The sequence below is a fragment of the Odontesthes bonariensis genome, chromosome 3 (assembly GCF_027942865.1).
Source record: "Odontesthes bonariensis isolate fOdoBon6 chromosome 3, fOdoBon6.hap1, whole genome shotgun sequence".
Classification (NCBI taxonomy): Eukaryota; Metazoa; Chordata; class Actinopteri; order Atheriniformes; family Atherinopsidae; genus Odontesthes; species Odontesthes bonariensis.
In genome coordinates this window covers 31,312,081-31,383,192 of record NC_134508.1, presented here as the reverse complement: position 1 = coordinate 31,383,192, position 71,112 = coordinate 31,312,081, and the positions used below count along the sequence as shown (strand labels likewise).

Below are 71,112 nucleotides of genomic sequence, written 5' to 3'. Positions count from 1 at the left end.
GGGCGGGGGGTTGCGGGCAATTCCACGGTCTATCTGGGGTCATACGATCCTCTCAACGTGGATCCATAAATGAATGGTGGGCCCGACAGCCACACCATGCAAGACCCGTCCCTGATTGGTTCGATGCACAGCAGGAATAAACACTCAGGGTATATATATTGCAGTGAGGTATGACACTTCCAAGAAACAAGAACCCGCATATAGCCTTATAAAGAGGAGCTGTGGTGAAACCTTAGATTTTTTTTACTACTTCAAACTGAGCCACAGAGTTTAGGATGAGGGCGCAGATCCAAAAAGTTCCTCAGATTGTCGAGTTGCTGAGGAAGAAGTCTGTGGGGCTGCAGCACTTCAAGCCAACATCCTCAGTTTGCGTCTTGGAGGAGAAGGATGCTGTGGAGGCTGCGCAGTGCCCATACGCTGCCTCACAGGCGCAAAGTTTGGACGCGATCCCGGGACCAACCAACTGGCCCCTGGTCGGGAGTCTTTTTCAACTCCTGAGAAAAGGTGGACTTACCAGACAACACGAGGCACTGGTACGGTATTATTATAAACGTTATTATTTATTTATTTATTATTAGTGTTATCATTTTTAATCTTGATTATAAACAGAAAGCATATAGGAAGTGTTGTACCATGAATCAGAGGTTTTCGATAATCTTATGGCTATTCATTTATTTTCAGATTGATTACCACAAGCAGTTCGGCAAGATTTTCCGGATGAAATTGGGCTCTTTTGAGTCGGTGCACATCGGCGCACCTTGCTTGCTGGAGGCGCTCTATCGGAAGGAGGGCAGTTATCCTCAGAGGCTGGAGATCAAACCCTGGAAAGCATACAGAGACCTGAGAGACGAGGCATACGGACTCCTTATTCTGTGAGTACAGGCTTTCGATCCCTTGTTCAATGCCACTTAAAGTAACCCTTTCAAAGCAGGACGCAGCTTGAAGCGCAAGTAGGAGCGCACATGTTTTACACTGAATCGCGCAGAAGAGGGAAACTCATAGCTGTTGTTGATTTGCAGAGAGGGAGAAGACTGGCAGAGAGTGAGGAGCGCGTTTCAGCAAAAGCTCATGAAGCCGACAGAGGTGGTGAAGCTCGATGGTAAAATAAATCAGGTGAGAGTCTGAAACGTGATCGGAGTTGTATTTGATCCAGTTTGGGAACCACTGCGAACGCTGGCTGAAACTTTCTGCTTGTGAAAACAGGTTTTGGCGGACTTCGTTGACAGAATTGGAAAAAATAACCACAATGGGAAGATTGAGGACCTGTACTTCGAGCTGAATAAATGGTCATTTGAGAGTAAGTTAAGCCATTTGTTGTTCCGTAATTCATTAAAACATATGGTATTTTATTATTAGAGTTACATTTGCTCTATGTTTTACAACATTAGAAATAAAAATTAAAGATAAAAATGACATAATTCTTCTTATGTTCCATGCCAAAATGTACAGATAACTTATTTGCTGATGTTGAAATGCAGAAAGGCTGAAACTACTGTAAATGTTTGGCATTTTATGCTTGAAATATGAGTATTTTTCTGTCCATTAGCTTAAAGATTTACAGTGGAATCATTCATCTTTATTATTCTAATCTCTAGTGATGCGTTTGTGTTATGTTCTTAACCTTTAACTTAAAAAACAATCACTGTTTAGTATGTAAAGTACAGGGCATATCTAGGTAATAGAATATTATAAATAATCACATCAAATGAAATATTTTTCTGAGGTTGATTGTTCGGCTGATGTTCTGAATCTCTGCTCTTTTATTCTCTCTTAGCCATTTGTCTTGTCCTGTATGACAAAAGATTTGGTCTCCTGCAAGAGAAAGTCAACGAAGAAGCTATGAATTTCATCACAGCTGTGAAAACAGTGAGTAATGTTCATGTCTTATGCGCCGTGAAGTGTAAGAGAGGATACTTGTGGAGATCTGTGAGACGCCACAGCTGACTTTCTCCTGTAGAAAACAGTTCATTGGGTTCAGCCAGTGCAGCAGTTCAATGTGTGACTGAACACTTCTGCTGTATTTACTGAAAAATTACTGGGGCAAATCAATAGCCTATCACCCAAAGTCAAGAGTTGATAAGTGGAGGCTCTCAAAGGTCTCATAGGACAGTAGGTGAAACAATAAGCAGGGGTGATTTCAAGAAGAGTGAATTAGAGACTTTCAGTTATTATAACTAACTCCTAATCCTATTTATTTTTCTTTCTCTGCTATAGATGATGAGCACATTTGGCATGATGATAATCACACCAGTGGAGCTCCACAAGAGCCTTAACACCAAAACGTGGCAGGACCACACCACAGCCTGGGACCGGATTTTCAGCACAGGTATAAACACAAAACAGAACTTTTTGCTACAATACAAAATTACACTAGTACAGCCCCTTTTTGCAGCAAGTATACTTGGTTTGTATGCTCTGGTACACTGTCTCCACATCCCTTTGACCCACAAACCAGTTTGAATTCACTTCTAGTCAGATAAAAGATAGGAAAAAACGGAGAGTGGGCGAGAGGTTTGATCGTAACTGGCGGTCTCTGCATTTTGTGTACTTGGCACTCAGGGTAAATGAAGGTTCAGAGTTGTAGTAAACTGCATGACCCAAGGTGGAGAAATATGCCAAATATTTGTTGTAGCGAGGGGGGATTGAGGGCGGGGGGGGTTAGAGAGAGGAGGAGGAGGATGCTGATTACAGACTCTCACAAGTGTACTTTCCTGGACTTTGGTGGTAAATTCCACAAGACAGAAATATTTTAAGCAAGTGCTTGAGCTTGAGTGAGCAAGGCGATTTTTCTATTTATTGAATTTTATGTTGCACTATTTAGATGCTGGTCATCCCTTATTACAGTGAAGGATGGGACATGTGCATCCACAATTCAGGCATGCATCACCAGTGTCTTAGAGTTTAACAAATCAAGTTATATGGAGGTCTTGTAAGGGCAAAACATCAGACCTACACATTATTAGCAACAAATTTTTTAAAAATATTTTGTGCACATGAACTTTTGGAACTGTTGCAATCTGCTACAGTCGTGTACAATCTAATGCACACCGGGGACAGACAAGCTGATAGAAAAGCTACAGATCTGCAAAATAACTTCCTCTATCATAAGAAAATGGAACAAAAGTTAAAGAGATTCCCATACTCCAATAAAAAAGGCTTGAAATATTGTTGAACCGAAAATAAACGTAAATATCTGACATGTTTAAACTTTAATTGTGTACAGTAATTTAAAGGCATGAAAAGAAGCCCATATAATGTTAAATTTCTGCAATCACTTTCTGAACAAAGTAGATCAGTGATCATCTTAGTCACTGATTACAGAAAGGAAGGTCATAAAATCTTCAAAGGGGATTTAATAGCTTTTCAAGGAATTAAAGTATTATTTATTTCACTACATGTAAACAAAGGTTTGTACGTCAGTATTCTCACATGTTGAGTTCTCTGTGTTCTTTCAGCCAAAGTCTACATCGACAAAAAGCTGAAGAGGAATGCCAACAGAGCTCCTGATGATTTAATCGGTGACATTTTGCATCAAAGCCGTCTCTCCAAAAAAGAGCTATATGCGGCCATCACCGAGTTGCAGATTGGAGGAGTTGAGACAGTGAGTATTCAAAAGAAATCTTCTCAATAAGGTCACAGTAATGTCTTGCCAGCCTCCACAGCAGCCTCTTAGCATAGTTTAGCTTAGTGTTAGTATAGTTTACCTAAGAGTAAAAACTTGCAAACAGTTTGGTTAGCTATGTCCAAAGCAAAGAATGACCAATAATCACCCAACCTGCATGTCTAAAGACAGTTTTTTCATACGTTATTTCATATTAATTTAATCGTTTATTGTGGCTTTACTTCAGAAAGGCTAGCTGTCCAGTCCATTTTCTATGTTCATGCTAAGCTAAGGTCATGGCTGCTGGCTTTGTACAGATACTATTGCTTGATTTGAATCTTCCTTTCCAAAAAATAAACAAATACAAGCAAACACATTTCCAAGTATGCTTCAGTTATAACACTAGTCAAAGGTTTGGATAAAAAGAAAAACATACAGTTTATATCATAAATAGTTGCTTCAGTTACTGTGCTTCAAAAGCAGAAAATGAATGGAGTGTGGATGTCACTGAGGAGCCGTTGAGGAAACCCAATGGTTCTTCAACTCCTCTCAGGATCCCACTGAAGAATGCATTTAGAGTAGTTGCGTCACTAATTCACATCTCCTCCCTTTCTCCCTCTATATTTTTCTTACTCCCTATGTACAGACCGCCAACAGCATGCTGTGGTTTATTTCCAACCTGTCACGTAACCCCAGTGCTCAGAAGAGGCTACTAGAGGAGATCAGAGCGGTGGTGCCTCCCGACCAGGACCCCTGTGGAGAGCACATAAAGAGCATGCCCTACCTCAAGGCCTGCCTAAAGGAATCTTTGAGGTACAGTACAACCTCTCCATGGTGCATTATGAGCAAGGGTAGAATTTCCAAATATAGTCCAGATGATAGAAGATCTGAGTGGATAAAAGTGTTCATACTTGAATGCACTTTACAGGCGCCACAAAGGCTGCCTTGACGTACTGATAAAGACTGTGCACACCATTTTCCTGGAAATTAACAGAAATAAACACAAGTCAGTGATAATGAAATACATGGTCTATGTGGTAAAGATGCAGATACAACATTGTGTACCAAAAAGTCTCATGAATAAATGAATCATATCAAAACACAAGAAAACAACTCTTACGCCAGTATAGATGTATGGATGTAGCTCAATCAGTTTGAAACTTTGAAATGTCAGCTTTATATGTCACATAGATCCATAAAAGCAGTGGCTTCAAATCAAGCCCACTGGCAGCATCAGGATTCCCACCGGTACCTTAGTGAGATTAAGAGGGAAAACTCACACACATGACTGCCAAGTTCAAAAACAAAACTCACACACATGACTGCCAAGTTCAAAAACAAAACTCACACACATGACTGCCAAGTTCAAAAACAAGCTTCATGCAATATGGTGGCATGACTACAAAAAGCCAGTGATCCCAGCTTAGGATCTACCATGCAGTCATGTTCTAGTTGTTTCCATGCCCTTACACGCTCCACTTTCTCTCTTCTTCACATGCAGTCACAAGAGTTGTCAAACATGTTATTGAAGGCGAGCACCATACTCACAGGGAATGTAAATGATCTTTGACTGGAGATTATATCTGACCTCATCTAGCACTGTGTATGTCAGGCTCCTGTTAAACAGCTTAGACATGTGTCATGCTACACTGAGTTCTTATTCCCATGTGTGTTTTTGAAATTCTTACAGATTGTCACCATCAGTCCCATTCACCAGCAGGACCCTGGACAAAGACACTGTGTTGGGAGATTATGCCATTCCCAAAGGGGTAAGTGGCTTACTTCTTAGTACACCTGATATGAGGATTACATTCTTGTGTAAATTTACATTTGACTGTCTGAAACGTGCTTCAAATTCCTTCTCCCTCACTGTACAAAATCTGAATGTGGCAACTCTAATAGCATGAGCCACAAGGACTTTAGTGGACTGTAGCCTCATTAACCACAGCATTTCATACCTAATTTTATCTTCATCAAGTTTTATCTTTAGATTGTCAGAATACTTCTACTAATACAAATAAATAATTGTTATTTTCTCCCTTTACAGACTGTGTTGATGATTAACAGCCATGCACTGAGCTCCAATGAGGAGTACTTTGAAGATAGCAAACAGTTCAAACCGGAGCGCTGGCTGAGGGAGAACAGCACCATCAACCCCTTCGCCTACGTTCCCTTTGGTATTGGAAAGAGGATGTGCATCGGCCGGAGGCTGGCAGAGCTGCAGCTGCAGCTGGCCATGTGCTGGGTACGATCACCACCCGTCCCATTAAACCAATGTAAGAGGGGTGGCTTTAGCAGAAGCTGTTGACACTGAATTTTGTCTTCTTTCTTTTGCAGTTAATCAGAGACTATGAGCTCGTGGCAACGGACAATGAGCCGCTCGAAGTGATTCATTCAGGGCTTTTGGTTCCCAACAGAGAACTACCAGTTGCCTTTATTAAGAGATGAGGTAAGAAAGAAACACAGTTTAATAACACTGTTATAACTTTACAGTTAACATTAAGCTTCTGAAGGCAGTCAGCTTTTAATAGCCATGTATAAAGACTGGAGTTTAGAGGACAATCACAAATATAATCAAATCAAAAGAAGAAATATTGCTGTTTTGGGGGTGAAATAGACTTTTTTTTTTTTTAAACTCTGGGCAGTTCCAGGCAAAGGCCACATAAAACATGAAGTCAGTGAAGATGCACTCCTAAGTGCAATGCCACTGACGACCACTAGATGTCTGCTCTAAAACATCCATGGCTCCTGTTGACTCTTGTCAACAAAAAGCATCAGTTCCACTCAGGAACTAAGTGAATACATCCTTCTCAAAAGTCTTTGTAGTGTCATTTGCTAAATTTACCTCTGAACAGTGTGCTGGTTGTACCAAATTTTGAAAAGGATGTTGAATGTAAGTAGATGTTAGACCTTAAAGTGCTAAATTCTTTATTTAGCTCCATCTCCATGTCCAAATATGAAAGTCAGACACAGTAAAAATGATAAGTTTTGTTGTGAATGCTTCTGTTCCGGATAAATTAAACAAACATCAGGATGTATTAGTTATTGAGCTCCAGAGGTGGTGTGGGTCTTGTTTCTTATTAACAGAAAATCCTCCCGTATTTCCCCTTTTCCAGTTTTAATGCTAAGATAAACTAGCAGCAGCTGTGTGTAGCTTAACCTCCGACAAACAGACCGATCTCTGTTTTTATGTCCCACTCAAAATAGTGTCTAAAAAACATTTAAACAATTTCACCTACTTTCTTTTCAGCCAATGTCAGAGGAACATAAAGTCTTGGCCTTCAGCTAGACTGATGATTTCTTCTTTTCTTGCCCTCTCCAGGTGGATATAGCGATGGAAAGATGAAACCTCTGTTGCCATGCTCCTGATGGTCCAGTGACTCCCTGCATTGCTGCTCTGTACATAAAAAAGAAAACAAGAAATGCATATAATCGTACCATGAATACCTCAAGCTTATTTAAAACTAATATGTCTAACTGTTGATGACTGACCAAAACACCAGTTGTTATATACAAATTGAGTGTTGTACCAAGGCAGCTGTCTTCAATCTTCAATCTCAAATGTGTAGGATGTAGACGTTGAACTGTAACTTTATACTATTCGCTGTTTATTAACTTGTAAATATTTATACACACACACACACACACGTACATATATATTGGTGATGCAGTATGTGTATTTTTCAATGTGTATATAAAGTACAAGTACGAATGTACATTGTTTTATGTAGAAGCATATTTTATTCACTTAAATAAATGCATTAACAAATGTATCAAAGCCTCAAATCTGTGTTTAAACATTAAGGAATGGTACTTTCATTCAAGGTAAACACATGAAACTTGTGCAAAAGAAAATAAAATAAAGGACCAGACTCAGTGAACAATTCCCTATACTCCCTATAATATAGATCAGTGAGCAGTGCTGACCAACATGTCATTGGGGTCATCAGGTGGGAACTAAATAAGAATAGATTTTTTTTTGTACAGAAACTGAGCACATGCATTTGCAGACGAGCTCATACTGTAACACAATACTAAATTCAAAGCATTATTAGATCATCTAAGATAAGCTGTGCTTCTTTTCCTTCACCTTGAATAAAACCAGATAATTAAGGTTGTCATTAAGGGGTTTTGCATTGACATGTAACCAAGGCAACCGACAAAATGGCATATATGATGGTACAGATACGATGAATATAATCAAGTGATGTTATTGCCATGACCAAACCAGTAAGTGATAAGAGCGTTTTAGTAAAGTCTTGTCGTGCTATTGACAGAATGTAAGTTGGTCTTGTCTCACATCACAAAAAGACCCACGACTGAATGCTGTGCTTAACTTCTTCATGCAGCCCACTTTTGGTTTAGAAAACAAAAGACTTTCAGAATGGCGTCTTCTTTGATGAGGAAACGCTGGTATGAGTCATATTTCCCCTCTGCTGCTTGTGTAGTCGATATTTTATAGGACACCTTTACGTTCCATATTGAGGGGTATGAACAAACAACCAATTTGATCGTTTCGCTGTCACGTCCTTCACTTTCAGATTTTTCCACTCCTTTTATGAGCCCTCTGACTAAAAGTAACTCCTCCTGATCTGGAACCATTCTCGTTAGACGTTAGTTGATCTGAACCTGTCCCAGTACAAATAAAATATTATTTCAAGGCCACGTTTTACTACACGAAGCACACAAAATGCAATACAGTTTTTTTCATCGACACATGTTATGTTATTTGTATGCATGAAGTCAGAGCAATCTCTCTCTCCAGGGCCATGGCGTTCACTCAAAGACGCTGTGCTCCTGTTGGTAAAGCTACAGTGAAAACATAATCTTAGTCACGACCCACAAAAAAACAGAGATACAAGACAAAAGCTTCATTTTGTTATTGTTTTAGGGAGCAAACCTGAGCGCTTGTGGTATCGGGGTGAAAGGCTTCTCTGCTGTACTGACTCTGTGCATCTTGTTTTGTATGCAAAGACTGACAGAACTGTGCAAATGAAATAAGAAAAACAAGAAGTTTTTGTGTATATCACTTTGATACAACTATTTCAGGTATGACAAATTATTTTTTTCCCAACAGTTATGAATAAATGCCTCACTGTGATGGTTGTTCAACATCAGGTCACAATACTGTGAAGAGGGAGAACAGATCCTTAGAGATTCCCAATTGATGGCGGAGGCTGCTGTGAGGATTGAACTTCTGATTTAGCAACCAGCGGTCTAACTACTGAGCTACAGGTCCAATAAGCTGACCTTTGGTAGTAAACATTTCTCAGGGGAATGGTGATTAATCATTATATGATTTGATTTGAGTATTATAAGCCTGCGTCTATCCTCAGGGTGACTGCTAATGCTGCTTAATGCCTAATTAAATCCCTTACACATGTGGAATGTACGAAGAAGCGTGAGACTAATTAAAAACTGCATCTTTGAGGGTCCATGAATTTCAGACTTTTCCATGCCAGAAAGGTTACCGTGAATCTGATCTTATTTTGAACCATCCAGAGTATTACCCTCACTTCATAATCAGTTAGGTTCAGTTCTAGCCGTGCTAACTTAATCCCACAATCTCAAAATCATGTTACACAATATAGTCTACTGTTACTGTATGCTGAAGTTAACAGGGGGCCTTGTGTTAAGGAAGGGATTTATGAGGTCAGGAGATTATGCGTCACATCTATTATTTGAAATGAAAAGTACAACTGAACAATGTAGTGCGGAAAGAAATGAGAAAAAGAAACAAAGAGTGAAAGTGAATGCAGATAAGTCCTGGATTTGAGCGTTTATCCACTTAAACAATTTAAGGAATTAAAAGATATGAAAAAACATAACAACCCTGACCCAGTGTAAAATCTGAGGGTTAAACAAGGATACAGACACTTTTAATACCTCAGGGTCAAGTCTTTGCAGCAATGGAGAAAATGATCCCTTCCTCCAGCACCGCCTGAACTTGAATATACAGCTACAATGATTTAGTGCTATGTTTGATTTCTTACTTAACTACATTTATTTCAGAGTTGATTTGAAAATTACTTTGGAGATTAATAATTGCTCTGTGTAATATGTAAAGGTACAACGTACCGTTAAAGGTTTGAACTATTTTTTCCTACAAATCAAGAAAAAAGCATATGGTTGGGCCCCGTCGACATGGAGTTTTTTAGCAGAGATTGATGATGATTTTCTCATTGGACTTCTCACCTGGTTTCATTTTAGATAGTAATTGGAAGTAACAAGCAATAAAACTTTTGTATATTTCACAAGAAAATTAACATGAATCATGTCACAGCCAACATGTGCAGAGAATCACACCAGCAAATTTGGATAATTAATTATTTTATTGCAGAATGCCTTCTTCAAATGGACGTATGTATTTTATACTTGAATCTTCAGCCACTGCTCAGTGGTCAAGCCTGCCCTGAAGGATGAGGGATGCTCCTTTGAAGACAAAGCTGTGCAGATGTTAGACAGAAAAATCTGCTCTATGTTAGTTACCCATCAGTTTACACAGTGACTAACTTAACCACTTTGACACATTTGGGTCCCATGTGATGTACAGTAAACACTCACATGTTCCATACTCACATGTTGGTATGTTCCAACATGTGAACCAGAGGAGGATAAAATCCCTCTGCTTCACTAAAGTCAAGTTTGAGAGGCCTCGTGGGGAACTGATGAGAGCAAAATATTTATAACATGAAAGTTTACATGTTCTCCTATCGGTATTTTAAATGTGTTCTTTCATAGCTCTCACATGGTGTTCAAAAGCCTTTAGTATATTTTGTCCTAGAAAATGTTTATGTTTGTTGTTTCCAGCCATGATTCGCGCGCTTGCTGCCCGGTGTCAACTCGTTACGTTAGCTAGCAAGGCAGAAGCATAAGGCAGAAGCAGACGTCCAGAAAGGATTAAGGGAGTAAAAAAGAAAATAGCTACACGTAGTTTTAAAATTATTTTTGCACATGTTTACATTCATAAAATGGCCAAAAAGGAACATTATAAGCGGATTTCTTGATTACTATAAACAAATTATTTAAACAGCATTTGTATAGAAATTATTCTGTCCCAAGCCTTTTGATCTATATAAGCGGTTGATTACTATATCCGTGACCACTATAAGCGGTTTCCACTGTAGTAGAAGTAGTAGTAGTAGTAGTAGTAGAAGTAGTAGTAGTAGTAGTAGTAGTAGTAGAAGTAGTAGTAGTAGAAGTAGTAGTAGTGGTTGTAGTAGAAGTAGTAGTAGTAGAAGTAGTAGTAGTAGTAGTACATTACAGGCTACACAAAATATACTTGCAGAAAAATAATTGTTTTCACATGTATATATGATATGAAATTAACAATAAAGCCATCAGAAACTGTAATTATATGTGAAGTTATTGCAACAGTTCAGCAGATGTTTCTGCTCCTAAAATAATTAGAATTTGCCCAAGTTATCTCAGTAAGACAGTCTTGTTAAGGTTTAGGTAGTTAGGGAGACTATTCCAAGTGAGGGAGGCAGCATTTAAATGCTGTTTTTCTTCCAGCTCAGTATGAACCTTTGGTCCTGTTAAAAGGGAACAAATCTTAAAAGCAGAGACAGCAACTTGTCCTACCTTTAAGAAGGATGTATGTCTGTCGGTGGGATGGGTGAGGACCACGAATCGGTTCGTAAATGAGTATGTGCTAGTGTTTAAGTTTCGGACAGGAGGACAAAGTAGACCATCTAACCCAAACATACAACATACAATGGTAAGTTGACATGTAAGTTACATGTCAATCGACATATAAAATGCATAGAAGTGGCCTGACACCTTCTGCTTTCAAGCTCCAAGATCTTCAGGGAAAGATAACTTTAAAGCACCCAACTACATGTCCAGAGAGTCCATATTGATAAGTCTTCAGTATAGTATGATCCACTGTGTCATAAAGCTTAAGAGAAATCAATAAAGAAAGGGCTGCACAGCGTTGCTTCTTGTCAAAAGATTCAATAAAATCATAATACTTTTTACAGTGCTGTAGCTGTACAAAGCCTGAAATCCTGATATGATGATGTTGGCAGACAGAAATTCCTTCAGTAGTTCACTTAAAAGGGATTCAAGAACTTTCTCATGAACAGATAACTTTGATATGGACCTATAATTATTACAATCTTTGAATAAAGTGAGGAAAGCAACAGTTTTCTAAACAGGTCTTCTGTTTGAATTCAGAGAGAAATTTAAATCAATAAAATCAGCTGCTAGCTTTTAAAAAATAAGGCTTCGGATCATGTGGACCAACATATTTTCAAAAGTCTGATGAATTAATGTCTCAGAAAAATCATCGGAACTAACTGTGAAGGAGTTAACATTAAGAGACTCACAGAAGAAACCAGAAGCAATAAAGTCTGCATTAAAACAACAAGGTATTTCAGGCATATCAGACATTTTTTGGGGGTGTCTTTGACAATTGTAGAGCTCTGCACCATTGATATTTTCAGCTGACAGTTCAACAGTCTTCTAAAATTTCAAAGGATTAAACAAATAGTTTTAAGGTTTCTCAGAGGGAATAATCCTCTGTGACCTTTCCGATTGAAACTGCATTTATTTACACAGTTGTCTAAAAAAGCAGCCGGTCTGAATTAAAATGTGCTTTTCCAGGCTTTTCTACTTATGAAGTGAGTTAAATAGATCAGGGTTAAACCAAGGATTGCTCTGTCCCTCGACTCAACATTTTCTGAGGGAACGGTGCTCGTCAACAATTCAAATATAAACCATTATCATAAATTTCTGGTTCAACATTTTCCTGGTCAGACTAAAACAGGTAGCAAAACCCTGTTCAGGAAAAAATGTTGTCTCTTTTAATATTAAAACTGATTTTACTTTTATGAATTTTTTTTTTTCTGGCTGTAGCAATATCACAGTGGTTATTATGGCAATATGGAAGAATTATATCTGTGAGGAGTGTTTGTCAAGGCAACCAAATTAAAAATGTTAAACAAGTTACTTTAGGCTTTAAAATCACCGGACAATGTGCGGATTTTCCGACGGTTTGTTCTATTGGCTTTGTAGCCTTTAGAGGATTTGTTAAGTCATATTTTAAATAAAACAGTAACATCAGCTTCTGTCAAAGGTAACCAGACACATAGGAAGTTCATCTTAGTTGATAACCTGTGCACATTTGAATGAATAAGACAAAGACCAGCCCTTGCTTTAAAATCTGTAGGAGTGTTAGAGTCAGTGTCTGGATTGGGTTGCAGATTTTCAGAAAAACTATTAAAAAGACCTTAAATTAATTGCAAAAGGATACCCTTTCAGTACAATTACAACTGCTAGGAAAACAAGACCAGCCGAGTTCACAGAGTTAAGACAGAGACATCATGGGTGGCAAACAGATTAACACCCAGCGCGCAGTCAGATGTGCATGTTTCATCACATGTTGCCTTGAGAAATGTATGTACTGGATGGGACTTAGTGGTTCCATTAAGCTTCCACGCAGCGTTATAAAGCAGAACAAAATTATGCCTCTCAATCGGCTTATAACCGGTACCTGAGAACAAGTACAAAACTTAGTTCCACATCATGTAAAAAAAAACATGTGCTGGTATAACAATTAGAGGTCATTGTGCTTGTCCTTGTCATTTTGTCATTTATAAAGAAAGGTCAGGGTCAGAATGACCTCTTCTACAGGAGAAAATGACACCTTTTTGTGTGGACATTAAACTTTTACATGTAAACTGTAAAACATTTTGGGAGAAAAATAGGAAAATTCAATTGAATATAACATCCATAACCATGTTTTCATTAGTGTAGATTTCTGGGAAAAGAAGAGTTGTTGTATTATTGTTGTTTATCAAAATCCTTAAATGAATCATAGTTAAGTTTTAGTTCATCCAGTGATTTTGCAAAATGTCATCAAATCCAAATGTGCTTTCAGTGTAAACAGCAGTGCTTTCTGGTTTCAATTTAGTTTGGTTGTTTTGTCACGAGAAGGACCTACTAACAAGAACAGAAAAAAAAAAAAAAACTAAACAGCCCAACAGAGTCTGTTCCCACTGAAGATTGTGACATACCACAACAAGTACTGCTTTACGGGAAAGCTGCCCCTGCTTCTGGGAAGAGCACAAACTGAATTCCCAAAGGCTCTTATGAGGAATAGTACTCACAGTTGCTTGTTTACAAGAACAATGCTCCACCTACTGAGTAAAAAAGCCACAAATTTTGTTCATCATCCAATGAGCATCTGTGAAAGTGTCCACAACACAGTTTACTCAACGTGTTAAATGCACTTGACATGTTCACTTACATTTGTGAATGTATGGCAGAGATGATCGTGACAAATATCTGAAAAAGCAACATCATTATAACATCTATACAGCTGAGTTTAACCAAGAAAGGTTTTTTTCACATTTGCGTGAACTGACCTTTTAAATCAAAAGTTGCTGAGATTGGGTGGTTTTCAACCAGCTGTGCAATACTGCCCCTCAGTGGACAAAGTCTGTATTAATCACTAATTTATCAGAAGCGCGACAGTTTTTGTTTTTTTTGTCGTTGTGTTTTGGTGACTTTTGAACAGTTACTTTAAGACACAACTGAATGTGCACAGTCAGCATTTTATATAGTTTTCAACTTACTTGATGGTACGTTCAGGTAAAAAAAAAAAAAAAAAGAGTGGTGAAAGAGTTCATTTCGTAGTTATGTTGTAATTAAGCGTCTGTCCAGTTCAACACCCTGTGGCTGCAACTCACAGTCAACATGGTCATAAACTAGTTAAAAAATATGTATAAATGTATAAACAATCAAACAAAACAAAAGAACAAACCGTCTCATCTGATTTAATAACAAATTTCCCTTTATATCATACATCAATCAGCCAGCTGAACGCACAGGAAGAGACGAAGACTGTTTGCGCGCGCGCAGACCCATACACACACAGGCGCGCACGTGCACACACAGGCGCCCACATGCACACACAGGCGGGCACATGCACACACAGGCGCGCACATGCACACACAGGCGCGCACACGCACACACAGGCGCGCTTGCCATCAGCAGCGCTGACAGGAAGCGCTGTTTTTTTTTCGTCGCCGCGCCGTTTGATGCTTTATTTGAGCAGCTGCTGTCATTTTAAAAAGATCTAACAGAGCTATTACACTATTTCAATTTCTGTCACTTTTCCGGCCTATGCGCACAATTTAATCGGCCTCAGTCTTGCGAGTTTGAAAGCTTTTGAAAAGACACACCTGTCGGGGGAACATCGACGTATTCAAAGCTGGAGATGACTTCTGGTGGTTTGGGGCTTACCGAGGGCCTGGGGCAAGACATAAGCCAGGAGGAGTTGGACTTTTCCGACCTGTTTCTGTACAATCAACCTGGAGAAGATTTCCACGTAGGTTGCGTCCAAGGTCTGTATCAAAATATTAATCTACAGTAGGTTTTCCTGGTTTAATATGCCCATCAGAGTTTACACAGCCTTTCTATCTATCTGATCTATTTATCAAAGGCACCTGAAGACTTTTTTTTGTCCCCTCATTGAGTTAAGAATTTAGCTGTAAAAAAAAATGTTTTTAGTTATTAAATGATAACATAAAGAAAGAAAACCTTCTGTCTCTGTTTTAGTTTAGAATAGTTGTTTCTATGTTTTGCTAATTTGATATTCATTCAGGGAGGATAGTTTTTCTTTGCTCACATAGTAAAAAGGTATTTATGATGTGCATATTGGGCAGGAATTTGTTATATCACATATATAACCGTTAAACAAGCAGAGTTTGGAAATGGGTGGAAAGACTTTCACTAATTTTTTTACTTTTCACTCAAAGAAAAGAAGTGGATAGGAATGTTTAAAAAATGTCCATGTATACGATTGAAAGGAAGCTGTAAGTTATTTCCAGGATGTACTCTGGATATCTTGGCTCAGATTAATCCTTTCTTTGGTAACTGACAGATGATCCAGGTGCTCTTCTTCAGAATGACAGTCAGCCTCCTCTGCTGGTGGTCGACCATCCTGCTGAGTACATCTCCAACTCCACCCAGCCAGTGTCCAGCCAGGAGACCTCCTCTCACAGCTCTCACACAGAACACCTGTCAGGGGCTGTGTTCGACTCCCTCAGGCTGACATCAAGGGCAAGCCACATACCTGCTCCCAGCCCCAGGATTGAGATCACTCCGTCGGGTGACTCTCTCAGCTCTCAGAACCTGGAGCCAAGCCCTGGCTCCAAAGCTCTGGGCCCCTACAGGGAGTGTGTCAGCCCTGCCAGCAGTAACTCCTCCACAGGCTGGCCAGCAGAGGGATACTCCCCCCTGACCTCACCCTGCGTCTCCCCTCCAAATGGAGGCAGCTACGGCGTCTCATTGCCTGCCTTGGACCTCTGTCCTGGCCTGCAGAGCATTCACACTTTCTCTGCCCACTCCTCTCCTGGAGCCTCGCCTCGCAACAGTGTCACAGATGAGACCTTTCTCCAGCCACATCCCCAGTGCTCCACCTCACCGCTTCCCCACCAGCGTTCCCGCTCCACCTCACCACAGGGAAAGCGTGCTTTTGACCAGGCCCACTCCTGTCAGGGGGGCACTCCTGTCAAGCAGCGCTCCCGGAGCCCCAGTCCGATCCCATCGCCGCACGAGCAGCAGAGGCAATACTACGCTCACCAGTACCCGGCTCAGGCTGAGTTTCAGCCCCAAGCTCAAAGCTCAACGCCAGGCCTGGAGGAGATGCTGAACAGCCTCAGCTCCAGTCTGCCGAAAGCAGGGGTTCATGCTGTGGTGAGAGGTCCGCATGTGCAAGCTCTGAGACAGGACTGTGCATACAGAGAGGGGTACGACTGGACCGGTGACCAGGAGAGGGTGGGCCGGGCTGGAGCTGAGGTCAAATCTGAGACCATCTACATGCTCCCAGCTGTGTGGCCTCCCACTCAACCAGTCCATCAAGCTGGAAGGCCCACATTCAGGTGCTTTGTTTGTCCCGTCTTTGAATTTTGAATTTTTTCTGTTTTATATTACATTTTTCTATTTTATTTCCTTTCTGTTTCTGTCACTCCCCAGTGGTCTCGCTGTCGCTCCGCTTCCCTCCTTAGAGTGGCCACTGGCCAGTCAGTCCGGCCAGTACGAGCTACGGATCCAGCAACAGCCCAGATCCCACCACAGAGCTCACTATGAGACTGAGGGCAGCCGAGGAGCAGTGAAAACACCTAATGGAGGGCATCCTGAGGTTCAGGTGTGTGGAGTTTGGTGTTAATACAAGGCAGGAAAGATAACGAACATCACATCTTAAAAAAAAAAGAAAAACAAACAGGGAGTATGAGATTGTAAGTGTGGGGTGGTATTTCCTGGTTGGTGCGTTCATGTGAAGCTAACAGCCATGCAAATGAAGAGAATCTCATGCTGTATCACCGCCATGGCACTGCTCCCCCATTGATGATAATTAAGCCATGCGTTGTTCAAATCTGCTGAAATAAATACTCAGTATTACATGTAGTAAACTAACGCTCAAATACTGACACGTGGTCAGCTTTATTTACTGAATAAAGTAAGAGTTGAGTAATAACCTCTCCCTATTGGTTTCCCTGTCCTATTGCACAAACAGACTATGCAAAGCAGTGATCTGGCTTTACCAGTATGATAATAATCTGTGAAAATCATCGCAAAGAAAAGAGATTTATTGTGTGTTGTAAATTTGCTATCAGGAACTTTAACAGTTAAAATGAAGCATAGATGCATGCTTGTAATCCCTTTTGCGGCCTTCGCCAGCTCTGTGGGTACCAAGGCTCAGCTGCCCTGGGGCTGCAGGTCTTCATCGGGACAGCGGACGAGAGGCTGCTGAAACCCCACGCCTTCTATCAGGTCCACCGCATCACCGGGAAGACCGTCACCACGCCCAGCATGGAGAGGATGATGAACGGGACTAAAGTGTTGGAGATCCCCCTGGAGCCAAAAAATCACATGAGAGTGGTGTGAGTAAAACAGAGAAACACTCATAAATGTTAAAGTTTCACAATAGTTTGGAACTCATCACAGATAAGTCATTTGTCTGTGACCTCATTCTTATGAAGCAACCACAGGGCTGTTTTTGTGTCTCCCGGAGATACAGATGCAGAGATACTGTAACCTGAGTTGTCAGGGCGGTGCTTTCTTCTGATTTTAAGCCACGAAAGCCATGAGGTTTTTCATCTTTTTGTACTCCCAACAAGTTGCTGTTGGTGCTGACGGAAATATGAAATGCGTCACTTCCTGTGTGCCAGAGAGTTTTTCCAAGAAACACCTATCAGATTTTGTGTTTTTGCAGCAACAGAAACTTTTGATGAGTCATTAGAAAAACAGAAGCAAAGAAGTGATTTTGTCTCTAAACAAATGCAAGTCAAAGTAATATGTATTGAATTAAGGCTTGTCCCTGTGGACAAATTGTTGTAGAAAAACAGATAGAATTAGATATATAAAAAAAACATATTCAATTATAAAAGGCCATGGGAATAGGAATGAAGATCATGTGAAAAAAGAAAGCTGGTTAACTGTTGTTAAACAAGGATTTTGTGTGAACAAATGTGAGAACGATTTTGCAGCAACTTTTGAGGAAAAACAAGATGTTGATATCCTGTTGATAACATCATCATTTCAGAGCCCTTTTCATCTGATGTGCCTTCTTTTTTGCTGCACAGAATTGACTGTGTCGGGATCTTGAAGCTCAGAAATGCAGACATCGAACTAAGGAACGGCGAGACGGACATTGGGCGGAAAAACACGCGTGTGCGTTTGGTGTTTCGCATCCACATTCCTCAACCTGGAGGCCAGCTCGTGTCTCTTCAAGTGGCTTCTCATCCAATTGAATGCTGTAAGATGTGTTTCACTACTAGTGAGCGCGATAACTCTTTCCACGCAGCCATGACATCCTGTACTGCAGTGTTGTCACTTTGTCTTTACAGTATTTTGTCGCTACAGTGTCCATTGTTCAACTTTGCAAACTATGAATAGAAATCAATGAGGAACTGATTTAACTGCCAGTTTTCTGGAGAGCAAGGCCTGCTGTATTGTATTCTCCGATAACTAAGTCTCATGAAATGCAGCTTGGTAGGTTTTCTCTTATCTTGCATAGAGACAGACAAGGCAAACCAAGAAACAGCACTGAAAAGAAAATGACATGATTCCTGTATGTTGGCTCTTGCCCTGGAGTCGTTTGCTGCCATCAAAATGTTCTCCACTCCATATTTTTTTATTCTGTGTGGCTGCTCGTGAGGCTGTGTCTTCATGTTTTCTCAGCTCAACGCTCAGCTCAGGAAATCCCTGCAGTCGAAAGGCAGGACCTGGACCGATGCTCCGTACTTGGTGGTCAACAAATGGTCCTTACAGGACAGAATTTCACATCTGAGTCCAAGGTGATATTCTCAGAGAAGACACAAGGTGAGATTTTCTTTTTGTTTGGTAAACGTCTATATCCACAGATACTCCAGAGGCTTTAAAGATGAGCAGTAATAATATATGATACACTCCTGAAAGAACAGTTTGACATTTCTGTTGAACATGATTTTTTTACCCACCGGCAAAACAACACTGATGCCTCTCATGCTTCTAAATTACATATGAAGCTGATTTAAAATCACTTGGTGTGACTTGGTACTAAGCAGCAACTTCCAGGGCTGAAACACAAAGTCAACATGCAAGCGTCGAAATGTTTCCCTGCCATAGCAGTGGACATGCATCGTGTCCCCTTGTGGGTTCAAAATCCAAAAATTCTCTTCAAGAAGTGAATAATATTTCCAAGAATGTGTAAGTAGACTATTTGGATTCAAACCTGTTGTTACGATTAAAATAGACTAATAATCATATGTGGCTTGCCAATATCCTGCTGAAGCGTGTCCACCTACACATATTGTATCTGTATTTTTAGACTGTTTGCATATCACCTGGGAAACATCAACTATGAGTGACGCACATCTTCCTCCAGCCCCCATTTTCAACTTTGACTAAACAAACCACTAGTTTAAACTAATACGGTTTTGCTGGAGGTGTCAAATTTTATTTATTTCTAAATGGAAATGTCTAACCTGGCTGCTGCTCCTTCTGCCCACACAAAGTTGTTGGGTTGCATGGTTTGAGAGCAGGATGGGTACAGTTGTGCACGTAAAGCCTCCCTGTTGCTTGGCGTTGGGTTTTGTGCAACAGGATGTGGTTTGACAGACTGATAAAGACCAAGAGCAGAGGCTTTGTCATTTTTTTATCACTGCGTGGGTGGTACACATAAGCAGAGGGTAAAAACTGAGGTAGGAATGTAGCACTAAAACAGTTTTCCACTGTCTGTGCACAAAAGTGCCCTCGTACTGTAAGACTTGTTTGTTATTGCTTATAATTCCACCTGTCTCCTTTTTGTCCAACATTTTTTTTCACAATTCTTTTTAGAATTAGAAGCCTCGTTACCTGCCACAGTCAGTAGCAATTACTAGCTTAACGGCTTAAACGGAAGAAAATGGCTAACCGTGATGTGCAAGACGGGAACAAAATTCACCAGCTTGTACCTCTTAAGCCAAAAGCTTAGCAGGCAAACAGCAACAGTGTGTTTCTGACAATGCATATTCATAACAGGCTGCTCATAGGCAGATTCTGCTTAAGGATAAAGCTGATAAATCTGTTTTCCCTTATTTTCAAACTATGGTTTCAGACTTCCTCTGCAGAATGCATTCACACTTTTTCCACTGCTTTTAGATGGTCAACAAATCTGGGAGGTGGATGCCTCTGTGGATAGGGACAAAACCCAAGCTGTAAGTTAAATTCAACTTTCTTTCGTTTATATCCCATTTGGGAGACGTATTGATTGTCCACTAAACAGATAGTTTTGATTGAAGCGTGCGCGTATAAGTTGCACACTTATGTGCTCACAACAAAACGCAGAAACTTTGACCACTTTGCTGATTTGCTGCTGATTTTAATTTGGATATTAATTTTGAGCTGTTCCGACATGAGAGATTGGCTGAATAATTTCTTCCCTTTTTTAATGTGTGTGTGTGTGTCACTAGAATATGCTGTTTGTTGAGGTCCCTCCATATCGAGACCGCACCATTTGCCAGCCGGCTAAAGTCAACTTCTACGTCATTAACGGGAAGAAGAAACGCAGTCAACCTCAGCACTTCATCTACACACCTGTGATAGGTCTGTATCTGTTATTTCAGCTGTCACATTAACAGGGGAACAGGTTTACCTGAATGTTTGAGAAACAGGAAGGTTTTTAAAGGTCAATATTTCCCACCCTCAGGTCTGCAGGTAAATACAGGTATGTGAGGAAATCCTGCTCTTACAAACCTGATGCTTGTGGGTGGGATATAACAAATTCAACACTGGATAAGGAATAAAAACTCATTTACGCCTAGCCTGGGAATTCCCATGCTGCTTTGCGCGCGATTTCATTCACACTGCAAAGGCAGCCTGGAAACCACCGCCCTTATGTTTGCCTGAGTTAGGGAACCAATCACAGAACGGGGGGGGGGGGGGGGGGGCAGCAAGACGATGACGACGTCTATGCGCGACACCGAAGCTTGTAGAGTGTTAGTCCAACATGGCAGCAGATACAACGTTACCGTTCGATGCAGCCTTAGAAAGTGTTTTAAGTAGCTTAGAGCGCAAGTTTACTTTTATTTTCCTGTTTTTCTTCTTCTTCCTCGTCGAATTTCTGTCGCTCTACATACGTCATCTGGTATAAGTGATACAATTGGCTATGAATCGCACGCAAAGCAGCATGGGAAGAACCAGATGCCATTTGATAGACATTCGTAGCGCCCAATAAACGGCTCTAGGCATTCGTAAACCACGCCTCAAATACGAGAAAATGCACACCTAGTTCCCAGACCACCATCTCATCGAGACGTGGATGCGTCAGCCAGGCTAATTTACGCCATAAATTTAACCACAAACTTAACTGTTAACTAGTTATAAAGTTGTATATAGTTAGTTTATTTTGCTTTAAGAAACCTGTTCAAATCCTAAGCAGTCAGTTGCTGTTAGCAGCAAACATTCGATAGAACATAGATTGCTTGTTGAGAAGAAGTAAACAGTGTTCACTTTTCATGGGAAAGATCTGTCACTCTCTATAGCCGCTTTCGGACTGTAGGAACCTTTGGCAGTTCTAATAACCTTTTAATCCGCGGGGCCGTTTTCTCCCGTGTTCGGACATACAGGAACTCGGGGCTTTCTCCCTTAGTTCCTATAACTATTTAGCTCCTTCTCCGAGGTCGGGTCTTTTCATGGTTCTATAGAACTAATCTAACGGAGGTGTGTGGTGGTCGGTAGCTACGCCCCATATAATTCTATCACGGCTGAAATGTCTCCTCATATGACACAGACACGTTTAATAAGTTAAACTTACACTGGTCTCATTTGTCTGCAGCTCTCTGCTCTCCTTTCTTCCTTCATGAAATAAAAAAGTATCTCCTGACTCTCTCTGTGAGCTCTTCCAGCCTCGATATTAGACGCCTGATGTGATTGTCCATGATTAAAATCACCATCATGCAGACCATAAACACAGTGGCCTCCCCGCTCTCCATATTAGCTTCTTGGTGGTGTTTTTTCTACTCTCCTTACTTTTACCGTTTTATTTTGTGTTTGAATGTAGCGCTAAACGGCTAACGGCTAACACGTCACTGAAGCAGACGGCTGCGCGCGGCGCATCAGTCCCTATCAGGTCCCGACTCATGTGCGAATGCAGACTGAAACAGTTCCGCTGGGGAAGGATAGTTATCAGAACGAAATTCGAGGAGGGTAGTTCTGATAACTACTTTCTTAGAACTGTCTGTCCGAAAGCGGCTTATTGTTTTCACTAATTCTCCCAACATCCACATGTACCAACGCCAAGATGGCACGTTGCAATAAAGCATTCCAGCAAACAAATAATATCAGTAGTTTCCATCTATTTCTGGATTTACCCTGGCAGGTTGAGGCAAATTGGGTAGCCTGAAAGAACAAAACGCCTCCTTGAAAGGTTGAGATTTGCAAGATCACGATCACAAGAGAATGGCGCATCAGGACCATGCTAGAATCTTGCAAATCTTCAGTGAGATAACTGGATATCCTCTAGATATGTTTCCTCAAAGTTCAGTTTCTGTTATTTCATCCCCACACATTTGCTACACAAAACTTGAAGTCAATTTGAGCACAGAGGCATTCTTTTAATGGCTCAGAGGAAAATGTTGGACCTATTTTATAAAAGAGTGTCTACATAAATTGGCATTTTCAGACTGACAAATCAAGAGAAACTTATCTTTGTGCAAGACGTATATGTGTTGATGCACTGTATATTATGCAAAAATGACCAAGATAGATGTAAATGTTGACATTAACTCATAATTCACCCCAGACAAGTTGTCATGACAGAAGAATCCTTACATAGGGCGTCATGGTGCGTCATGCATTTGCATACTGGGACTGGAGCACCATGTTGTGAGGAACTCTTTCTCTTTACCTGTGTACGTAACTTTTCTTTCCTGATTTGCTTTTCTTAAGTTTGGCTAAAAAGTTGGACAAATTGGTCAAATCTGGTGATGAAAGAAAACGTTGGAGATGGGAAAGGGTAGAAAAAAATGCGCCTTACCGGAATGACGTGAGGTTGTTTTCATACCAGACTGTACATATGTTTGGTTCTGATGTACAGTTGGGCAATTTAACACTGGAGTCTATGGGGACTGACTTAGCCTTAGTTTGCCACTTGTTTGTTAGTTTGCTGAAAAGCCACTGTGGGTAAATACAGCCTCATTGAAGTGTCACCACAGCTGTAGTCTCTTAGTCACGTTTGCATACTCTGATCAATCATCAGACAGTATAGCTGTGTTGTCTTCGCTTTGATGGAAATATCAAAAATCCTTGTTTTTATTTTTCAGCCATTAAAGCAGAGCCACTGGATGACTACCAGGTGAATTCATTCAGCTACTCAGAAAATCAACCATTGTCTGGCATGTCTATGAAGTACCTCTACCATCACCTGGAGCATGACAACAACCCTCAAGCCTTGAATGTTTCTTCAACAATGTACCATCTAACCACTGTGGACCCCCGAGGCCACATGTTAACCCCAGAATGTCTGGATGAGCCAGTCTACTACCAGCCTCGAGCTGGCGCTCTGATGAACAGCCCAGTGATGTACCACTCTGCAAACCAGCGTTACGGTAACTGCAGCGCTGCCCCACCCTCGCATCTTGCCTCCACACCCTCCCACTGCTTTAGTGCCAGAACCCCTGTGGCCAAACTGGTCGAAGATCCTCAGCTCGGTGATTCCTTTGAGGCTTGTTTGGTGTCAAGACATCAGGGTTTTGTGCAATCATCACTGCCTTTGGGAAAGTCGCCACCTTCGAGATACATTCAAGGGAAGGCTGGAAGTAGGCTGGAGTCAAGCGGGCAGCCTTCGACTCAGATTGGATCTGCCAGAGGATGCCACGATGATCAGGCTCCAGAGAGAATCCCAATTAAGCAAGAGAACCTGAGCTATGCCTACCTGGAAGATGGTGAGAATAATATAACTTTTTATTCATGAAACTGTCCTTTTAACAAGAATCTTAGTCTTCGGGTCTGTCCTTCCTTCTGCATCCCTCCTTAATAAACTGTGTACAGCTCTCACTCCTTTACAGTCAAAGCAATCAATCAGTCAAACTTTTATCTGACAAACTTCAGAAAAGTGTTTAGTAAAATAGAACTGTATGATTGTTAATATAATACATAATGTACTATTTACATCCATATAATGTGGATATTGGTAAGAATTCATGACAAAGGAAGACACGTTTAACATTGTAAAATAGTACAATGTTTGAAAGTAGTTGATGAAATCAGCAATCATAAGACACTACATAACAGCCACATTAGATATATATATTTCTAATTTGTGTTGAAAGGTTTTTATTTTATTTTTTTCTGTTTTTCTGGAATGCTGTTCCAACAGTTTGAAGCATTTCTTCAGATAAAGCAGGGACCTCCGCAAGTTATTGTTTTAAAAACTAAAATTTTACAGATACTCACTTGATTGGTCCAGGTCAGACAGTCAGAAAGCCTCATATTTCATTTACTGCAGCATGAACAAAGCTGGCACCTGACTATGCTAAAAGACTCATTTGTCATACGGATCACTTTTATGTTTTCGTCTTTATGTCAATGGCTACATAAAGTTCACAAAGTTCCCGCGTCCAGCTTGCTTGAACACAAGATTACTAAAGCATTCATAGAGGCTAGTGATAAAAAAAAATAATAGTAATAAATAAAGACTGAACAAAGCGCACTCAACGTGTAACTCTGAGGTGAAACTCTGAGGTGAAACTCTGAAGTCTGGGGGTTGGGTGTTTGTGGTCCAGTCTGCAGTGCATACAAGCACACTGCAACTGTAGACTTGTAAATCCTTTCTCATGGTTTTCTGAGGCCTTTCTATCCTCTTTCCTGTCTGTTTCACTCTCACTCTCTCTCACACACACATGCACACACACTTTTTTAAAGCTTAATGAGAACACCCAGTTTCATATAAAGTAAGTCAAATACAGGTTGTCGAACTCTTTGGATGAGAAAGAAGTAACACTACCACGAAATGAGAGACCGAATGATTCATCATATCGCCGTAGGAGAAAGTTTCTGTTTACACCTTTTGTGCTGGAGGGCAGAAACAGGAAGTAAACCAAACATGCAAATATATGCAGATTCACCTGTGGTTGAAAAGCATTAATTCGTTTGTTCAGGTCTCCCATACAAACAGGGGCAACAGGGAAAGTTTGGGGAACTACCGATGAGCTTCATATACAAGCAAATCTAAACATACTACTGCATTTATTTTATTTTTTCTATTCACATTTGTCTATTAATTAGTTTTTTATTCCTTTTGTCGTAAACACTGGAACCTAAAAATCCTTTGATAGTCCAGAAACCAGCACAAATAAATCTCTGATCAGTATACTCGAGGCGTCCAGTGGACATGAATGTAACTTCAGTTCTTTGTCCATGCAGAGATTGACAGTCATCGCTGGACTGATTTATGTTTATTATTACGTTATTTCATCATAGGGCTTTGGTGACTGAGGTATGAATGGGACCAACCACAAACCTCAACATTGCTGGTTCAAGTCTGGTGAAGGACCTCTTATTGCCCCCCATCTGCTTTCATTTCCTGTCATTTCTTCCTGAAATGAAAACACAACATGCCCAAAAATGTTTAGACTTTGGTGACTCCTATTGGTAGTGTTGTAATAAAGCGTCATCACCCAACAATTTAAGTCGTCTACCCTTCCTTTTATCTATTTTTATATTAAAATTCAGTTTTATTTATGTGTCATCAGCATGATTAAATACATCTGCACAGAGAGGCTGTCACATAATTTATAGAAGATAAATTCCTTTAAATCTCCTTTTGCCTTGTTGGATTTTGTTGTAAACATTACAGTTGCTCTTCCGTCTTGTCAATGTTTTCTAGTGAATGACATCATAAGAAGAGACATGAAAGGACACAATGATGGCTGAACCTGCAGCACTGCCACAGCTCTGAAGACCAGTACATTTAAAGTTCAAGCACTGAATGTAAAATTATGTCTGACTTAGAGGAATGATATCATTTTATCCATGATAGGCTTGTACTGGAAGGGCGGTGGGTCAGCACTCTGATTTTAGCTTTTAGTGTATCTATTGTGTCTTTATTTTAACAATTTTGACTTCTCTCTGTTCATAATTGTACAATTGTTCTCTGTGAGCATGAAGAAAATATTTTATATTAAATAAATTCCATTTATATAAGTCTGTGTGACGAGGATGTTAAATGTAGGAATGGACTGAAGATTAAGCCAAATGTTCATAGCACACTTATATTAAAACTTTTATTCAAATAACATATTAGAACTGCCCTAGTTTTTTAAATGAAGATCCGTATTTCAGACACCATTATTAACACAAGTGCATATTGAATAGGTTGAGGATAAACTGGGTAATTCTGTTAATTCTTTTCTACATGGTTTTGAAAATAGTAATAAATGAATGCACTGAAAATACAATCATATGTTTTATTTGCTTTCTTTAAGTGGTAAGCTCAATTAGGACACGGTGGACATGTTGAACTTACTTGAGAAAAGTGGCATCGATACGGTGTGAAATTTTTATTATCAGTACAAAGAATAAATCCTTCATTCATGTTTCTCACGTGGACAAACTGTCCTCATAATTCAATATGTCAACATAAGTAGAGAGAGGCTTGGTGTCACTTTCAGCAACATTTGGACTCCACGTGGTGTTTAAATATTTATACATTATGTGTATATATGTATACATTATTGATGGTTGTTGATGGACATCCATGTTAACCAATCACACAGTTTTTTTTATTAAGATCTTTGTATCAGTTGTACACTTTTGTGTGTACCTAAATAAGACGTGCATGATATGTTCTTTGAATAAAAATAATATCATAGCCAAATTTTACTGTAGGACTGTGATAGTTGAAAAAATATTTCTTAATTCATTAAACAGAAAGAAGCTAAATGTCTTTATGGAAACAAAAGTATTCAAATTTCAATTCAGAACTGGGAATTTATCAATATTATCCATGCATATGAAAAAGCAATTGATGTGTTTATGGTGCGGTTTTACCACGAAGAGCCTAAAGTGCGATATATTCTGTGACCTGCTGCAGATCTAAAGTGCATTATATTTTACACTGGGTGTACATTTATTATGCAAGTCAGAGTTATTATTCAGATTGTACCTTTATGTCTGTGCATCTTTCAAAGCTTCTGAACTTCAAAGCTGATTGGATTTAATCACACTCATTTTGTATTTATTTTTGTATAAAGAATAAAAATAGAATAAAGTGCTTAACAACTAAAATCAGTGTGTCAATAATTATTCAACATCTTCATTGTTTCAGAGAAAATGGTGAAGAAAAGGAAGAAATTTGTAAATGCATTTGAAATGCTGCAACCTTTTTGAAATAACATAACATCGAGAGGTGAGTGACCAAACGTTTCGTACCGTAAACAGTTCCAACAGATATATGAGAAAGAAAGGAAAGGCTGCTTTCATTAAGTACCATGGATTTTTTTGAAATAGCTGAAAAAGGACTAAAATTCAACTTCCAAATGTGCCATTCTCAACCTTTGACACAGGAAAAAAGTCAGTTAGTTTTTGATGACAGTGCTCCATCTCATGCATCCAGGTTCTCCATTGCATGACCAAAGCTGATAGGCTATTACCAAGTTTTTGAACTGCATTTTGGAGTCTGACACATCCCTCACTGAAGCCTTATTCTAAACAAATAAAAATAAACTGACAAAGTCCATTAATGAAGAGCTCATAGCTCATAAGTGGGGCTTATTGGTGACTTAATGTTAAAGTAAAGTAAAACAGTGATTTTTGTGTTTCACATTTATTACATTTACTCTGAAAATTGAGAGTAAACAAGTGAGTTTGGAAGATATTTTCTCTTTAGTTTTCTTACAATTCTACATACTTGTAGCTGTTTGATGACAATGCACATTCAAATATTTTTACCTGAGAAGATCAAAACTCACTTTTCCTTTTTTTTGAATATGTACACTTGAGGTTGAATTATATTTTTGATAGACTGAAAACTGCTCGACTTTTGTTCAACACAAGTTCTTTAATCTTTGGGAACACCGTATATGTAATGACTGTGCACACAATGTTTAAATGACCATCATATTCAATAAGTCAATGATTTTTTATGCATGATAAACATCAACCTGAAAAGTAACAACAGTTTAGTTATATGAGAGAATGAATAAATGAAAAATAATTAGCTTCAGGAGGTAACCAACTGCACTGTAGTTGTGAAAATTGTTCTCGTTGTTCGTTTAATTTTGTACATAAAAGAAAGAAGTCACCGTGAACGCCAGGGGGCGACGTTTTCAAACCAATCGTCTACCAGAGCGGAAGTAAATCACAGACTTTTGTCGTCACTTCCGAAATCCGTTTTATGTTTTTTTTCCCCCCTCTTTCACGGACATCATAGCTTTTTTTGTCAGTGTTATTATTTCTGTTTTTGCTCTGAATTTGTCTATGATAATAATTTTGAAAGGACGTAAAAGAGTTGAAATACTTTCGCTGCTGGGGGTGAGCACTTCTTCGGTGCTTTAAATGCTTGTCGTGCTTTAATAGGTTAGTTTAGCCAAAGGTATTTGCCACGATGTAACGGGGCTGCAGCTGCATTACAAATATCTCCTAAATGAGTATGGCATTGTTTGATTATATGAGAGCAGAATATATCATTTATTCCAACAGATTATGTGTCAACCGTGAACAACGTGAATGGGTCTAAAATTACAATGAAGGAAGGGAATGTTTCAGTCAAAGGAGCTGTGATTATGCACCTAAGTATCTTTTTCGCATGCCCTTCCTCTTGTTAATTCACAGGAAGACCACTGAAGGAAACAGAACAGGACCATGTCTGCAGAACTGGACCTGTCCACTCCAGAAGTCCCTGAGCCCACCTTGCTAGAAAGCATTCTACGTTATGGGTTGTTTCTGGGCGCCATTTTCCAGCTTATCTGCATCCTGGCTGTCATCTTCCCCACATCCAAAGGTTATGAACAGGTAAGTGGACACCACAGGAAAGAAAGGATCAGAATGCTCCAAAACATCTCAATTGTTCTAGGAAATATATCAATGAATGTTCCGGGGGGGGGGGGGGGGGGGATTTTTCACAGTCAGAAACTAATAATAAACACCTTTGGACAGACCATGTATATATTTAGTTAGTGTGGTCTTTTATTCACAACTTTAGGGAGACCGACTTGATCAGTTGAAAACTCGTATTTTAGGGTAAGATTCAAGTTAAGTTTTGCAAATAGCTGCCTGTATATAATATTTATTGTTTCATTATTTTGGTTGCTTACTTAGAAACAGAACACGGTATACATCTTTCTATCATGTAAGTAAAAACCTGGCTCAGAACAATACATTTTCAAAAAATAAGAAGGGGAGAATTGATTCATACACCATTTCTGATTAACTCCACAGTCTTCTGTTACTCAACTTTACCTTTAAGACCCCTGTTGTAAATAATAAAAAAAAAAAAAATACAATGCTGAATAAGAACCTGAGATGTATGAGGCCATTTACAATTCGGTCAGCTATATTCACAGACGCATGTTAACTAACAGCTTGGGTGTAGTCATGGGGATTGATTTAACTGATGCTTGAGTTTAATCTCCTCCCCCGTTCTATTCGGAGTAACACACCAGAAAGGCACATCAGCTGGCACATCACCCTTTCGATAGCTCTAGCTGTCTAAGGCCCCTTACTGTTGCTTATACTAATCTTGCCGCAATTAGAGTTTTCTCACAAAATCGTTTGGGATAATACAGTTATTTTATCCAATTTTATCAGAAAAGTTATTTTGTCTCGGTTCTTCTAAAGGAGAGTTATCTGTATTTGGGTCACGAATGGGGAAAAAATGTCAGTTTTTAATACTGTACATTAACACTATAAAGCCAAGTACAGTTACTAAGGCTGAAAGTTTTCACACCAAAGAACAAAAGAGTTGAACAGATGCAACAGTACTCTGCATTGTGACGTATGTATTTATTATCAAAGTATATGAAATAAACAGGGACATAGTTTAGTTGGTTTGTCTGTGAGCTCAGTCCTGAATATGTTATGAAAGTCTGTGAAGATTCAAAATCTCCAATACTAACACCGTCAGGAGAGATCATTTATAGAGTAGAGCAATTATATCCCCAGTCTAATTATTCTATTTTCAGGTGTCGTTATCAGGTTCACTGATCACTCTTCACAGTATGTTGCCATTTCATCTTCTACATTATCATGCTGTCGGTTTTCTTTGCCTTCCTTCCTTCCTTGAATTACGTTCAGCTTTCTTTTTACTGGAAATAATAGTGCACAGAACGCTGGCTATCAGGAAAACCACAAACTGAAAAAAATACAAGACCAAAATGTATATTAATTACCACAAACTACTCACTCAAAATGCATGTTACATTGTATGAGACAAAACTTGTTTCTACATGAGACAAAACCATAGCGAATACTGATTATTTTTAATTTAGCAAAAGCATTATCCTTTGTAAATATTAAGCTAATCATAGTTAGTCATCATGTCTTCTTGTACTATATTTTAGTAACTCAGAGTCTCTCTCTGTTGAATTGAAGGGTGTTCATGTTTGTGGTGTTTGCTCCATAGGAGGAGACGGAGTCCACTGATGGCAAAACTGCTGAACAGATGAAGAAACCTAAAGGACCAGCACCTCAGGTTCGACAGAAACCCAAGAAAGAGAGCAAAAAGAAGCGATAAATAGCTTTGCGTGACTCATTATCTCTGTATGTGTGTTAACCTTTTTGCGCAAATGGGTGTGTTTTGTCATTGGAAACATTTCGGTTGTTAATACACGAAAACACTGATGTCATATTAGTCATATTATAACACTAAATCTAACACACTTCAAAATGACCCAGAGCTCTGCTCTGTTTAACTTGAACATGGTTGTCCAAAAAGCAAATTGTCCTGGTGTTTCTGGACCGTTGATGCCACTATGAGTATGTTTGTCTCTCATTTTTCTTTTATAACTGAATATCATTGAATGGTCTTCGTATTAAAACAGACAAAAAAAAGCATTGTGTTGTCATTCACCTTAACTGTCTTAGATGAGTTCTGTTTGTTTAAATGAGTCAGAATGATATCATGTCCCAACCTCATCCTCACAGAATACATCACGACTGTCTCATAAAGCCAGTTTTGTGGCTCAAGGATAACCTTCTGCATAACAGGTAACGTTTGTCACATTTTTCTGTTGAGATACTGTAGATTATTCACTGGACTCCAAAATGGGATGATAAATAGGGCACCTGTTATCCACAATTAATTATCAGTCATTCTTTTACTTGGTGAGAAAACTGAAAAAATGTTTTGAAAACGTTTAGCTTTAGCTTTTCCTACAGTTCGTGCCTCATCTCAGTGTTAATAACCGTGAAAAACAAACCGCACAGTCCGAAAAAAAAACGGGGTTTTACGTTAATGCGTCAGTTACGGTCGGTATTGTCAGCGAAATGTGTTGCTAAGCAACCTATTTACTTAGCTAGCAATGAAGCAAAATACATTTTCCACAGCGAGAGGTGACTTTAAAAACATTGAATAGTTTTATCGTGTTCTACATTTATCACAAGAAAACCCAAACCCTTAATATCGTGCCAACTAAAGGAACTCCATACGAAGGTGTTCAGAAGTCGTGCCTGCCAACGCCTCGGCAATTTCAACTACTGAATCGACTTGCGCAATATGACGTGAATCCTCCCGCCGCTTGGGTCGCTACGTAAAATACGTAAAATCCCAACCTCCTCATATTTTCGTTCTCATATTTCGTCAGTGATGCACTATCCAGCGGCTTCCCCACCACCAGGCATGTCTTCCCCTCTCTACATCGCCTCTGCTTCGTCGCATGTTTCCCCGGTGGTTCCGACTCTTTCCAGCTGAGTGTTCTGAAAGGTTTGGTGTTTGCCCGGCCCACCGAAGCCGGCTGCAGCTGTGCCCCCTTGTTCCTGAAGGCAGTCCCCGTCATGACCTCCTCCTTCTGCGACTCCACTGAAATTCGCTAAATGGGATTCGTGGCTGGCCTGAGGTTTCCACAGCAACTGCCCATCGGCTTCCATTATTTTTCTAATGAGGACAACCACACGGAACTAACACGGTTCCTCGCTGCGCGTCCCTGTTTTTTGGGCTGAATCTCAAGGCGCGTCAAAGGTGAGTTGATTTGGGCTCGTGGCTTTAAAAAAAAAAAAAAAAAAAAAAATGTTTAATTCTTTCACCGAAGCGTAGGGGGATAGATTGAATTTTGACTTACAACCGGGGCTTTTGGTGTGCTGTATTTTTTTTTTGCCTACATCTTCTCTAAACAAAGCGTATGATGCCCCTCGACACAGACTTGCATTTCATTGTTGCACAGGCCATTCAGTCAGTGTGGCTCCCACATTTGGACAGTGCCATTCAGTCTGCCGGGGCTAGGTTGTTGACGGCTTACTACACCCCACAAAACACGAAGCGTAGGCTACGTGCAAGTGTCGTTTTTTGTTTCTTTGTTACGACCCCGAAATGCTCAGGAAAGGCGCAATAAATCGACTGTGGACAGAAAATAAAGCCAACGATGCATCGAAATTCAAAATGGAGCTGTAACAGCACCTGTTTTGATTCATCAGGCCGCATATGCGCTGAATGTGAGCTGTGACAGTCAGAGGAGCATTGTTCCTTTTTATATCCCGATCCCATTCACAAATTCCTGATCGCGTGCCCGATGTGGACCACATCGACAAGCACCGACTGTGGGTGTTCTTATTTATTTTATTTCTTCATTTTCCTTTCCTTCCACAGCTAAATCCATTTTCAGTTTGACAGCTGCCACCCCTGTAGGCAGCAACCACCCCACCCCGTGATTCTTTGAAAGCAGCTTTGCTGACAACTGGTGTTTAATCCCGTGGAAACATGATTTTAATTGTGTGGCTAATCTGTTTACGGTATGGTTTTTTTTTTTGTTTTTTTTTTTGGCTGTTTAGTTCCAGCTCATTTCCATAAGGTAATAGGTTCAGGTTTGTCATGAATGAGATGCCTGAGTCGTGGGAAAGCTCAAAGTCGTATTTTACTACGGGACGACTTTAGATGCTTCATTTGGCAAACATCTGAGTAACGTCAAGGCATCTAGGATTACCAGATTCATTCCTGAAATTACAAATGTTTTGCAAACGGAGATATCACAGGAAGTTGGTCTAAATCGACTAATTTCTTTTATTGGGGGGGGGGGGGGGGGGGGGGCAGTGAAAGATTGACGTTGGGTTTAAAGGGCTGCGCCGAAAAGATCATTTCCCTCATCGATTAATCCATCAGCTGTTTTCTCAATCAATTATGTGGAGAGCAGATATTTAAAACGCTCATTAGACGTCTCCGAAACCCAAGGCTGCGTCTTCATTAGTCTTGTTTTTGATTAGTTAATAGTTGGAGGAAAATATGAGAGAGAAACCTAGAAATGTCTCAAGTTTGTGTATTGATTGACTTATTGATTCATCAGCTAATTGTTGCAGTAATTGTCAAACAAGCTTTTGTGTATTTGACAGAATGCCTCCTAGGATGTAACACGTGGTACAAACAGATATTTTAGGAGAAGAGCAAATAGCACAAATAAAAGTCTTTATTTTTTTTTAAACACATGATCTTGTAAACCAACACGACTTTGCCGAGTTAATCACTTGTGTCGCCTCTGACATAACACACCCTTCATGTCATGTACAATTAATCATGCTGTGGCAGCCGCCCCTTGTTGCCTGGATCACTGGCTGCCTGAGCTTTCAGTCAGAGATGGACGGAAGTGGGTTTTATCAGCTGAGTGCTTCAGTCCTCCTCTCTTCCTTCTCCAGTTGTTCTTTCTTTTTGCGTTTCCTGTGTGTGTCTGCCAGAGGCAAGATGAGATGGCACGGCGGAGCCAACCCAGGCTCGTGCTCTTTATTCTCCAGCAGGTTAATGATGAAAACATCTGGGGGCAAAGACGGTATAGTTGCAATCATGAAAATGAATATGGAACATAACTAGTCTGCATTTTCCTTATTTGGCCTTCTTTTAAATCAGCTGCTCTCCTTCTCCTTCTCTCCCTCTGACCCCGGCTAAAGATGATCAGTTTTATATGTATGTGAACAACATTGTTTCATGTCCGTGTGCAGCTTTTAGCGAGATAAGGCGGTGACACTAATGGGCATATTTGCTCGTGTTTTGATCTCGAGGAACCATCGCTTTCTCGCCTCCCTCCCAAGGGCAAACTGTAATTTCCCCATTGAGCTGAAACATTGGCTCGAGCGTCTTCACTCTGCAGCACGGAAGCAACTGTTACCGTCTGTTGTGACTCAGTGAGGTTTGTCGCAGCCAAATGTGCAACTAGTCTGCTCAGCTTCACATGGGGAATGTTGATCAGGGTGGCCAAATGTGAGAATGAGGGAGATTTTTGTCTTGTAATTAACCTAAGCGACATCAACCTCGCAGTACCAAAACATTACCAACACATTTTTAATCATTTAAACTTTGATGGTTGTGGACCAGGGGTTTCCAAAGATTCCGAGTTCCCATCCTAAATCACAACCCCCAGACCTTTTTAAAAACGGTGTTTTGAAACGGAATCATCATTTTGTCACAAACTGGGGAAACTCTGGAGAAACGCTTGCTTCCTGGCTGGTTCGTATTATGTGATAAAAGAAAAAAATGTTAAAGTAAATTATACTCTGTCGATCATTAGAGTGACAACATTAAAAAGGTCTACACCCAGAACATTATATTGACAGCTGATTATTAAATATTTAGGGTAATATTCATGACTTTAATACACTGAATTAGCAGATGCTTATATCCAAAGGGACTTATAAGAGATGAACACATTTAGGGCAAAGTGGCATTCAGTATCTTGTCCAAAGACTCTTCAACATGTGTATTGAACTAGTATGCGATTGGACCTGTAACTTCCCTATTGTTGGATAGCTCCTGAGCTACAATCACAGCATAGAGGATGCATTTACTTTGTCAGGCCCTGTACTTGCTGTGAGGAGATTCCTTCCTGCAGTCCCTCAGTCACTCGAAGCTAATATACGGCTTCAGCTGTCTTTGTCTGATAAAGTGGATATCTTCAAAGGCCTCGTCGTAGAAAATTCCTTCCTTGTTTCCCCAGACAATGGCTCTTTGTTGAGCTGTGGTTTACAGACAGAGAAAGTGGGGCTGTGAGTGTAGAGAATGCCTTTTATAAAAGATTAAGACTAAAACCAACTCTATTAAAATGAACAAGTTTACGGGCTTATTGTTTGGATTGTATAGCTCAAGCTAAACGGAAACGTGGCGTTCAAACTGAAAGGTAGTCTACCAGGAATATCACAGTGGAGGCCCGTAAATTTGGACCTCATCTGGAATCCCTGTATGGCTGCTTATGAAAAAAGATTTCAGTGTATGTGTCGATGAATCAGTAATCTGGAAAGTCAGTTTGGCTCACATGTACCATTAAAATATTGGCTTCCTGTGATAAACTTTCAGGACTCGATAGGTGTTGGGACTTGCCGGCTTGCTTAACCTGCATTCCATCTACAGTAGGTATCTGGGCAATTTTCCTTTTAATTTTTCTCTCTCTTTTCCTCCCCCTTCCCATTATTTCCCAACTTCACGCTCAGCATTCATTTCATGTACAGAGACGGGTCATAGAGTTTATACGACTCAGTCACCACTGTGACGGTGAGAAAGACGCCGGGTAGTGATAAATGTAGAGTCAATATTGAAGTGCTCTTGAACTCCATTGTGGATCTGGGGTAAATACCACTCGGAGCACAGCCTTTGAATAAAGCCTGTATTTTCCGTGATTCGTATCTAATCCTTTAAATCCCTCATCTGGAAACACGAGGGGGGGAATAGTTTATACTGTTTTCTACATTTAGGGGAAAAAACAGCTTAGAAATGTAACATTAGGAAGACACTCTAATTTGCATGCATGGATTAAGTAGAAATGCGTTTTCGTGACATTTATACTGTAGTTTGTAATGAGATGTAAGGTGCAAACCAACAGGGGTTTGATCCTGGAAAGGGATTCTTTTCTTTTGCCTCCAAAAGAACGAAGTTTCTTTGTAATTGCCCGCATGCACACACCATCCTCCTTCATCTCCCTCCTCACTTCCTTCCTCCCATCTCGGCCTCCCGCTGCTCAGGTGCCTGTTCGTGTTGCAGTCGCTGGCAGTCAAAGCAGTGTGGTGCAGTCCAATTCCCCCACATTCCTCTATACTCTTGTTATATGGAAAAACTCGTGGTGACTGAGAGCTCTCCTCCATCTCCTGTTGCTCATTATTTTTCCATCTTTTTATTTCTCCCGCAGTATTTTGCTGGTCGTTTTAACTGTTCGCTACACTTTTGTCTCCGTTCACTCATCCACTCTCCTCCATTTTATCACAGCGTTGGATGGAGTCGCATGTTAGCACTTATTGATATCAGGGCACCATATTAGGAAGAGGCGTGAGGCCCAGCTACAGGCCCAGAGCTCTGTTGTTTACAAATGCAGCCTCTGAGGCTTTTTAAGTACACTCGGGTGTGTGTTGTGTTGGGACACTATGCGCACTTTCTGGCTCTCAACACAGAACTTAATTGTGAGGATGTGAGATTATTCCTAATGAATAATAAATAATCCCAAATCATTTCAAGATTCACAGCATCAGGGTTTTAGTGTTTAGCACATGTCATGTGCTTATCGTAGTGAACTACACATAAGGGAGATGTTACTGTGCTTTGTCCAAATAGATTATATTTCTCTCTAGATTTTCTACAGGATGGCATATTGTTGTGGCCTATGGTTGACATGGGCTTTGAAATATTTACTTGCTGTTTTGTTCCAAACGTAAGACAAAGCGATCTCCAAATTGGATCGTACCATTTCAGCTTCAGTTGAACTGACAATGCATGAACTAACATCTGTCAGCTTCTGTCCCTCTTCCTCGCCTGTGTACTTGCTCGGCCCTGGAGGTTCCTGCAGGAAAACTTGTGGAATTCGTTCCCGTCAGTCCTCAGCTTTCTTCTTCATGCTCACGGTTAGCTAACTTGTATCATGCTCGTGTTCTTGCTCTGCAGTAATTAACAGGGAGTTTCTTTGGCAGTCGTTCAGGGGTCGTGTTGCAGAACTGCGCCACACAGAAGCTTTCAAAAGCATGTTGTTGTTGTTATTTTTCATATATACATTTTTTTTTTTTTTTTTCCATTAAAGTGGGAGTTTTTATTGGCTTCCATGTCTGTAGAAATGCACTGGGAGCTGTGGTCTACCTTTACTTATGTGTGGTGATGTTTTTCTACACAGAGACTTTGCTCTGCTCCTGTATTGTCCTTGTTTCTGTTCATCTCGCTGTGTTCAGGACACTTTTTCAGGCTGCAGCCTTTGGGCAGATGATGTTTGGGCACCATCCAATGACGTTGTGCGAGTTTGAGCAGCATGATACAGCAATCGGTTCAAATTTCTGTCCCCTTTCCACCCCTCTGCTGTGTGATTGTGTACTCGTCACTACGAAGACTTTCATTTAAAGTCCTGCGGTTCAGCTGGACCAGACAAGTTGTTTGCTAACAGTAGCTGAAAATAGTTGCATGGTATGCCTTATACAAGGTGCTGTTTGCTTCCACATATATTACCTCTTGGCCTGATTTTATTTAATGAACTAATTTGATTATTCTGAGGACTTAACACAAAATGTCACCGAAGGAGTGTTTGAAACTATGAAAGTTTAAATTGGACACACTCTAAATTCAGTGTTATTTTTCTTATAGTTAATGTACAAATTCTGATCATATGAATTTGGATATCTAATATTATATCCGCTGATCATCAAGCATATCACACTTGTGTTGCAGTTTTTTTACTTATTCACACATCTGGGGATTCACTAACCTAATGTTGCGTATGCATTGATGAAATCGCAATAACAGATTTCACATTTTCTCTCTTCAGATTTTCTTTTGCATTCACTCCACAGAAATATCTTACTTTTAATACCATTGTATTCATGTTTCTAATTGATTCTGGAAGTATGCCGACTAACATCAGATGAGTGGGGGAATCAGTCGGTGGTGACATGTCAGGACTGAGGTCCTCAGCTTTAGGAACGCGATCTCGAGTAAGAAATCGCCTCTTTGATTGCATCGACTGTCTGAACACAGGTGATGTACAGGTGCCCGTGTCACTCATTAAAACCACCTAGCATATCAGTGTGGTAGTCCACTTTGCCTCTATGTAAATGCATACATTAACCCCTGAGTGAACCAGATTACACCCTGGCAGAGGTTGAATCAAACCTTGCACGACTGTATGCGCTCAGAAATGTGCTCATTCTCGTGCGCAGTTTGCACTCAGAAGCTTATCCTCCTACACATTTGCACAGTAGGATCCTGCCTTGGCGTTGAGAATCTCCATACCTGTGTAATTATGTTATGCTCACGCATCACACTTTAAACACCCACTAAGCCTCAGCTGTCCATGCAGTTCACAACATCCACCTACACATTCTTTTTAGAGCTACAGCCAGTTCCTTCCTCCCTGTCTGTTAATAACCCTCCTCTGTCCTGTCTGTCAGACTCACGAAAGTGTGTGTTGGAAACACTCACAAGGCTATATGCATGTATTGGAAAAAAGGATGTGAGACACAACTGTGCTTGGCTGTTGGTGTGCAGTTGAGCCTCCTTTCCCAGAGGCCAATGAACAGCTGCTAATGCACATGAACATGCACACCTACACACATGCATACACTCTGTCTGGAACTGAGAGCGCTTCTGTTCAGAGAGGAACAAGAGCGTTTCATGTGTGTGTGACTGTCTCTGTTTCAGCTGGCCTGAAATAGCTGGTCCGCACAGTGACTCATTCCACGCTGCCCGGAGGGGAGGAACGGACTGGTGTGTGAGCAAGGCACTCCAGCTTTCTGTGGGTGCACTTGACTGTGTGGGCTTGTTTGTCTTTGTACCCTTGATGACAGCGCACTCTTGACTTGTTGCAGTTATCCAGACATAACAGTACAATACAACACGTTTGTGTCCTTGTCAACTCAACAGCTTTAACAATCGGCCGCAGTGCGTCCATTGGCTCCTCTTGTTTGAAGCTTTGTTTTTCTTGTTGATGCTTATTGATTCAGACTAGATTTAATCAAACAGAAATAACCTTGAATGTACTGCATTGTGTGTCGTTTTGTATGTGTTCCGCTCTCTGTGTTTGCTAACGCTGTTGTTTTAGGTTCTAACCGAACCTGGAATATCACCAGTGACGCTCTACGGTGGGTTAGGAGAGCTAAAGTGAATGTGAAACTCACACTGCACACTTATAAGAAGAAATTTAATTGGAGAAGGATGAACAAATGGGAAACGGGACCAGTTCCTGTCCCTGAATTCAGCAGTTTTTAAATTCTATTTATTTGAATTGATAGTTGTGCATAATTAACAGTTAGCTTTTGAAAGGTGGTATTTTTAAGGTGGATAGTAACAACGCGACCTTACGTCTTAAGTACTGCATTCTTAATCATGGCTGGCTCTCGTCCCAGGTCTGCACATGGGGGCGGGCAAGAGCAAGCCCAAGGAGCTAGGCCAGCGCTCCATGAGCTTAGATGGTACCATAGGCACGGGCTCAGACGGCGGGCCCTTCCACCACCTGGGCCCCGCCCAGCAGACGCAAACTCCCAACCGAAGCCCTGCCGTCGGGACAGGCAGGCGGGTGCCTCAAGGGCAGCACCACCATGCCCCAACTAATACTCCTGAGCTGGCTCTCTTTGGAGGGGTGGATCACACAGGAACTATCACGTCGCCACAGAGAGGACCTCTGGCAGGTAAGAAACACATTCTGAAACTGGTTTGGTATGACAGAGTGAGGAAGGTTTATTTATATAGCACTGTTTAGCAGCAAAGCACAACAGTGCTATATCTGGGACATAAAGGTATGCTACTGGATATTTGAATTTCCCCTTGGGGATGGATAAAGTTTATATCCATCTATTTATCTATCTGGACAATTCTGAAAAGCTACAGAAATAGTTTTGTAAAGAAAGTTAGATTATGCATGATAAACATCCAAAGTAGAAAGAAGACTAAGAAGTAATTAAAGAATTAAGAGAAACAAGATCCTAGTGTATTGTGAGATCTTAACAAATGTCCCTAAATATAACTCAAACATAAATATTTAAAGCCCTGATGTGAAGGAACTGAGCAGCCGGTGCGCCCATCCAATACATGTACCTGCTCATAACTCTCTGTATAATCGTAGAGCTTTAGAAAGTGCTGCATAGCAGGTTTTGTTGTTTCCTGGCTGCCGGCTGTGTGTAAATAAATCTGAGGACCAGATTCAATAAGATCCGGTGATGAATTTTGATTTATGAGTCACTTGTTTTCAGTTTGAGATCACAAGTGTCCTTTCACAGTGAGTCACACAGTAAAACATTTGAGAGCTTTTTTCCACCCACCATCTTATAACCAAACTTAAAAACTTCTCTTTGAGTTATTACCAACATGTCTATGATTTACTTTGATGTTTAAGCTGTCTAGACCAGCCAGATGGTTGGGTTAATGTTACTCCATCCAGAGAGCAATGGCCTGCTGGTCTATCAGAAACAGTTCTGCTAACTGCTGCCTCCCGTCATGCATCTAATGAGCCAATCAACGATTGGCTGGAGAATTCACTGGTTTAGATAATGGGGTCATTAAACAGAAGGCATAGAAATCTGCTCAGGAAATAGAAAACCATTAATATGGTGGCTTTGTCCTTCAACAATGATTGCTCAAAGGCCATCTGAAGATCAATATTTTTCATTACGGCCCGGCAAATTGTTCACTACAGAGAGATCGCAGGAGCAAAATAACATAACGAATAATGAGTAAGGTTATGAGGAAGTGCCCTTCATTCACTTTGTGGTGGCTTGAATTACATTTATACAAAATTAATATATGTCACTGTGTGGTTTCTTCAAGGAGGTGTCACTACATTTGTGGCACTGTATGACTATGAGTCAAGGACGGCGTCTGATCTGACCTTCAGGAAAGGCGACCGGCTGCAGATTGTCAACAACACGTAAGAATCAACAGTCATCCGTCTCTTTTGCACCGATGCCACGATTAATATTTGAATGAACAGATGTCTTTACGCTCACACATTTACATTTGAATAAACACAGACAAACATGGTCAGAGTCAGGGCTGGTTACTGTGGAGATTCCTCCCATCTGTGTACTAAAGCAGAAGACAATGGCTCTTTGCTGATGCATTACTGTATGTTCCTTTGGGGCAACTGCCATCATCTTGATATTTAAGACACTTTACAGAGAGCCCGTCACACTGAGATGTACGCTCGGATAACTTTCCAACACGGACAAAGCCAAAAAATGTGGGATTTTTGTTTTTTCTAATGGAATGAGGCACGTGTTGAAGTCTGTCTGTGCTGTGATGTCATTCAAATGGAGGGAACAGGACACATTCAAGATGAAGCATTATATATGTTGTTTTCAAGCTAAAGTCATTGGAGCAAATTTCCAAACAGGTGTTTAGAATCAGAGCAATTCTGTTTAGTTTTTTTCTGTGTATTTTTTCCATAACTTTCTGCCATAAGTCTGCTCTGCTGTTCTTGCTTCTATAGTCTGGCTCTACACAGTAGGGCTGTAAAAGAGTAATATTTCACTTTGTTACCAGTACATTGGTACAATGTCTACATTTATTCACTGCACGGAAAGTTTTGTATACATTTTTCCGTTTTTAATTCATTGAAGTTTGGGAATTTGTGGAAAGGAAATGACGACCATGAAGTATTTCCACGATTGTCCCGTATGAGCATAAGAAGCCACACTAAAATGGAAAGTGGACCTTAGAACAGCCCTGCTGTGTGGTCCCACAGCATATCCAGCTCGTCTGCTCTCTGTCTGTGCTGCTTGCCTTGCTGTGTCTCCTTGCTGTGTTTTGATGTGTCTGCTGTATCTGTTATCTCTCCCCCTCTCTCTTCTTTTCTCATGCTTCATGGTTTCTTCTAGGAAAAAGTACAGCTTCAGGTCAGTAACATTTAATGCCATTTATATAAAAAAAAAACGCCTCATGCAACCTTTTGTTCGGTCCCTTTGCTGATACATGTATTTGTCTGACCGAGCTCACAGTCTAATTGTGATTATTAGGTTAAAAGGTGAAGAATTTCGGCCTGCTTGTGGTCTGTGTATTGAGCAACGGGTCTAAAGAGCTGGAATGTAAACTAAGGGACTGCAGGCAGAATAAAAGGTTACCTGTGTCTATTTCCTATTTCAACAATGAGGTTTTTTGCACCTCATTCTGGTAACTTGGGTGTGGGATTAGGTTTATTTTTTAATATGTATCCAATTTTTTGTTTCACTATTCCTATGTTAAGGCCACAATGACTTTGAGTTCAATGATATGGAAGTTGTTTGGAACTTGTAATAAGAAATCTGGATTGTTCATCAGACCATGAGATGCAAATATTGGCTATTGGATTTTATTGGATACAAAATACATGCAAAAACAAAACCAGCATGGAGTTATTGTACACTGTAGCCTAAATCCTCTGCTACTTGTCCCTTATAGATGCATGCCATACTAAAAGAAAAGACAGCTGTCATTGTAAAGACTTTAGCTCAGGAAGCGCAATAACTTGGATCATTTTATGTAGACAAAATTTACAGATGTGCCTCGAGCACGTCAAATGCAGCGGGGTGGTGTTTTACTATTTTCCCCTAAATGACTTGCGTGACGGTGTAAGAAACATGCATTACTGAAACAAGCATTACTGTAAAGAGAACATTGATAAAGTTACAATCTAAAGAGCACATATTACTTGCTGCTAATAGACACAGAGCCAGTCAGCTAACCGTGGCTTCTGCTAAATATTCAAATGGATCGTTCTCATGCTTTGCCGTAAACACCAGGAAGCAAGTCATTGTTGTGGTGATGGATGACATGGCATTAATCTATCCATGTCCCCCAAACTTATTGCAGGTAGAGGCAGTTTGTAGCTGTGAAAGCATAGCTGTAACTGCTCATCCAAACCGCTTCCTCTGCAGCACACCCACTAAGTTGGTTTGAGACCAGATGGAGGGGTTGTCATATAAAGAAAAAACATGTGTGCGCACACAAATGTCAAAAGTTCATATTTTATTGGGTTAAAAGGTAGATTTTTTTTTTTTAGATGTTTGAGAGTCGAAGAAAAAGCAAGTCACAAAACTCGGCACAGCCCATGTCAAAGTCACTGTTGTGCTGCATGTGTGTTGGTAACAGACCAGTGGAAAAACACAGCAATTTGAACTGATTGCTATGTTCTCGAAACACTCACACATACACACCCTCTGCCTAAGTTTTGGAGCTCAAAAACATCCTGAATACAGCCTAAATGAAAATAAAGGAGGAAGATTTAAGCAGAGGGCAGGTTGTCCGTAAAGAAATGCACCCTCACACACTTGTGGTGGGTCATAAATTGAAAGGGATTACTTTTTTCTTTTGACTTTGGAGAATTCTGCCTGGTCTGTCTTTGAGTGTTTGTTTTTTCCCCCTAAATTAAATATGGTATTTCCATATTAACAAGAATAAACTAAAATGCCTATTAATAACTATCAAGTGTTTGCCTGGTCATTTTGCTCTGTTTGATATTGACTATCTTGCTCTTTCTTTTTATCTTCTACCTTCAGAGAAGGGGACTGGTGGCTCGCTCGTTCTCTGACGACGGGAGAGAGTGGTTATATCCCCAGCAACTATGTGGCTCCGTCTGACTCCATCCAAGCAGAAGAGTACGATATCAACTCTTTGTGTCAATCCTTTAGTTGGTTTTGCTCATACACATTTGAAAGTTGTTTCCAGTGCTGAGCCTGACTGTGTGTAGTTGTGTTCTGTATGCGCTGTGGTGATGCATGCATGGCGAGGCCACGTTTACAGGTAGAATGTTGCAAGTACAGACAAGGTATTTTCATGCATGCGTAGCCCTGCCTGCCTGTACCAGCAGCTCAGCAGCAGCTTCTCTCTGATCTTCCCCTCTGTGGCAGGTGGTATTTTGGGAAGATCACTCGGCGTGACTCAGAGAGGCTTCTACTGAACCTGCAGAACAGACGTGGAACCTTCCTGGTGAGGGAGAGCGAGACAACTAAAGGTGAGAAAGCAGACTGAATGAATCACTCCAGCGGCTACAGTAATTATGATCCATTATAAGACCTAGTTGGGACCATAATGATGTATTAAATCAGTCACTTTAACATATGTCAGCCTTTTTCAGACCATAGAAGCTGACAGAAGTTTTAAAGACACAAAGTGTTGCTTAAAGAGCAAAAACGAAAAGTTGTGTATTACATTGTGAGATGTAATAAGAAAAAGCTCAGCGTCAAGTTTAGAGCTGCAGCAATTAGGCGGATTCTGGAGGGAAAAAAAAGATAATAATTATTGAGAGCTCCTTAAATTGCTGAATTGCTTCATTTTCAAGCCAAGCAGTTACAGTCTCTGATTCCAGCTTCTTAAATGTGACGATTCCCTGACTGTCCATGTCAAACTAATAGTATATTGGATATCTTAAGGTTTTTGTTCATTTTAATTGGAAAAAACAAGCAGACATCTTTAAGCCTGATGGTGTTTTTTTTTTTTCTCCACTTTTTTTTTTTTACAGATTTCATTGAATCAATAGTTAATGAAAGAAAATATCCTGATAAGTCGATACTGAGATCAGTTATGAGTTCCAGCTGTAGTGAAGTTGTATTACAGAGCTGCAGTCATTCATTTCTGTTTCACGCTAGCGTAAAATGTTGGGACAATATGCTTAGATTTTACAAGAAAACGCAAAAGATGTTCGTTTTTTTTTTTTTTTTTTTTTTACAAAGCATGTGTGAAAAAAGGACGTAATGACGCACTCTTAATCTCTAGAGTTTACACTGTGGAGCGGATGTGATTCGCTTTGAAATGAGATCTTCAGGGACTTAATTTGAAAGAGACAGAACCTTGTAATTAAGTTATTTGTTGGCTTTCACAGAGGCCTGTGGTGCAGTAGCTTTGTTCTTTGAGCTTTTGACAGAGTTTTGCGTCCTTCTCTGAAAGTCTGCAGTCAGATCTAGTCCCTGTGACGTAGATGGACTCTTCAGGGGGCTGTTTTTGGGAGAGTGTGGAAGGGAAAAGGAAAAGAGTGAAGTGGGTTGGACTTGTGAATGAATAGGGGTGAATCACTCTGCCAGAACTAGGTCAACCTTGGAGGGTGCTAGAGTTCCCTCTGGCTATAAGTCTCTGTTCCCTCGCCATACTCGGGCTGTGAGAGGAGTGGTAGAGAGGCATAAAGGGGGGGCAGAACTGTACTGGGGCAAGTCACAGGAATGGGGGGGGCAGGAGGAGCTCTGGCAGAAGATGCATTGCCTTTGGGTGCATTCTGTATTAGATGTCAGATTCGAAGTTCACAGTTTGACAGAGATGAGCAGGAGTACGCCACTGACATGTTGTACAAAGCGTTCGTCATCTTAGACAGTACCATGAATATGATTCCAATATGGCTCAAGCTTAAACAGCAAGTTGTGCACATCCGTGGTAGAGAAGTGTTTGTGCAACTCATCGTTCTTACCAGAAAACTTTGGAGTTGAACTTGAAGTGTGGGGGGTTAGGATGATGGAGTAGGGCTGCACTGATAATGTCGATATTTGCGGTGGATATACTTTGGGAAGTGTGTATTTTCTGCCCTAGATTTTCTTTCTGACAAGGGAAGTAGAGTGAACATCAATCAGCAAACCTTCAGATCAAAGACGATGGATTCTTATTTTTTTTTTTCACAGTGGAGTAGCCTCTTTGTCTATAGCTTAGACTTGTTAAGACGGTTTAGTCCTTTGAATCCCCTGCTAAATCACATTTTTACAAGATATCCGTCACATTTGTATTATCTCTTTTTAATTTAATGTATTAGTCCTTTTAATCTTTTATCTGTAATGAATCTCTATAAATTTACAACAGTTTCTCACCGTTTTATATAATTATTGTAAAAAACAAGTAGATATTCCTCCCTGGCATGCAGATTGACAGTTATCGTGGCTAATAAACCAATAATGATTCTGTAGATGACTGTAATTCAACACAAACTCACTCGCCACTTAGTCTAGTATAGTCTGCAGCTCCACACGTGTCTGGAAAGTTCCAGTTTTATTATAACAAAGCTTATAAATGTAAACTGAAATGATGTGCATGCTCTGTCACACTGAGGAGTTATGTGTTGTTCTAAAATGTTTACAGCTCAGTTGCACAGGTTGTATTTTATTTATTTATTCATAACCATCATGTTAGATTAGCACAGACCATGGCTGCAGTGTGTGTTGCCAGTTTGATGATTATCCTTGTTGCTGGGGAGGAAATGTTAGTTTGAGAAGCAGAAACTGATTGGCTGAGTAAACCTGGGATGCCATCAGATGGCACTTCTTTTTTTTTTTTTTTTTTTCCTTTTTCCTTTTTCCTTATTTACTGAGTTAAATGGCCCATAAGGATCTGAGTGGCAGCCATGATAAGAGCCGGTCAAATTCTCCGAGTGCTTTGGAAAGGAGGTGCCGTCCCTCCTTTGTTATCTTCTTTAGCGTTTAAGAAAGTACGAGGAGATGGGGCCATCTCACATTTCCTCCACTTTCAGAGCACTGCTTGATTATTTTCATACAGTTGTACTAACTTGGATTCATGTAGCTAAATATGAGGGCACTAATGTGAGTGTTAGCAGTGAATGTTGCTTTTTTTAAAGTTTCCAACCATGGTAATAAAGTAATAATTTAGATTATATCGTATAATATGATATATTTAATAGGCCACTGTCTCTCTGAAACAACATAAGGCCGAGTGATAGTGATCCTTATGAATTCCACCCACTCTCTTTCCTCGACCCTATGAAGGTTTTCATCAGGTTTTAGTGTTTAGGAAGACACAAAGGGTCATTTTTCTCTTTTTTGACTATCTGAGCATACCCCCAATTAAAGAGAGGCTTTACTTCTGCCAAACTGGGTCCATGCAATGCTGTGATAAAGAGTAAAGTTTGAATTTTAAGTTAATATTCTGTAATATTTATAGGTTCATTGAATTAGAAAAATATACTTTATTTGATTTCAATTCTAAAGCTTTTACATATATTAAGCCCAGAATCGATCTTGGGTTTCCTCTACTTTTCTTGTGGACTTTTAAATATTAATACTAGCAGGTTTTATTATTTTCATGTCTAATATACTGTGAGATAATGTTAACTAGCGGAACCTCCAGTATCCTGCAGTCAAAAGCTTTAATCCAGGTATTGTGTGCTGTGGTTTTTTGGGAGATTTTTCTTCAGGTCTTTGAAATGCTGTTTTCTTAAAAGCTGCTTTAAAGAAACAAGTTGATGAAAACTGTAACTTTACATGGAAGTGGACAATGAACATGAGGTTGGAGAGCTGGAGATCCAAGGCACAGCTGCACTCAGCAGCTGCCACAGAGGTTCCGAGCCGCCGGGTTTTATTGTCCTCACCTGCCTCTGTCTGTTGTTTTCTCTTGCTCACAGGGGCATATTGCCTGTCAGTGCTGGATTATGACAACACCAAAGGCCTGAATGTTAAACATTACAAGATCAGGAAGCTGGATAGCGGAGGTTTCTACATCACCTCCCGCACGCAGTTCACCAGCCTACAGCAGCTAGTCTTCCACTACCGCAGTGAGTACATAAACCGTGTTGATGGCTAACAACACTGCTGGCCCTAACCTGCCCTTTCACTTACTCTTGTTTTCACTATTTCAGAGCACTCTGATGGGCTGTGTCACGCTCTAACAGACGTGTGTCCAGTGGCTAAACCTCAGACGCAGGGTCTAGCCAGGGACGCTTGGGAGATTCCTCGAGAGTCACTGCACTTGGACCTTAAACTGGGACAGGGGTGCTTTGGAGAAGTCTGGATGGGTAAGAGTCCCTCACACACCATATCAGATTGATCGGGTGTGCTTTGAATAAACAACCTTGAAGCATCATTAATAAATCTCCAATAGGTGGTGATATCTCAAACCCAAAATAACCATATTCAGTACTTTATTGAAGTAATACATTGTGTTTATCCTCTGTCTGCCTGGTTTTTGACAGGTACATGGAATGGCACAACGCGGGTCGCCATTAAGACCCTAAAGCCTGGCACGATGTCTCCAGAGGCCTTTCTTCAGGAAGCACAGGTCATGAAGAAGCTGAGGCACGAGAAGCTGGTCCAGCTATACGCTGTAGTGTCTGAGGAGCCCATCTACATTGTGACAGAGTATATGAGCCAAGGTAACACAGGATGTGACTAGGGCTGGTTAGAAAACCTTAATGCTTGGACAGACTTATTATGGTGTTTGTTGCTCTTGATCAGCAGTTGAGAATGTTTGTGTGCAACTGCAGCTTTTATAACTATAATATTTTTGATCTCCCCTCAGGTAGCTTACTGGACTTCCTTAAAGGGGACTTAGGGAAGATGCTTCGCCTTCCACAGCTGGTAGACATGTCCGCTCAGGTAAACTATTAAAAATTGGTTTATTGTGTTCTTGTCTGTGTTGAAATTGAATGAAAACTGCAAAACAACTGTCCTGTCTGCTATCAGATTGCTGCAGGCATGGCTTATGTGGAGAGGATGAACTACGTCCACAGAGATCTGCGTGCTGCCAACATCCTGGTAGGAGACAACCTGGTGTGTAAGGTGGCTGACTTTGGTCTGGCAAGACTCATTGAAGACAACGAGTATACTGCAAGACAGGGTAAGTCTTCACCTCACATATATGATATAGCCACAGCAGCTCTTATGTGAGCCACGAAGAATTGTAAGCTTGGTTAGAAATTTAAAAAATGATAACCTTTTTAATTCTCAATGTTAGGAGCCAAGTTCCCAATCAAATGGACAGCACCAGAGGCAGCTCTGTACGGTCGTTTCACTATTAAGTCAGATGTCTGGTCCTTTGGCGTGCTGCTTACAGAGCTTGCAACTAAAGGCAGAGTACCGTATCCAGGTAAATGCTCCACTTAACAACAAATATGTCCTGTTCAAACACAAAAAAAATGATGTCAGATGAAAGAAGGACTGAAATGATTTGTCAATTAGCCTGAAAAAGTACTCTCATTGTTTATGGCTGCCAATAACTCTCAGTTTCTCTTTGTGTGGGTTGTATCTTATTGTTCTGTGGCATGCTGGGATGGCCGTTTCTCTAAACTTCTAAACTGTTCATTCGCCAAAGAAAAATGATCAGCAGAACAACTATTTCTGATAAGCATCTCTCACAACCATTGGCAGTGCAGATCCACTCATCAAACCCATTACATTTACTGTAAAAGGACTTCCTGTTTGTCTTGGCAGGTATGGTAAACCGCGAGGTCCTGGACCAGGTGGAGCGTGGCTACAGGATGCCTTGTCCAGCAGAGTGTCCCAGTTCCTTGCACGAGCTCATGCTTTCCTGCTGGAGGAAGGATTCAGAAGAGAGGCCTACATTTGAGTACCTGCAGGGCTTCCTAGAGGACTACTTCACCTCCACAGAACCCCAGTATCAGCCTGGGGAGAACCTATAGAACCACACTGAACTAAACCTGAATGCAGAGGGGAGGGCATCAGCACTGAATGATCTGCACAAACTGACCTCAGCGGAGCGCCTGTTGGAGGATCTGAGCCTGTGAAACTCATCTGTGAGGAACTTCTTCAGTGGAAGCAAAACTGAGATAAAAACTGGAAGAAGTCTCCTTGTGTGACATAAATGAACTGCCACAAAAGAACCTGGAGAACACCCCACCCCCCCCCATTCTACAAGCTCTCACCCATGTTCTCCTGAGTAGAAGCTGTTAAAGGAGAACTTTTGCTGGGGAGACTCTGGCTCAGATTGAATTAATTAACTAAACTTGTTGGATAAATGTTGAGAGGTGCAACTGGCGTGGGAGGAACCAAATCAGGATCTACAGACAGAGTGAGGGGTTACAGAATAAAGCTCCTGTCAGGGGAGAATATTTCAATGGGGCATGAGCTGTTAAGTGATATCTCCCTTTCATCCCTCCTCTGTTGTCTCTACTCTTGCCTGGTACCTTATCCGCCCACAAACGCGCACTGCCACTGTGGCTCAGGTGCCAAAGGAAAGTCTGTCTCCCTTAATGTTCGTTCTCTCAACTCTGCTTCACTTTCTCTTTTCTGTCTGACTTTCAGGATCTCTCTGCAGTTTTCTCAAGTGCTGCTTCCTCAAAGTGTCTCCAAATAACTCGGCTTTTGAACTCTACTTTGCATCTTCATGCTTACTTGGACTTTGGTTTAAGTGTTTTTTTTCAGTGGCAGACAGAAAGTTTTTTTATTTTACTTAATTGTTTTTCTGTGATTTTGTTTTATTTTCAGTAGACAAGGTTATTAAAATCACTATCATGGTAGTGCCAGGGTAAATGTAAGCGGGTTCTGTAACACTGAAAGTGAGAAAATTTGAACTAACATTTGAGGCCTTTTCTCTCTTGTTTAACCATGCTGGATCCAACCTCTATTAAAAACGATTTTGATGCAGAGAGTCTGAATGCTTGTTGTTTTAATTTAACTTTGATTTATTCCAAATTGGTAGTCGCTTTGAAAATGATCAGCACTGTTGTGGTGGAACTAAAGGGCAGATAAAATTAATGTCAAGCTCAAGTTTCTCAGAAGCATAAATGGGGTGATTTTCATCAAACATTTATGTGACCTACTAAGAGGCTTGTATGACTGCTAAGCCAATAAAATTACTGGCAAATATCCCCCAAAAGAGCCTCTTTGTTTATTTAGTGCCAAACTAAACTAATTTCTTTACTGCTGTCCATGTATATACTGTTTTACATAATGCCCCAGTAAACTAGATATCAGTGAGGAAACAGGACAGATGATCCTTCTACTGTTGCTTAGATACAGATAGTTTTTATTAACTTGTAACACATATAAAATATGCAATCAGGCAGCCCTAATAAAACTGTAATCCTCTGATCAGGTAACCCTAATAAAACTGTGTTTGACCTATTACTATTAAGAGATGATTTTTTTTGTTTGTTTGTTTGTTTGTTTGTTTTTCTAAGCCAGTTAGCAGGCTTTTGTGCCAATCTTCTCTCGACCATTGAGCTGATATTTTTTTACATTTATGCTGTACTGTGCATCAAAATGTGTATGTCCACTCAAGGTTCAGGTGAGGCGCAGGGATCATACATAGACTTCTGAACATTGGTACCAACAATTTTTATTTTTATTTTATTCTATATCTTACTCGCTGTCATACTGTACATACTGTAGCGCTTTAGGGTTGTTGTTTTTTTTGTACCACCTCTGCCACTTTTAAATGGCAGGTATTCATGTTGGGTGTCGCACATTACACAGTGGTTCCGTTTATGATGTAGTTGATACAATCGGAGCTAGTATAAAGGTTTAGAAACCAGTTATCACAACACGAGCCATACAGCAATAAGATATGGTAATCCATGCCCACCAGTATAAAAAAAACCCAAAAAAAATACGATGGCTAATTTCAATGATATCTATGACTGAAACCATAACGAAGACGGAGTTTGGGTTGCGATGTTTGAGTGTGACATGAATAATGTGGTCAAAGATGTATATATTATCTTAAACAAATGACTGTGACTATCATGTAATTTTTTTTGTACAGTTTTTGTTTTATTGCACCTTCATATTGAGGTTTTTTCAGTAACACGCCTGCTCCTTAAATGTTAAAATTGATGAGATGCTACTGCAAACAGGGCTGAAGGAATGTTCTCTTCTTTTTAGTTTTTGACTTTATATAAAATCATAATGTTTGAAACCTCTATATCTGCAAAAGACAATTCAGAATTGGGCTTGAGATAAATGTATATATTTTCCAGGAACACATCAGTGCTGTCCTCTTTTAGACTGGGAATTACCCTGTTTGAGTGGACACACTGAGCCGCCTGTAAGTCATTAGGACAATTGCAGAAGTCAGCAGGCTCATGACAAGCGTGAGTAATGCTGAGGTCAGATTGGATTTTATGTGCTATACTCTATTAAAGAAGTGTCTCATTCTTTTCTTTTTCTCTCGCTCTCTCTCTTTGAAGTTATTTTGTTTCTAAATCTATGCAGTTTCAGTCTTGCATCCCTGCAACTTTTATGGCCATTTTGTTCTAAAGTCAAATTCAATGATCATAAACAGAAGATATGAGCATTTTGTAAGGACTTGTTTCGTCTTTTTTGTTTTGTTCTGATGTAACAGGATTGAGATACGTATCGTGCCACTTTATGTTGATCTTTAAATGTGCAATAAATTATATTTCAAATCTGTTTTGATAAGGGTATATGCTGGTGTGTGTGTTGTCTGAGAACCTGAAAATATGACTTTGTGCATGACAAGCTGCCCCACAGCTCACATGTTTAGAGAAGTACGCAAGTCATGTGATGATCATCAGTTTGAGTTGTCACAATTTCATGGAGAGTTAGGCGTCTGAATCAGGTTAAATGTATGACAGCCTTACTGAATGACTAAATTTTGAAAGGATTGTTGGAGCTAAAGTATAAATAAAAGGTCAAACTGTAGGGGATGGCTGAAGTGGAAGACACCCTAAGAGTATTAGATGAAGTGTAAGCAGCTGATTTCATCTGGAAAACCAGATGAGGTTTTTTTTTTTTGGTTGTTTACATGTGAGGAACTGAGACTTGAAAGTGTCACATGAAGTGAGCACTGAAACATGTCTGTGAACATGTGAGGTGAGGATCAAATGGTGAGGCAAGGCAAATTTATTTATAAAGCGCAATTTAACTACGAGGTGACTCAAAGTGCTTTACAAAGAATTTAGAAGCATTCAAAAATAAATTTACTATTAAAAATATTTAGAGATACAGAGCTGTGAAAATGATCAAAGTCCTTCAGTTCAACTAAATCAGTTGATTCAATGTAGTGGCACATTTTGTTGCTTTGCATTATCTGAGTCTGTGAGAGCATGTCAATGTTAGATAAAAGAGGCTCCGCAATTGAACCCTGTGGAACTCCACAAAGCATTTTTATCCATTCAGATGTGTGATTACCTATTGACACAAAGTAGTATCTGTCTTTTAAGTAAGATTCAAACCAGTTTAGTGTTATGGCAGAAAGTCCCACCCAGTTTTTCCAGTCTGTGGAGCAATATGTTGCAGTCAAGTGTATCAGATACAGCACTGACATCCAGTAACACTAAGACAGAAGTCCTGACTGGAAGAAACAAAGAAAACTGTTCTGTGTTAAGAATTGGTTCAGCTGTTAGAAAACAGCCTTTACCTACAAAAGGGAAGGTTTGATATCAGCCAAATTGTTCATTAATTTTAATAGTGGCTTGATGACTGCTGTTTTCAGAGCCTGTGGAAAAACATCTGAAAGAGGAGATGTGTCCACAATATCCACGAGGTTTGGAGTTAAGCTCCCAGAAACACGATTGCTGGTAAAATGTTTGATGATTTATGATGTTTTTCAAGGTCATATTGGTTGATTGGGTAAAGTTTTGTCAAGGCATTCTTATTTGACTTTTGCAGACTGTGCGACATTGAGTCTCCAGTATCTGTTATAGAGGCACGATTGCTTGTCAAATGTTCGATTTGTATCTGTGAAAAAGGCAGCAAATTCATTGCAGGCGTTGGGAGATAGTGTCAGAGGCCACTGGCACAGGTAGATTTGTTAGTCTGTTTCCAGTAGCAAACGAAGAGCGTGCATTGTTTTTGTTCTTGGTGACAATGTAAGACAAGAAAGACTTACTTGCATTTCTAAATTCTTAATTAGAAATGTGAAGTCTTACTTCGTAAATCTCATTGTGAACCTTGAGGTTAGTTTTTCGCCATTGACGTTCAGCTTTTAGGACACGCGTAGTGTTTCACCATGGAGAACATTTCTTATGAGAAATAATCTTCATCCTAATTGGAACAATGGCATCCATAACCTTTATTTGTTTAGAAACGAGAAGGCCTCCAGCTCATTTACTGAAACCATTGAGAGGGAAGGTGTGGAAAAGACAGCGAGAATGAATAATTCACTGGTCATTTCAGTGATATGCTATTTTGAAATGATTTCTGTTTAAACATGATCAGATCGAGCAACACCTGTCACCACAACTCTGGAGATGTCTCTGCCCTCGGAGAAAGCCCAGTCTAGGGCCTGGCCTCACACGCATGCTGAATCAGTCCATAGTTATGAAGTATTCAGCAATAGTCTGTGGTTCCTCTGTCCTGTAGATGTAGATAAATCAAATCTAGTTTGACAAATATTTTATTTTTTGGTTTAATATTCTTAAAAGTCCCCTGCGACCCGACCGACGGATTCAGCGGTATAGAAAATGGATGGATGGATGGATTCTTAAAAGTACAACTCAGATCAGGTCAGAATGAAAAAGACACTCTTTACTGGCTTTTAGGGACATTCCATGAAAGCATTGTAATCCTCCCAGTTCAAGTCACTGGCTTCCTTTTAAAAAAACAGGTCAGTTTTGTATTAAGCTTACAAGAAGCCAAATCTTAAAGTTATATTCCAAATGTTTTTTGTTTGCTTGTTTCTTTTCCAATTTTGAATTTTTAAAAGTTTGTCTCAACGGATACGTAATTTGCCACTAAACAACTGTTGCTGAATGTTTTGTCAAATTAGTAACAATAATTAAACAGACTGAACAACTTTCTGGAGAAATTATGATGGGACTGCAGAGATTGCCTCTGGCTAACTGCTGTAAAAAGTTTAATTAATCAAAGTCTGAGTAAACGGATCAGAAATGTGAACAGCTGCTAATGATCAAATGTCCATCAGCTGAGTGACAGCTGAGGTTGCCATGGCAATGTTTGTCTCACTTAGACTGAAAGTTCACCAGATCTTTGTTTCAAACTTCTGCAATTAGAAAAACTAAAACTCCCAATGACACAGTTTTGCAACCACGAGTACTGCAAGGCTTTCTCGCTCACAGCAGTATGACAGTTTTGTTTCAGATGTCACGAATGTGAACAGACAAGTGAGTTAAAAACAGCCACAATATTTTTTTTGTTAAAAGCCTGCTCTTAGACTCTTTGGCTTACAGAGTTACATTGGGAGAGAGAAGACCAATTATCCTGTGTTTTAATGAAAAAAATTGTGCCTGTATTGGGAAAACTGTGGGCGCTGTGGCAACTACTCTTTATAAATTTAAGAAAACCTGAAAGATGTTGTTTAACTCCATCATTTGTAATCGATCAAAATGAGATATTTCTTCTTACTTTTCTTTGGAATTTATATTACATTTAGTGTTTTTATTTAATTGGTAAATATAGCACATGTACAGAGCTTTGTGGACTTCAAGGTTTAACACGATACATTCATTCATTGGCTATTTTTTTAGGGAAATGTATGAAATTCTTCTGCAAACCAATACAACAGCTGTGGCATACAGGGCTTATGTGAAGCCTCTGCACTTTCAGTTTTTGTTAACATTATAAAAGTGATAATAATTATACTTTCTGCTTTATATTTACTTTTAAAAGAAAATCTATGAAAGGAACTTGCAGGGTGAGCAAGTGTTTACAGAAACCCTTCAACTAACATCCTTAAACGTTTGGATATTTGTAGGATTTCTGTAATGTGCAGTCTTCTTCCCTGTTATGGCTTATTGGGACACTTTAGTCTAAAGCCCTGCTGTGAAGTAAAAGAAAAGTCTACATAAGCAGGTGTCTTCTTTAACTGTTACCCTTTTTTTCTTTCTGGAAGAACTAATTATGTGTGCTTTATGTTCATGAGTCCATTTTCCATGTCATCCAAAACAATGGGATTTTATCTTTGCTTTCTTGTCTTCTCAGCGCTGCCCTTAGTCCGGATCTGTTCACAGGACAGTATGTGAGAAGTTGAGGTCTGGGTCAGTCAGCTCCCCCTTTACTCAGGCCTGCTTCGTCCACATGGGGGCAGTATTTGTCAGGAGTATTAAGGCCATTCCAGCGGATGAGGAGCAGCAGGCCACATTTAGCGGCGGATTGTAACCCACCTGCTGTGCGGTAGTCTCCACTAAACAACCGCAACCTTTGGTTGCCATGTACGCACAACTTGATGGATTAGAGCCAGCAAAACACCTCTCAGAAAATATGACTGATGGCACTGTACTGTAATTTAAAATTCATTACAAGTGGGAAGACATCAACCCAGGGTTCACTTTGTCTCCTTTGTTTGGTTTATGTCAAACCCCCCTGAAATTGGCTGCAGATGGTAATTGATCACAGATGACTTCTTCATATTGGCTTGAATCGGTGGCCATATTGAACCAGTCGGGAGCTGACATTTTCCCCACTAATAAGCAGCTACTCTTTCCTGCGGTTTTCTGCTCTGCTGTGATTAGAAGCAAACATGTATCAGTTGATAAAGTGCTTAATTTCTAACCAGACAAAGTCTGTTTTGGTGCAGAGGTTGTTGATCTAGTATCAGTGCCAAACAGAAATTAACTGGCGCTCAAGAAGATCAGTTAACTTTAATTCATCTACTGTGTGTGTATAGTATGTTTTGCTTTTGCACGTCCATGCACGCCTGTATCCATGAATGCATGAGCACATACAGTATTTCTGTGTGTATGCGTGTGTTACAGACTGTTGCTTTTCCCATCTGCTGAGCTGCAGTAAGAGCCATTTATCTCAGTTATCCAGACAGTGTCAAAGCTCCATCTGTGAAAACTGTAAACACACTGACTCACACTCTCTAAGTGACTGCCATTGATACCAGACAGGAGAGCACTGAGGATACACACAAGATACACTCAGGGCTACAGTTACTGTTTGTTTTCACCTCATTAGAGTGACAGGAGCACGGCAACCCCTGAGAGGAGTTGGATAATAATCATGTTTTGTCATGTTCCCCCCCCCCCACTAATGGTCCAGGTTGCTGCTCTCTTTTAAATGATCCCAAGTCTGTCTGCACACAGTGAGTGTTGATGAAGATATCCGAGCTGCTTGCTGCTGGATGAACCACAGCATTGACGTGATACCTGTCTGTTTTGTTGTTTCAAGTGTTTTTACTGTCAGTCATCAAACTCACACAGGAAAGGCCTTTCAACAGCCTCTTAAAACTTTAGGCTGACAACAGAGTGAGTCTAGTCTGATCCGATAAATAGAATCGTGAAACAGAATCCCGCAAGAACTTCCGCTTAAGCTGTGTCAAAACCTACAACTGGAGGCAAAAACCAAAAGACAAAACCTCCAAACACATTACAGAGAGCTCGCAAAATACTGTATCTAATTAAATAGGACCATCTTTCTAGCTCACTCGTTTATAGGCGTCATCACTGTAACAGATCTTTTGTCTGAGTTCTGACAACACAATTAAGTAGAGGAAAATGACAAAAGCAGATCTGAAAACTCTATAGAAGGAAGTAAATGCCAAAATAAACAAAGTCAGAGCTTGAGATATGTTTGTAGGAATTCATAAGTCTACACACGATGAGTCAGAGAACACACATTTGCAACCATCCCTTGACTCTGAGAATGATACTGAGCATAATATCTAATAATATCTAAATTGTGGTTAGAGTACATTTACACTCAGTCGTGGTACACTAGTGTGATTAGCAGGGTACAGAGGTGTAAATTACTTAGGGCTACAACAGACTCAGCGTTTTTTCTCAGATTAAAGTATGAAATAGTAAGTGAGACATGGGGGCTGCTTAGTGATTTGGCGTTAAGTGTGCCTTTTCTTGTTTTTTGATTCAAGATGAAAGACATTAGTGCCAAAGTGGAAGATACAGGCACACTTTACATATGCAATTTGTAATGCTCGAAGCTGTAAGTGTTTTATAGCTCACTTAACATTCAGTGCTCCAGCTGTATTGCTGGGTGACAGCATTTTTTTTGTTGTTACAGTCCCTTTTGGGTGAATTATGCAGTGCTTTTGCATCAAAGATTAACCGATGTGCTGAGGTGTGTATTTGAAAGTACACAGCATTAAGTGTTTTTGCAACAGTGAACCTGCTATTGAAACAAGTGTTTGAAAAAAAAAAAAAGAAAAGAGAAACATTTTCTGGCAATTGCCAACATTTTGAGCTTCAAATGTAGCGACCGAATAGTGAGACAATTCAATACTGGCAACTGACATGCAGGCCGAGACTGTATATTAATGCAGGTTCCACAGAAGAGGAGTACAACACAAAGTCATTAACGATGGATGTTAGGTGATGGTTTTCAGAGCATATTTCAGCAAATAAGTCCAGAATGACAATTTACCTGCGTGCAACCAAGCTCACACATGATTTGCCAGTACCAGAAGGACTAGGAGTAAAAACCAAAATCTTGTCCTTCCACAAAAATGTGCATATTTGTTTGATTTATATCTGAGACAACAAATGTGCATTTTTGATTAATTTGAAAGTAGCATTATCTGTTTTTTTCCTTTAACTACCTCTGATCTTTGGACATATATTCCTCCTCCTGTTTCTTCTCTACACTCTCGATATGTTCTGTTTGAAGCTATAGGGCCCTCTCCAGGAGGAAGCTGCTGACCCACATGTTCTCCATCATCAACTAACTTCAAACAGCAGGAAAATAACTCAGCTACATGTACGAACAATCCCCAGAGTTTCCTTTGTGCTCTTAATGACTCCCTCAGACCCTGCAGGATATACACTGTGCCGTTTGTGAACAGTAACAGGAGATTCTTCTTGATATCAGAGGATGAACAGGTGTGCAGACGGCCCCGAACTTTAATCAGTCTTCCTTTGTTGTGAAGCACCATGCTGTGTTGACAGAGCTGTTTAGAGCCCAACCAGCATTACTGCCTTACGTGTTGCCTGCCAAGTTGCCACGGGTTGTGGAGCTCTTTGTGGCATGCAGTTACACCCTGTAGCTGTTACCAATAGCGGTCGCCTTGGCAGGAGAAGTTTCACCTCGGGCTCAGTTCTGTCATGCCAGCGAGAGCTACGTTGGGATGGTTTTGATACGCATGAAAACCTTTGCACACATCTTCAATAGACCTTAAAATATGTCCCGCATTTTGCAGTGTTTTGATGCTGGAATGAGCAGAGGATTTAATCTCTCTTCAGTATGGGCTTAAAGGAGTTGTTATGGAGTTACCTCACACTCTTTTATTGGCTTTCACTGGTTTCTTTTCAGAGGTTTGGGGCCCACGATGAATGAAAAATAGTCTTTTTGTTTAAAATAATCTGTTTGCAAGGTTGCCAGGCAAATGCTTTTATTTGGTGTTATTTTTACAACATGGTTCTTTAACCATCGCATACAGTGGGTGGATATTATGTGCACATGCTTCAGAGAATATCACAAGTAATGGGCTCAATACATTATGCCATCACTATTCCCCCAATTCCTCTTTCTCTCTATCTTTTCTATTTATTTCTTTAGGCAAGCAGCATATCTGGGGATGGCAATAGAAATAGAAATAGAAAAATACTTTATTCAATAATAACATTCTCAGGATATATCATCAATTATTTAATTCTCATGATTTTGGAAACTTCTGACTTTTTATCTTGCAAACATGCAGTGGAATATCAAATTAAATTTTTCCGACAGGCATTTCATTTTGTGCAGAAATTCTCAGTTTCCAGAAAATGAAACCCTGATGTGAGTATTTTGTTTGTGACTTAGGGACCACGGATCCCCTGCTGTCTGTTATTCACAGTAACGGGTCATGCCAAAGGACACACACATCATCATTTACCCAAGTGTTGAGCACTGAGTAAAAAATGTGTGCCAAATTCAGATGTTACTGTATTACTCCTCCATCTAACTGTAAAACAGAGAGGTTCTTCATGTTAAATAAATTTGGTCTGGATGCAAAGATGAGGACATTCGATGGAATTCGTAGTTATAACTTTGATTTAATTGATTTTGGATGCATTAATCTTACCAAATGTCAGATAAATCTTTAAGTTAATTTTACAGCAAAGTGTAACTTACAGCTTAAAAACACCAGTGACTTGAAATGTAGAAACATGCAGGAAGAACCATCTGTCTATTTCAGGGCTGTGGGGGGTGGGGTTTAGCCTGGCGACGCCATCCTACGTACTTCCGCCCAAAGATTTTGGCTCCGCACATAGTCTGGCCAAATCCCCCTACCTCGGTTCGCTCAGTGTTTTGCCAATCAGCAAACAGTTGCGAGTGGTGACGCAGAACTCACGCGCGGAGTCCATTGTAGTCCATATAATTGTAGTTTAACCGCAGCGGAAATAAACATGGCGACGGAAGAACGCTAGAAGCTATCCATGAAGTTGTCTCAACTCTGGAGATCATTACACAATTAAAACAAGAGCAAGAGGAATGCCTCGTCAATTTTGTTAGTGGCAAGGATGTCGTAGCTCTCCTTCCAACTGGCTTTGGGAAAAGTTTGATTTATCAAATGGTACCGGTATAATGAAAGCGGATGTGGGAAGCGTGATTCGCGGGCTAGAGCCTCGCGAGAGTAAGCATGAACCTCGGCGCATAACCAACGTCCTTTCTAAACATTACTGATTGGTTAAGGGAACTCCAATGAATTTAAGTTGCTGAGTAAGGTCCCACCCTCCATGGAAACGGATTCCTCTTGGGTTTTTCCAGACTGTTTGACGGAGTCAACAGTCGGCTTTCGCCCAGGCTAGGTGGGGTTGAACGTGAGAGGAATCTGGAGACAACCCACGCATGCACACTCTGCAGGAAGACCTAGGTGCTTGAAAAATATTTGTAATGGCCCGAAAATGACATTTTGGGATGTTTTAGTATCAGACTTTGCCAAAAAAAAAATTTAAATGCAGCTGAGCTGTGACAGCATGATGGAGTTCTAGAATGGGTTTGATAGTAACAATTTTTTATTGTTTAACTCATTCTAGAACTCCCTCCCGCCATGTTTGCAGCCTGCTTGTGTTGACTAATTGCAGCTGCGTAGGCTTTGGTCACACTTAGACAGTTGTGTGAACTGTGGGAGTGCTTGTTGCTCTCTGGTTTCTGGCAGCTCACCCTCCACACCTGATGTCTGTCAGGCTCATCAACCTACAGCTTCTCTACCCTGGTTTATCCTCCATTCATCAGCAGATTGCTGTTTATGCCAGTCCGCTGACACAGCCATTGTTCTGCAAGAAATATCATATTCTACTGTTTTGAACTCTGCCTGACTCACCTTGCTCTTTCTGTTTCCAGGTCTGTCTGAATGACTGATCTGTCAGCTCTGCCTGCCCGTCCTCATTCAGTCTGCCCAGTCGATCTGCCTGTCATCCAGCCAACAACCTGTCTACCCAATCTGGAAAAACAAACTGGAATTTGAATAACTTTCACATATCTGTAGTAAATCTATTTCAACTTTCCAGCTGAATCTGTGCTCTGCATTTGAGTCTCCTCTTCCAGTCATGGCAGCATAGATGAACAAAGAGGAGTGAGCTGGTGAATCAGAATACTAACCTACAGCAGCCTTTATGCTAACCTCTTCAGAAGTTACCACCAAGGACTGTACTCTCAAAGAGGTTACTTGCTGACATTTTTATTTGCCTTTTAACACATATATTAAACAATTCTCGAGAACAAGCCTCTAGACTGTCAGAAGAGATCCCTTTTCCCTGTTTAGGCCTCCCTACATTGACTGCCTGTGAAATTTAGAATAAATAAAATCCTCCCTATCACATATAAAGCTCTTAATGGCTTTACTCCACCCTGCATTGAAGATCTTATAGTTCCCTACAACCTAACAAGAACTCTTTGCTCCATCACTGCAGGCCTACTTGTAGTTCGGAGGAAGTCCAGGTTCAAAATGGGAGGCAGAGCTATCAGTTTTCAGACTCCTCTTCTGTGGAACCAGCTGCCAGCCTGGGTATGAAACACTGACATCCTCTGTTTTAGGACTAAGTTTAAAACGTACCGTTTTGAAAAAGCTTTCGTTTAATTCACTTGACTTTTGTGCACTACTTAACATAATCATTTTCAAGGGTTTTTTTGTTTGTTGTTTTGTTTTATTGCTGTTTTTATCAATATCTTACTGTTATTTACCGTCAGTTGTCTTTATCAGGGTGTTTTTTATATTTACATTTCTTTTTTTGCTTTGTAAAGCCTTTTTAGTTGCATTTTTACTTGAAAGAGTGCTGTATAGATAAATATTGACTGATTAATTGATTGAACAAATTTATTGACCAAATGTCCACACATGAAATAGTTTTCTTTCAGCATACAGTAATTCTGTTGGATAAACATAGTCTATAGAATAAATCCAAACAGATCTAATCGTAACAACAAGACTGAAATGAGAAATCTCCAAAAAACCAATAGCCTACTGGTTCATTCAACACTAAATGTAAAATTAGTTTAACTCCCCCATCCCACCCAGCCCAAGTAAATGTGTTTAGAAAAACCTTAAAATATTGTGTTGACCTCACCCAAATCTATCAATTTAATACAACTGAATGTCCCAATGTTGACAGAAAACCATGTATTGTGTATTTGCTCCATGTTTTTTTCAACTTCATCCAGCAAGTTATCATTTATTTGAAGCGCTTACATAAAATCAACAATACTGAATCACTTAACAAACATGAACACAGTCTATGTTATATAAGCATATTTCTATTTAGTCAATATAAACTGTGCCTTTGTGGACTTATTTTTTTTCCCACCTAAACCACGCCTGTAGATGACAGTATGGGTTACTGACTGTTCAGATCAATCCATCTGCCTCACAAGGTAATGAGTTTGCTTCAGCATGAGCAAAATATTCTTACTGCAGTGAGCAGTCTCACTATTGTGACAGCAAAGTCTTTCTTTAATTCTTATTTTTCAGTTTCTTTCCATTCTCAGTCCACCTTTGCACATAAATCCTTCCTCCCTTTTCAAGCTCTCCTCCCCTACTAACACATTGTCACATCAATCATTCCCACTTATTCCTTCTTTCTCCTCACTTATCACTGCAGATACTCTTCCTCTACCTGTTCCTTTATCTTTCTTTATCTCCCTTCCTCTCCTTTCCTTCTCTCTTTACCATGATTTAAATATTCTGCTCTTACATTCTTGTTTTGGATCTCAGTGAGACCATGATCTGCTTCTCGCCTGTTCCCTCCATTGTTATCCACCATCTTCTATTGGTCCCTTTATCAAATAGCCGAGATGCGATTGGTTCATACCTCAACAAGCCAGAAGTTCTGCAGCTGCAGACAAAAGCCAGCACCGGCGCATGAATGTAAAGTTTGATCTGTAAAATTTCCCAAAAGTCAAGACTCCTTTGAAGAAGACTATTATTAAGTGCTTAGTTTTTACAAATTACACCAAATTTTTATGATAATGAAGAATGTTTTTCTTGATTTGACTTCACAGACATTGCTAATAGACACACCTGCAACTGATTAGCATGTTAGACATGAAAGTGTAACACTGAGGACCTTAAACATTAAATGCCATCAAATCTAGCTTGTGATATTGAAATGAATAAATTAATATCTCCTTTTCAAATAAATGGTCACCAGTGGTTTAAAACACAACTACGTCTGTTTAAAAAAAAAAAAAGGAAAAAACAAACCTTTTAGTAAATTGAAATCAATTGGATGGAAGTGCATTTGAATTTGAATGGAATTTGGCATAAATTGTACTTTGTATGGTGGGAGTATTGGAGGATTCTGGAGATGCTTGGACAATAGTGATGCTGCTTAGCAACATGTTCATTGTCATCTCTTAGAAAATGTGCATCTTAATGCCAGGTTACATGAACAACTTTATTTGCATTTGTGTAAATTTGAGTGAAAATAAGAATTTGTGTTTTTATTCAATTAAAATGAGCAGTTAAGTCCATCTTATCACTCATTTATGCTGCAGCTCAATGTTAAAACAGTGCTGCATCCACACAACCAGACTTTCATTGAATCTTTTAGTGGTCGTGAACAATAACTCTTAAGGCTTTCTAAAGGTCTATCAACATTTTTCTTTGGACATCAGCTGCTTTTTAAACTAATTTTGAGAATGAAACTCTTATGACAAATTGGCAAATAATCAATTTTAAATGATATCTTTAGGCACTTTGTTACAAGAAGCCTGTAATAAAGAAAAATAATTTGTTCCCATTTCTTGAGATGCATCTGAAAAAGGCCAAAGACAACACAGTTTGACATATAGAAAATAGTATGGTTGCACAGCTAATTTTAATAGTCTCACATTAGTGTTCAACCTTTCCCTAATAAATCACAGGGATTCTGTTTTTATCTACAGCACATGAACAGTATCTGAAAGCGATGTTAAGTAACAGGAAAAAAGACCTGAGAGATGCATCTGGACCTTCAATTGATCCAACTTCTCTCTGCCAAAGTCTCATCAGAAATGGTCTCTATGGAAGGGTGGCTGTCAAGAAGCCATTCTTAAGAAAGAGAAACAGGGAGAAAAGGCTGAGCTATGCCAAATGACACAAAACTGGACTGAAAATCAGTGGTTTTATGAAGTGATAAATCCTCCCCAGAGCCCAGACTTCAACATTATTGAAGCAGTGTGGGATCATCTTGACAGAGAACGAGACAAGAGACAGCCAACATCCAAAGGAGAGCTTTGAAATGTCCTTTAAGAAGCCTGGAGAACTAATACTGAAGAATCCTTAAAGAAATGACAAGTTGAAGAATAAAGGTGGTCATGGCCGTCAATAACAAACATTGACTTTCAAGCTAATCAGAATTGTACATTATACTGTTTTTACAATGTTCTTTAACCACACACAAAACCCAAAAATTAAAGGTTGAACTGAGTTCAGTGTGGAAATAAAAATCTTGCTTTATCGATTAAGGAAAAAAGTTTACAGTAGTTACACTAACCTGTCTTAATAACAGCGCAACTATGAATGAACACAGTCCCTAACTAGTGAAAAAAAAACAATTATTGCATCATTGAAGGAGGACAGATTAGAATAGAATAGAAATAGAATAGAAAAATACTTTATCCATCCCCCAATGGGGGAAATTCAAATTAGTCAAGTAGCTCAAAAAAAAACATTATTATCATAATTATAAGGATTACAATGTTTGTTATCAACAGATGGTGTAATCCTGGACATGTCACTGAGAGAGTACACCTGTGTTACATGCCGACATCATCAGCTAAATTGTTGCCAAGCTACAAAATCAACAATCTAATTCATGCATGGCTATCTGAAGATTTCAACCATACTTTTCTCTGCTACACTTCAACTTTCTGAATGTTTGTTACGTAATTTCTATTTCATTTTGTTATCTATCTATATATATTTTTTTTAAAAAGTATATCCGTGATAACAATTCATACAGCAGAAAAATAATTTGAAGTATTATATAGAATAGAAAATTACTTTATTCATCCCCCAATGGGGGAAATTCAAATTAATCAAGTTGCTCAAAGAAAATTCAATATTTACAATGATTGTATTATAAAATCAAAAACAACAATAATAAGAATAAGAATACTACTACTACTACTACTAATAATAATAATAATAAATAAATAAATAAATAAATAAATTTAAATACATTTTGAGAAGAACATGTCAGCAGTCACTGTTAAACAGATAGTTCGCCTCTTTTGACATGAAGCTGTTTGACATCCCATACTAGCAATATCATTTATTAAATTTGACTTACCCCCTGCTGCATCCTGTGAGCCAAGTTCCAGCCTTGTTTTGGCGTTCAGGTAGTCCAACTAGTTGGCTGGGGCTTAAAAAATAAAGCGTTTTGCTTCTCAAAATAATATGTGTTATCAGAAAATTATTCTGGATATGACTAATTTTGAGGGGAGACGTGTTTTTGGTGACCAGTGGAAAGAGATAGACATTTAGACATAAAAGATGTTTTTTTACCAGTTTGTCTAGGTGCCTACAACTTTTTGTCTGTAGTGCAACTCCCCCAGCCGACAACAGCATAGAACAGTGCACTCTCAATTATAGTGTGATAAAACATGCACATCATATCATTGCAGACATTGAAGGACCTGAGCCGTCTCCTGTACACTGCTTCTATGTTGGCAGACCACTCCAGTTTATTATCCAGCACCACCCCCAGGTATTTGTAGGTCTGAACAGTCTCTATCTCCCCTCCATCAATGCAGACTGACTGGTGTGTAGTTTTAGATCTCCTGAAGTCCACCACCAGCTCTTTGGTCTTGGTGGTGTTCAGGACCAAACAGTTATTTTTGCCAGCCATAGAAGGACTCCACAAGGTCCCTGTACTCCTTCTCCCTTACACCATGCACACATGCCACAATAGCCATATCATCAGAATACTTCTGTATGTGGCAGGACTCTGAGTTGTACCTGAAGTCCGATGTGTACAGGGTGAAAAGAAAAGGAGCCAATACAGTACCCTGCAGAGCCCCAGTATTGCATTCCAGTGTTCCAGAAACACATCTACCCATCCTAACATACTGTGGTCTGGCAGACTAATAGTATATAATGCATGATGTCAGGGAGGGGGCCACACCCATAACTAGAAGTTTGTCTGTCAGTATGGGAGGCCGTATGGTGTTGAAGGCACTGGAGAAGTCAAAGAACATGATTCTCACATATGAACCACATATGAATCCAGATAAGCATATGCCCGATGCAACATGTACAGAATCGTGTCTTCCACTCCTATGTCTCTCTGGTAGGCAAACTGGAGGGGGTCAAGAGCCTCAGCAACCTGCAATCTCATGCGACAAACAAGGATCTCTCCAAGGTCTTGAGATGTATGTGTGATGCAGTGGCGGGCCGTGCATTTCACACATAGGCCTTCAGTATGGTCGGCAACTGTAATTAGGGACACCTCATTCGTGCGGGTGGTCTGGGGGTCCTCCCCCAGAAAATTTTGCATTTCTTAGATGCAATTTCCTGCATTTTTACAAAATTGTGTCCCGTTTCAGCTCAATACAGAACCGTACTTTTGTTTCTAAATACGGGACGATTCCGTATTTCAAGGGACTGTTGGCAACCTTTCAGTGGTGCTCTGTCTGAATCAAATCCACCCCTTAATAAAGCCTATAAAACTACTACAGCAACGTGATTCATAAAATCATCAATGACATCATATTACAATATTATTATGTAAAATGTTCAAATCTACTTGTGAAGAATTAACGCGGCAGGGAACACACGATGTGCAAACATTAAAAGCGCCGACCTTTTCCAAATTGAAGATGGGTTCTTGATACATTGTTTAAACCAATTTATTTTCATTTTAATTATATTTAAGTATTATTTAAAGTGTAAAAGTCTAAAATGTTAAGGCCACCATTATCATATGAGTTAATTATTCAAGATTTTTTAATATAGTGGTTTTTGTTCCTCCATATAAAGTTTAATAACATCTTTTTGTTAACATCAAGAGATAAAGCAGCATGTAAGACGGGATATTTACATCTAAATATTCTTTAATAGCAGCGTGTACGTTGTCACTAGCAGCGCTTTTATTTTGAAAACATGTAAACCATAGTCTTTCCGGTCTTTCCACCACCAGTCCAATCAGCGACGATTTATTTCGTCTAAGGGTACCTACCTTTTCCATCCATCCATCCAGGGCCGTGGGAAGTAGTTTTTAACAGGGGGTGCGGTTTAAAAAAAAAAAAGAAAAAAAAAAAAAAAAAAAAAAAAGGGGGGGGTCTCAAACTGTGGGTCGCAAACTTGTAGAATATTATGTAAATACAATAAATAGCTGTATATATCTCCTTCAATGAAATATTTTAATGAGCAAAAAACGGAGCCTTTCCTGCAATCTGTGGAACTCTACCCGTGCTCGTGTGTAAAGGGCTCATATTTTGCACCATTGTTGCGAGCTTTAATTATATTAGAACGTTGTTTAAGTTCCTGTTGTTACATTGTGTTTAATCGTGTGCTGAACACACAGTTTAGGTCAGAGGCGGCTTTTTCGCCCTCGTTATGGTCAACGCAAACACCCATACCATTCCAAAAAAAGTATGCAGCCTCATCAACTGGTAAAATATTGCATTTTATTAAAACACTAAAGATTCATGGCAGAACAGAATGATGCTGAACAACAGAACAACAGAATGTTGCTGGGCTGAACTTGTTGGCCACACCTCCTTCGAGGGTCTCTGTGGATGACGAGCACAGACAGACAGACAGACAGTGGACATTAAACCAGAGGTGCCATAATATCATAAACCACGTCTCATTCTCAGCCTCCTCATGGAATGAGCCTACACGCAGGAGCAGGACTCGCGTGCGTGTGGGACGTGGGTCCAATGTCACCAATATAGAAAATAATATTTAGAACTGTAGAATAGCCTATTAGAATACGCCTATGGCATTATCGAAAACAACATTAATATAATTAAATAGCTAGTACGCTGCTCGGCAGCACTTACCAGGAGATGGAGTGAGATGGGGATGCAGACCTACAGCACTCCAAAAACGGATTGACGTTCTGGTGTCACGGATATGAAATCCCTCATGAGGGCTTGAATGTCTACGTTGTGCATCATGTCTTTGTGTACATTCATTAGTGCCAGATGTGTGAGTCTCTTTTGCGCCATGGTGGACCGTAACCAGGTTTTCAGCCTCCGCAGAGTTGAGAACGAGCGCTCAGAGGAGGCCACTGATATTGGCAGACACAGGCACAACTGTACGAGCTTCTCCACCTCTGTAAACAAAGATCGTGTCTGCGGATGGAGATTGCGCAGACGCTCAGCTACATCTCTGACAGAGTTGCACGGATGCTCCTTTGTCACACTGCTCAGCATTTTCAGCTGTAGGTCCAGGCGCGCACTGTCCACACTTGTGGGTAGCTGAAGGCCCTCCAGCTGAACTCCTCCTCCCTGAGCCGCAACAGTGACAGCCCTTTCTCTCTCCACCGCTAGTTTCAAAGTGTCCTGATTGAATCGCCTTGTCAGCTCCTCTGACACTAAATCGACAGCCTCGTAAAACTCACGTTTCCAAGAAACGGATGGTGTACTGCATGTTGGTGTTTCCGGCTCTGTCGTGTGCCTAAAACGTGCTGGGGTTCTGCTCACTCGTGTTTCTGGCATGTTTAACCCCAGTTTGCGAGCTTGTTCTCCGGTTATTTGGAGCATCCCCGTAACAGCTGCGTCGTCGTTCCGAAGAGCTGCAATGCTGTCCTTCAGTACGTTTGCGCACTCCAGTGTGCCAAGTGCGCTGGTTTTGGAGCCCTGCAGCTTCCTCGCCACGGCCTCGCAGGGTTCAAAGAGTGCGTTGCAGCACATCAGGCCAAAATAAGTTTTGGCTTTGCATGCTTGCTTCCATAAACCATTGAGTTTCACTCTGCTGTCACCTCGTGTTGTTTTGTCGTCTTTCAGCTCATTTAATGTGGCCAACAGAGTGCTGTAGGAGGCATATATGCGACTGATAGCTTTTGCCCGCACACACCACCTGGTTGGGCATAAGCCAAGGATGTTGACCGCCATCTGATCGCAACTGCTGAACATAGCTTGGAATACATGCTTACGTTTTGGCGACTCGCGGATCGCAGCAGACACAGAGCGCACGAAGTTAAGTGTTTCGGCCACAAGGCTGACTTCGCTGGCAACCTCTTGGAGCACCAAATACAGTGCGTGGTTGTTGCAATGCATATACATGGAGTCGGGACACAATTCTTTCAGGCGAGCCTGGACGCCAGAAAAACAGCCAGACATATTGCTGGCACCATCAAAACAATATGCCGCAAGCCTGTGAATTGGTATGTTCATTCTCAAAAACAGATCTTTTATGCAGTCAAACAGGGTTTGTCCTGTGGTGTCCGGTGCGCTGTAAAACCCTAAGAAAAGGCAGTGCGTCTCCAGGCTATGGTCTGCAAACTGCAAGCTGCATGAGAACTGCTCTGTGGTGGTAATGTCAGTGGTCCCATCAGCCACTAACCCAAAAAACATGGATTCAGAGGAACGGCCCGCGATGTCCCTCTGTATGGCGTGCGCGAATTGTTGGATAATTTCTACCCACAGCTCGTGACCATAGGTGAGGGTAGGAACATAGATTGACCGGTAAACCGAGAGCTTCGCCTTCTGGCTCAGCTCCTTCTTCACCACGACGGGCCGGTGCAGAGCCCGCATCACTGCAGACGCCGCACCGATCCGTCTGTCAATCTCCTGTTCCATTCGTCCCTCACTCGTGAACAAGACCCCGAGATACTTGAACTCCTCCACTTGGGGAAGGATCTCATTCCCGACCCGGAGAGAGCATTCCACCCTTTTCCGGCCGAAGACCATGGTCTCAGATTTGGAGGTGCTGATGGTCATCCCAGCCGCTTCACACTCGGCTGCGAACCGCTCCAGTGAGAGCTGAAGGTCACGGCCTGACGACGCCAACAGAACCAAATCGTCCGCAAAAAGCAGAGACCCGATTCTGAGGTCGCCAAACCGGACCCCCTCAACGCCCTGGCTGCGCCTAGAAATTCTGTCCATAAAAATTATGAACAGAATCGGTGACAAAGGGCAGCCCTGACGGAGTCCAACCCCCACAGGAAACATGTCCGACTTACTGCCGGCAATGCGGACCAAACTCTGACACCGATCATACAGAGACCGAACAGCCTGTATCAAGGAGTCCGGCACTCCATACTCCCGGAGCACCCCCCACAAGAGTCCCCGAGGGACACGGTCGAACGCCTTCTCCAAGTCCACAAAACACATGTAGACCGGTTGGGCGAACTCCCATGCTCCCTCCAGGATCCTGCGGAGGGTATAGAGCTGGTCCACTGTTCCACGGCCAGGACGAAAACCACACTGCACCTCCTGAATCCGAGATTCGACTATCCGGCGGATCCTCCTCTCCAGTACCCCCGAAAAGACCTTACCAGGGAGGCTGAGGAGTGTGATCCCCCTATAGTTGGAACACACCCTCCGGTCCCCCTTTTTAAAGAGGGGGACCACCACCCCAATCTGCCAGTCCAGAGGCACTGCCCCCGATGTCCACGCGATGCTGCAGAGGCGTGTCAACCAAGACAACCCCACAACATCCAGAGCCTTGAGGAACTCAGGACGGACCTCATCCACCCCCGGGGCCTTGCCACCGAGGAGTTTTTTGACCACCTCGGCAACCTCAGCCCCAGAATTGGGAGGCCCCACGTCCGAGCTCCCCAACTCTGCTTCCTCATCGGAAGGCGTGTCGGTAGGATTGAGGAGGCCCTCGAAGTATTCCCCCCACCGACTCATGACGTCCCAAGTTGAAGTCAGCAAAGCCCCGCCCTCACCATACACGGTGTTGACGGTGCACCGCTTCCCCCCCCTGAGCCGCCGGATGGTGGACCAGAATCTCCTCGAGA

At 40.5% G+C, this 71,112-nt stretch overlaps 4 protein-coding genes across 6 annotated transcripts; all 4 read left to right on the top strand.

Annotated features, from left to right (window-relative positions):
• The first annotated feature begins 86 nt into the window (after positions 1-86).
• On the top strand, positions 87-7,447 carry cyp24a1 (cytochrome P450, family 24, subfamily A, polypeptide 1). The gene is made up of 12 exons (XM_075461555.1): positions 87-533; positions 682-872; positions 1,020-1,113; positions 1,204-1,297; positions 1,775-1,866; positions 2,215-2,326; positions 3,456-3,601; positions 4,248-4,414; positions 5,292-5,370; positions 5,649-5,846; positions 5,939-6,050; positions 6,924-7,447. The coding sequence occupies exons 1-11, from the start codon at positions 276-278 to the stop codon at positions 6,047-6,049; spliced, it is 1,542 nt and encodes a 513-aa protein (XP_075317670.1). The 5' UTR covers positions 87-275; the 3' UTR covers position 6,050; positions 6,924-7,447.
• A 7,137-nt stretch (positions 7,448-14,584) lies between these two features.
• Positions 14,585-27,346, top strand: nfatc2b (nuclear factor of activated T cells 2b). The gene is made up of 10 exons (XM_075461554.1): positions 14,585-14,952; positions 15,492-16,491; positions 16,586-16,757; positions 17,291-17,493; positions 18,196-18,368; positions 18,794-18,934; positions 20,234-20,289; positions 20,545-20,677; positions 23,395-24,015; positions 25,959-27,346. Exons 1-10 carry the CDS (start codon positions 14,826-14,828, stop codon positions 26,003-26,005), a joined length of 2,673 nt encoding a protein of 890 aa, XP_075317669.1. The 5' UTR covers positions 14,585-14,825; the 3' UTR covers positions 26,006-27,346.
• A 1,112-nt stretch (positions 27,347-28,458) lies between these two features.
• On the top strand, positions 28,459-31,117 carry manbal (mannosidase beta like). 2 transcript variants are annotated; one of them, XM_075462218.1, is made up of 3 exons: positions 28,459-28,648; positions 28,904-29,083; positions 30,693-31,117. In XM_075462218.1, exons 2-3 carry the CDS (start codon positions 28,934-28,936, stop codon positions 30,801-30,803), a joined length of 261 nt encoding a protein of 86 aa, XP_075318333.1. In that variant the 5' UTR covers positions 28,459-28,648; positions 28,904-28,933; the 3' UTR covers positions 30,804-31,117. The 2 variants fall into 2 exon arrangements, with proteins under 2 accessions (XP_075318333.1, XP_075318332.1); XM_075462217.1 differs by having other exon boundaries at positions 28,460-28,603.
• Positions 31,118-31,849: 732 nt separating this feature from the next.
• Positions 31,850-52,267, top strand: LOC142377444 (proto-oncogene tyrosine-protein kinase Src-like). Of its 2 annotated transcripts, XM_075461552.1 has the most exons (13): positions 31,850-32,246; positions 39,569-39,850; positions 40,986-41,085; positions 42,035-42,052; positions 43,691-43,789; positions 44,042-44,145; positions 47,524-47,673; positions 47,758-47,913; positions 48,091-48,270; positions 48,417-48,493; positions 48,581-48,734; positions 48,852-48,983; positions 49,328-52,267. In XM_075461552.1, exons 2-13 carry the CDS (start codon positions 39,577-39,579, stop codon positions 49,534-49,536), a joined length of 1,653 nt encoding a protein of 550 aa, XP_075317667.1. In that variant the 5' UTR covers positions 31,850-32,246; positions 39,569-39,576; the 3' UTR covers positions 49,537-52,267. The 2 variants fall into 2 exon arrangements, with proteins under 2 accessions (XP_075317667.1, XP_075317668.1); XM_075461553.1 differs by lacking the exon at positions 42,035-42,052.
• The last annotated feature ends 18,845 nt before the right edge of the window (positions 52,268-71,112 follow it).

Bases quoted from the DNA above. Each gene is read 5' to 3' on its own strand.
- nfatc2b (XM_075461554.1), top strand. From the start codon at position 14,826: ATGACTTCTGGTGGTTTGGGGCTTACCGAGGGCCTGGGGCAAGACATA. The intron at 16,758-17,290 runs GTGTGTGGAGTT...GGCCTTCGCCAG, and splicing joins GAGGGCATCCTGAGGTTCAG to CTCTGTGGGTACCAAGGCTC. The intron at 20,290-20,544 runs GTAAGTTAAATT...GTGTGTCACTAG, and splicing joins ATAGGGACAAAACCCAAGCT to AATATGCTGTTTGTTGAGGT.
- cyp24a1 (XM_075461555.1), top strand. From the start codon at position 276: ATGAGGGCGCAGATCCAAAAAGTTCCTCAGATTGTCGAGTTGCTGAGG. The intron at 873-1,019 runs GTGAGTACAGGC...GTTGATTTGCAG, and splicing joins GCATACGGACTCCTTATTCT to AGAGGGAGAAGACTGGCAGA. The intron at 1,867-2,214 runs GTGAGTAATGTT...TCTCTGCTATAG, and splicing joins TCATCACAGCTGTGAAAACA to ATGATGAGCACATTTGGCAT.
- manbal (XM_075462218.1), top strand. From the start codon at position 28,934: ATGTCTGCAGAACTGGACCTGTCCACTCCAGAAGTCCCTGAGCCCACC. The intron at 29,084-30,692 runs GTAAGTGGACAC...TTTGCTCCATAG, and splicing joins CATCCAAAGGTTATGAACAG to GAGGAGACGGAGTCCACTGA.
- LOC142377444 (XM_075461552.1), top strand. From the start codon at position 39,577: ATGGGGGCGGGCAAGAGCAAGCCCAAGGAGCTAGGCCAGCGCTCCATG. The intron at 43,790-44,041 runs GTACGATATCAA...CCTCTGTGGCAG, and splicing joins GACTCCATCCAAGCAGAAGA to GTGGTATTTTGGGAAGATCA. The intron at 44,146-47,523 runs GTGAGAAAGCAG...TCTTGCTCACAG, and splicing joins GGAGAGCGAGACAACTAAAG to GGGCATATTGCCTGTCAGTG.